Here is a 72,089-nt window from a genome sequence, read left to right on the forward strand (position 1 = left end):
TGTTACTTATGGTTTCCCGGACGTTCTTGATCAGATAGTGTAGGCCTACGTGTTGCACGTCAGTAGGCTCATATGGTCTGTTAGTTTTGATGTTGATATCTTCGGTAGATTGCCCGAAACGCGACAGCTGATATCGCTCTTATGCCGCTCTGAAGCGTACCGCTGTTTACCGGCTTTCGTTTCACACGCTTTCATCGGCGTTGCACTAGAGACAAAGGCCTCTGAGCTAACAGCGCGAATAGCGCGCCGCTGACGCACGAGGTGAAGTCAGGTGCGGTGGTTAGCGGCCGTGATGGCTCTGCACACACTACTCGAATATCTACAAGGGCCGTGAGCACCGAGTGGAAAGGTCCCACCGCAATGGCACAGCCCAGTTGAAGCTTATCATACGACATTGGGGGTGGTTGTAAAGAACACAGCAATTTAGGCAGCTTTCCCACAGCGTCTTCGCGATGAGCTCCGACTCACCTTCAAATGTCTCTAAGCACTATGGGACTTATCATCTGAGGTCATCAGTCCCCTAGAAGATGGAGAAGAAATAAAAACTTTGAGGTTCGCCGATGACATTGTAATTTTGTCAGAGACAGCAAAGGACTTGGAAGAGCAGTTGAACGGAATGGACAGTGTCTTGAAAGGAAGGTATAAGGTGAACATCAACAAAAGCAAAACGAGGATAATGGAATGCAGTCGAATTAAGTCGGATGATGCTGAGGGAATTAGATTAGGAAATGAGACACTTAAAGTAGTAAAGGAGTTTTGCTATTTGAGGAGCACAATAACTGATGATGGTCGAAGTAGAGAGGATATAAAATGTAGACTGGCACTGGCAAGGAAAGCGTTTCTGAAGAAGAAAAATTTGTTAACATCGAGTATAGATTTAAATGTCAGGAAGTCGTTTCTGAAAGTATTTTTATGAAGTGTAGCCATGTATGGAAGTGAAACGTGGACGATAAATAGTTTAGACAATAAGAGAATAGAAGCTTTCTAAATGTGGTGCTACAGAAGAATGTTGAAGATTAGATGGGTAGATCACATAACTAATGAGGAGGTATTGAACAGAATTGGGGAGAAGAGGAGCTTGTGGCACAACTTGACTAGAGGAAGGGATCGGTTGGTAGGACATGTTCTGAGACATCGAGGGATCACCAATTTAGTATTGGAGGGCAGCGTGGAGAGTAAAAATCGTAGATGGAGTCCAAGAGATGAACAGATTCAGAAGTATGTAGGCTGCAGTAGGTACTGGGAGATGAAGAAGCCTGCACAGGATAGAGTAGCATGGAGAGCTGCATCAAACCAGTGTCAGGACTGAAGACCACAACAACAACAACAACAACCTAAGGACATCACGCACATCCATGACCGAGCCTGGATTCGAACCTGTGACCGTAGCAGCAGCGCGGATCCGGACTGAAGCGCCTAGAACCGCTCGGCCACAGCAGCCGGTGACTCACCTTCCAAATATATGTTTCAAACATGGGGAAGGTATCCAATTTAAAAAAACATAACCTCAGACAAGCAAAGGGATTCAGAGATATACACCGCAACACACGATTACATCTGCACAACACTGGGAGCAGCTTGAGCTGGCCATTCTCAGGATTCACCTCGAGGTGATGTTATTTTCCCACTTCTTCACTGGAAGTGAAGCCGCTCCTCAACAGAGTACGTAGTATTGAGGTAGAATAAATCACGACAGTACTACTTCATGAAGATGTGAAACGACTCACGGTGTGTCAAAAGCGTTTCGAGTGGCAGTACGCTCTTCGATGAATCGGCTCAGCTAACTGAATGACACTGTGCACGCTCTTATCGACGAGATCAAGTGGACTATACTACACAGCATAGTGCTGGGCGGCTACGCATTATACGTGCTCAGGATCAGAATGTTTCTTGAAGCCGTTGTGCCTCCAGTAATGAAAAGATGAGCTGTTTGGTGCCATGTGGTGCAATACTACAAACCGAAAACTAAAATTTGCAAAATCTGGTTGCCTGAGGAAGCACTCACTTTTTTGTACAATTAGGCAGGCAAAGACCGACTCGAACTTTTCGACAATGAAGTGAGCCTTTTCGTACATCATAACGACTAAAAAGGTTGTATCTGAATAAGTTAAAAAATTGTTCTAACTTAATATGTACGCTACTGGCCATTGAAATTGCTACACCAAGAAGAAATGTAGATGATACATGGGTATTCATTGGACAAATATATTATACTAGAACTAACATATGATTACACTTTCACGCAGTTTGAGTGCATAGATCCTGAGAAATCAGTACCCAGAACAACCACCTCTGGCCGTAATAACGGCCTTGATACGCCTGGGCATTGAGTCAAACAGAGCTTGGATGGCGTGTACATGCGCAGCTGCATATGCAGCTTCAACACGATACCACAGTTCATTAAGAGTAGTGACTGGGGTATTGTGACGAGCTAGTTGCTCGGCCACCATTGACCAGACGTTTTCAATTGGTGAGAGTTCTGGAGAATGTGCTGGCCAGGGCAGCAGTCGAACATTTTCTGCATCCAGAAAGGACCTGCAACATGCGGTCGTGCATTATCCTGCTGAAATGTAGGGTTTCGCAGGGATCGAATGAAGGGCAGAACCACGGGTCGTAACACATCTGAAATGTAACGTCCACTGTTCAAAGTGCCGTCAAAGCGAACAAGAGGTTACCGAGACGTGTAACCAATGGCACCCCATACCATCACGCCAGGTGATACGCCAGTATGGCGATGACGAATACACGCGATGTCGCCAAACACGGATGCGACCATCATGATGCTGTAAACAGAACCAGGATTCATCCGAAAAAATGACGTTTTGCCATTCGTGCAGCCAGGTTCGTCGTTGAGTACACCATCGCAGGCGCTCCTGTCTGTGATGCAGCGACAAGGGTAACCGCAGCCATGGTCTCCAAGCTGATAGTCCATGCTGCTGGTTGTTGCATATGGTTGTTGTCTTGCAAACGTACCCATCTGTTGACTCAGGGATCGAGACGTGGCTACTTACGATCCGTTACAGCCATGCGGATAAGATGTCTGTCATCTCGACTGCTAGTGATACGAGGCCGTTCGGATCCAGCACGGCGTTCCGCATTACCCTCCCAAACCCACCGACTCTATCTTCTGCTAACAGTCATTGGATCTCGACCAACGCGAGCAGCAATGTCGCGATACGATAAACCGCATTCGCGATAGGCTACAATCCGACCTTTATCAATGTCGAAAACGTGGTGGTACGCATTTCTCCTCACACGAGACATCACAACAACGTTTCACCAGGCAACGCCGGTCAACTGCTGTTTGTGTATGAGAAATCGGTTGGAAACTTTTCTGATGTCAGCACGTTGTAGGTGTCGCCACCGGCGCCAGTCTTGTGTGAATGCTCCGAAAAGCTAATCATTTGCATATCACAGCATTTTCGTCCTGTCGGTTAAGTTTCGCGCCTGTAGCACGTCATCTTCGTGGTGTAGCCATTTTGATGGTAAGTAGTGTAATTTGCTAGTGATAGATGTAATGCACCACTAGAATAGCGAATTTTTCCAGACAGATTAAAATATGCAGCTGTTAAATCTTGTCATAAAAACATGACAAAGACAAGAATAATCGACGTTGATCTTTTTACTGATATCGTGTTTCAAAGTATTATAAAAACTAATGCACCCAACAACAGTCTCACATTTAAATAGAAACAGTTCATTTATTACATCATAGTTCGGATTCCAGAAAAGTTGCTCGACTGAGAATGAATGCTATTTGTGCAGTCACTCATCTCGTATTAAAAGTCTTAAATAATAAAATATTTCCATTTGGTTTTTTTGTAATCTCTTTCAGGGCGTTTGATTGTGTAGATTGTGTTTCACTCGTAGAAAAACTTACGTGTTATGGAATCGATGACTTCACACACAACTCGTTTGAATCATATCCAACAAACAGACTGCAAGAAGTTGTGCTGAGTCGTCCAAACAATGTTGGAAGGTAGAAAACTTCAGTGACTGCGGAGAAATGACAAAGTGAGTTCCAGAGCGTTTAACTTTGGTTCAGTCGTAATCCTTATATACGTGAATGACCGTCCAGACATTTAACCAGCACAATCGGCACTTTTTGCACACGATACTAGTGCTATAATAAATCCGACCGAGCGAGGTGGCGCAGTGGTTACCACACTGTACTCGCATTCAGGAGGTTAAAGCCCGCGTTCGACCATCCTGATTTAGGTTTTCCGTGATTGCCCTAAATCACTTCGGCAAATGCCGCAATGGTTCCTTTGAAAGGGCACGGTCGGTTTCCTTCTCCATCCCTTATCCGATGGGACCGATGGCGTCTCTGTTTGGTCCTCTACAAAGAAAAAAAAAAGAGTTTAGGTAGAAAACAACAGAAGAGACTGTTAATGACGTTTTTGAAATAATTATTAAGTTGTTCTCTGAAAAAGGCCCTTCTTAAATTTTGAGAATTCACACTATATTAAGCCGGCCAGTGTGGCCGAGTGGTTCTAGGCACTTCAGTCTGGAACCGCGCGACCGCTACGGTCGCAGGTTAGAATCCTGCCTCGAGCATGGATGTGTGTGATCTCCTTAGGTTAGTTGAGTTTGAGTATTTCTAAGTTCTAGGGGACTGATGACCTCAGATGTTAAGTCCCCTAGTGCTCAGAGGCATTTGAACCATTTGAACACATACAACATGCAGTGTCATACCAAAAATTGACGTAGCAGATATACAGGAATGAGTAAATGGCGTATAATGCTCCAGATTTCTGATTGTAAGTGTTGATGAAAACTTGAGCTCGAAGTAGCATATTGCTGAGCTTCTCAACAATTAAGTTCAGTTGCTTTTGCTCTTCATATAATTGCTGGTCTTGGAAACAAATGAATCAACCTCCTGTCATATTTTGCGTATTTCCACTCAGTTATGTCTTATGAAGTAATTTTCTGGGGTACCTCATCACTTGGAAAGTATTGTTTGCACGGTAGTGAGCAGTAAGAATTGTATGTGGTGATCACCCTCAGTCGTCATGTAGGTACCTCTTCAAGGAGTTACGCGTTTTAACTGCACCGTCACAATATATGTATCCGCTAATAAAATTCGTCATAAACAGTACAACATAATTTCAGAAGAACTGTGATGTCCATACCAACAATCTCAGAGGGCTTTTAGATGTCATTGGCTCAGGGAGGAGTTCAATATGCAGCAACAAAACTTTTGATCATTTGCCAAATAACATAAAATCTCTGACAGGTAGCAAAGCAAGTTTTTAACCTAACCTAAAACCATTTCTCCTGAACAACTCTTCCCATTCCATGGACGAATTTCTATTTAAAAACTGGAAGCCTGTAAAAAACCTTATTTTTAAGTATAGTTGCATAAGTTAGATTAAAAAATACTTTTGTTCATTAATTTTAACACTACTCACATATACATATCATGTAAACTGACAGTTTCTATAAAAGAATCGCTCAAACGACCTATGGAACATGTAACTAACTCACTAGAAACTAGTCAGCCTGAGAAAACGTTTCAGCCATGAAGTAAATATTGCGCTTCTATCTGGACTTTGTCCCCGTTGCTGTTCTCACAGAGGAATTAGCCAAACCATACGAATCTCTCAGCCATTCCCTTCCGTCTGAAGTATGAAATCACCGTCATGGATATGGAAAGTTGCAATATTGATGAAATGGAGTGTCATGTAGTAATTTGTTTTCTGCATTCAAAGGCGAACAATGTCGCAACAGTCCATGCTAAATTGGTAGAAGCTTATGGTAACGATGCATCACTGTATGACACGGCGGTTAAGTGGCGCAGATGTTTACAGTGTCGTTAAATAAGTCTAACGAAGTCGCAGACCACTTGTCTGTAAAAACCGAGGATTCACAAGAGAAGTACAGGCTTTAATGCTCAAAGACTGGTGTATCGCAATAAAGGCGATTGTGGAAAAAGTGAAAAATCAGTCACGCAATTCCAACATCGTGCACGAAGTTTCCAACAACAACAAAGAAAAAAATCCCCACCAGTTGGGTTCCACTACTCCTCACGCCCAACCCAGGCAGCAGCGGCTATGTTGTAGCTTCGTCAGGTTAACCAAAAGGGCTTACTTAGCCACCTAATCACCACGAACGAGTGTTGAGTGTATCACTACGACCCTGAGACAAAAGAGCAATGGTAGCAGCAGAAACACGTGGATTACCCGCCGAAAAAAGTGAAGAACCAACCATCATTGGGTAGTGTGATGCTGAATATTTTTGAACAGCCATATTCCAGTGCTAACAGATTAGGCTGGTATAGAGAACACTGTCATACGAACGTATCACTGAAGTCTCCTAACGAGGCTGTAGGAGACTGTCAAGACAGTGCATCTTCTGGGAATTCATCCAAGGGCTTTTGGCTTGACAACATCTTAGCTAACTTTATATCACCCTCTGTATTCTCACAACGTGATATCCAGTGACTTCTTTCTCTTTTCTCAAATTGTTTGTGGACAATGATGATGGTCAACGGTGAAAGATAGTCTCTGGTGCCGGCCGGATTGGCCGTGCGGTTCTAAGCGCTATAGTCTGTAGCCGAGAGACCGCTACGGTCGCAGGTTCGAATCCTGCCTCGGGCATGGATGTGTAGGATGTCCTTAGGTTAGCTAGGTTTAATTCTAAGTTCTAGGCGACTGATGACCTCAGAAGTTAAGTCGCATAGTGATCAGAGCCATTTGAGCCATAGTCTGTGGTGAATGATGGTCAAAGAATGTTTGCCAGGCTTATATAATATTTGTTCGCAACGCTCTCAAAGACGGCTGGCGTGGTTGAAGTTTACTCAGCACCCTTCTCCTGTATTTAAGACGCATGGTATTGGCTATATTGCCAGTTTTTGTTTGAATTTCATGGAGAAAGAATGCCTGAAGCCATATTACAGATTACAATTAAATGCCTTCTGCTAATATATAATTGATTACACAAAATCAACGCAAATTGTCCTTTGCATCACTGAGCACACAGCATCAAAACAATACTTACAATATTTCCACATCTGTCTCATCAACATGTCTGATTTGTACACCACAGTAAATTTTCTCTCTCTGTAATGCTTACTGTAATGAGACAACAAATTTACATTATATATCAGAAGGAATACAGTTTTCCACTGTGTAACAGCTGAAGAGGACAATATTTTGTACTGTATTAGTGCTAAGCATTGCGAACATACTGCTATGTTAAATGCATTCCAAGATGTATGGTGAGCTGCTTTTTGACATGTTGTCATTGTGTGTGAGGAACATTGAACTCACGGTTTTAGAGATGAGCTTCGGATGTGACAGTAACACTGGTAAGTCATGGTGCATTTTAAGCTGTAAGTTAACTCTGAAGTAGAGCTTGTTCATGTGATTTTGACTCTATTTTTTAAGAATTTAAATGAATTTAAATGTGGCATGAAGATCAAACTACACTCTTCTACTAATCTATAGTTCATCTGAGTAGCGCCAAAAGCGAGCTGATGTATAGTAATAAGCAATACAGAGAATTTAGATTCGTAAAATGTGGAAATATTTAATTTGTAAGTCCGTAGAGCTTGCAAAGTGTGTGAAATTTTTCGTATTTCGAGAAATAACGCACAGTATTATTTTGCTCGAATTTTTGTAGAGTTCTGTAATTATACTTGCATATTACGGTTACCATGCAAGTTTGTATATTAGGGTGGTTATAATTAAAGTTAAGCTTTTAAAACGCTGTAGAAATAACACCACTGGTCAGAATGATGTCAAATTGCAACGGAATATTATCGGAGTGGGGAAAAACGTATGGTAGAAGAAAAAAACAGTCGTTCCAACCTCTACTAGTATGATAATAAAGATACACCGTCACCTTTCATGCGATAAGCGTTAAGAGTTATTTACTAGGCGTACGTGACAATGTCAGTCTTCTTTATATATTCATATATACGATGTACAATCTATCACATATTACCTAATTGTGTTTGTACGTCACGGCAAAGTATGTGGATGGATGCTTGTAAGGTGCGAAACTATAGCCACCTTACAAAAGATGCGGTCATTTATGACAGATATTTTGATACATGTGGATTCTCTTATTCAAAACCTATAGGGTGCTTGCCATTGACATAGAATAATGAAATTTGGCAAGCAGCTGGCTTTCACAGTGAATCGCCAAAATCCGATAATCATTAATTTGTAATTTTATGACACGAAAAAATAATTTTTTGTCATTGTATATCTGTCTGTCCATCTGTTAAGACCCCTTTTTGTCAGGAATGGTAGACGTATTAAGTTGAAATTTATGTCACCTATTAAGGTCTATGGTCTCTTCGGCATGTATAAAATTGAGGCTTCTAAGTTAATGCAATCAAAAGATATGTTCATTTATGTCAGATATTTTGCACTCACTCATCAAAACCCATAAGGTACTTCCCGTTGGCCTAGAATAACGAAATTTGGCAAAAAGCAAGGTTCCACAGCAAATTTTAATGGAAAAAATCAGTACATTGTTAATTTGTTATTTTATCACACAAGGAGAATATTTATTTTGAAATTTTTATCCTTTATACTACTTCAAACTTAAAATTAAAACATTCTCGAGAGTCATGGAATTCCCAGGACCGATATTTTGCCAATTTCGAGATCAGGCAAAAATCGCCGAGATTCTCGATTCGTTGGATGGATGAACTGTCCGTATGCATAATCAAGCTTGTACAGAACCGTCCGAACACGAGTCTGCTCGCAAATACTTCCTGTGATTGGTTGGAGAGGGCAGTCAGGGAGGGGACAGGGGAGTGATTTTTTTATTTTTATTTTGTCTCGAGTACAGTTGGGTTTGTTCTACCATCTTGCCATCTTGGATTTTTTATTTTTTGTTTCATTTTATTACTACCCTACAGTTGGCTTGGTGGGGGGAGGGGAGAGGGGGAGGTGAGAGAGGAGGCGTGACTTGATAGGGTCATGTATTCAAGGTCATTGCTCTGCCGTTGCATGTAGGCAAACCGCACTAACACTTGCGCTTCCAAGGTCAAGTGGATGCAACCTTGGATTGTGACATTATGGGTATGGCATACTACAATACATTATTTAAGTGCAAATTGTACCAGGTACTAGGGAGCCATACCACTAGGAATCACTTCTTTGCAGACACTTCCACAGTGACGATGAGGTGTTTTTCATGGTGGACCATTTGCTGGAGAGCCAAAATGCACACTACAACAACCTAGGTCTCAACCAAGTTATCCATCATCGTGAAAAATGTATCGCATTGAAAGGTGAATGTGTACAGCAAGACTAACGCCATCACCAAGTTTCACTCGCACAGTCTCATTTTTTGAGAGATAATTAAAATATGATTACCCATCGTATTTATTTACAATCAGGATCGCTTCCATTTTTTTGCAATTACCGTTTCTTTTTCTTTTTTTAAATATATTTTGCAATCTTGTAAAAATGAAACAGAATTACAATATAAGTTGAAACTAACATACACAGACTCAAAGCATTACAAACATACGTACCTGATCATTCTGTGTGAAAAACTCATCCTAGCATTTGCACCAAGAAATTTAGGAAAACTCTGGAAAAGCTTAATCTATATGGGAGTTTCAACGCCTCCTCTTTGGAATGAAAGTCCGATTTGTAAACCATTGAGTCACCTCCCTTGGCCAACAGATCAGTGTCGTACATTCACCAAATATAATACACTCCTGAAAATTGAAATAAGAACACCGTGAATTCATTGTCCCAGGAAGGGGAAACTTTATTGACACATTCCTGGGGTCAGATACATCACATGATCACACTGACAGAACCACAGGCACATAGACACAGGCAACAGAGCATGCACAATGTCGGCACTAGTACAGTGTATATCCACCTTTCGCAGCAATGCAGGCTGCTATTCTCCCATGGAGACGATCGTAGAGATGCTGGATGTAGTCCTGTGGAACGGCTTGCCATGCCATTTCCACCTGGCGCCTCAGTTGGACCAGCGTTCGTGCTGGACGTGCAGACCGCGTGAGACGACGCTTCATCCAGTCGCAAACATGCTCAATGGGGGACAGATCCGGAGATCTTGCTGGCCAGGGTAGTTGACTTACACCTTCTAGAGCACGTTGGGTGGCACGGGATACATGCGGACGTGCATTGTCCTGTTGGAACAGCAAGTTCCCTTGCCGGTCTAGGAATGGTAGAACGATGGGTTCGATGACGGTTTGGATGTACCGTGCACTATTCAGTGTCCCCTCGACGATCACCAGTGGTGTACGGCCAGTGTAGGAGATCGCTCCCCAAACCATGATGCCGGGTGTTGGCCCTGTGTGCCTCGGTCGTATGCAGTCCTGATTGTGGCGCTCACCTTGCATGGGGGCTTAATTAATATTTAATGCAAATAATTTTAATTTTTTGCTTCAGTAGCTGTCTGTTCGGTTACGAAGTCTCGTAACGGTTGGCCCTGACTAGTATTATTACGCAATCTGACTGCATAGAACAACAAAAAAGAATGAAATGGAAATTTTCATTAACACAATTAATTAATTAAGTCCCCAGCAACTATAAAACCTACGAAACCAAAGCACAAGTGTAACTGTTCTGTGTGTGGAAGTATGACTCAACGTACGCATATGGCACGGTTCTTCTTCAACAACACAAGAAATTTTAAATATCATTTATACTGAATTAATTAAAGAAAATAGAAATACCATAATTACTCAAGAAAACCAGAATTACACTCTAATACAAGAACACAAGCCAGATGCTTTGTTGACTGAACCTGTAATGACGCATTATTCAGGACATTGAAATAATGAGAAAGAAAAGAAAAGTAGTTTGTTACCTTAATTTATATTGATGAAAAGCACTCTAGACATTACAATCTCTCCACACCGACTCGCTACTATCACATCTCAACAAGAACTTTTCAGTATCACATCTCAGCAAGCACTGCCTACTAGCTCATCTCAACAAACACTCCTCACTACGACATCTCAGCACTGACTACCACGAGTTCTCCCAAAGCACTACCCACCACGAGTTCTCAATAATCACTGCCAGTGGAGGCGGCGGAACAATACTCTCTAGCGCGATCTCTGGCGCTGTGGCTCAGGGTAGCCACCTTTCATATGCCCTTCCTCCACAGGCTAGAATTTGATGGTATTTTTGCCAGCATTGGTGGTGAAAATACCACCAAATTCGTCAAAAAAAAATACAGACAAAAATAAAAGATAATATTAATGCGTAAATATCATATAACTAGATAAAATTTTGGCTTTGCACTGACCTTTCAATAACCTAATATATAAAATACAGTAAGCAATACAAATTCCTTCATACATGTGACTTTACATAACAGTTTACACAAGTATTATGTGGTTAAACAGTTCAATCAATAGCGTCAGCAATGACGAATATGTGCAGGTATGAGTCTCATAACTTTTCACAAACAGTAATACACAAAAAAATCAGTTTATACAAATATTCACATAAACGCTTTCCATAGCTCAAGAATAAGCAGTTGACAGTTCCAGCAGTAGCACCCAGCAATGGTCAACAGGTGCAAAAACCAACAAGTCACATTTTTTCAGTAGAAACAGTCCATCAGTGGCACCCAGTAATGTTGAATAGGTGCAGACACCAACAAGTAACACCATTTCAGTATAAGCAGTTCCATTAGTTGCACCAGCAATGTTGAGCAGGTGCACACAGCAACAGGTGACATCTTTTCAGTAGAAGCAGTCCACCAGTGGCACCCAGCAATGTTGAGCAGGTGCAGACACCAACAGGTGACATCTTTTCAGTAGAAGCAGTACATCAGTGGCACCCAGCAATGTTGAGCAGGTGCAGACATCAACAGGTGACATCTTTTCAGTAGAAGCAGTCCATCAGTGGCACCCAGCAATGTTGAGCAGGTGCAGACATCAACAAGTAACACCATTTCAGTAGAAGCAGTCCATCAGTGGCACCCAGCAATGTTGAGCAGGTGCAGACACCAACAAGTGACTTCATTTCAGTAGAAGCAGTCCATCAGTGGCACCCAGCAATGTTGAGCAGGTGCAGACATCAACAAGTAACACCATTTCAGTATAAGCAGTTCCATTAGTGGCACCAGCAATGTTGAGCAGATGCAGACACCAACAAGTGACATCATTTCAGTAGAAGCAGTCCATCAGTGGCACCCAGCAATGTTGAGCAGGTGCAGACAGCAACAGATGACATCTTTTCAGTAGAAACAGTCCATCAGTGGCACCAAGCAATGTTGAACAGGTGCTGACCGCAGTCTATAATATTCACTTTCACTAATCACACTGTTCATCAGCAGAAATTAAACATGACTAAATGTCACACATCATGTTGAAAAGTGCAGCACCATCACTAATCAGACAGTTCAGGCATGAACAATAGTTTGAATACACATACAATGCTTTTACACTAAACATACAAATCATAACAAACACACAAATGATATCAGATAATTGTCCTATTAACTATTACAATACACAAATACCAGTAAACCTATAATATTTATGGGTGTCAGTGCAAGCCACAACAAACAAGTAAAATAATATTTAGGAGATAGGTTGGGATCACTTCTCTGGGATTATAAAAGGAAAACACACAAAACACACTCACTCATCTTTCATCCACATTAGTACTACTGTGTAATTGAATAGTGTTAACTGTGTAAATGCAATTCTGTCAAAATTTTATGTTCATCGTGTGTATCAAGTAGTAGTGGCAGCAATGTATAACAGTCAATAATAGTTAGTCAACGTCATAGTCATCATGTCAAGACCAATGTTTGCCAAGCCAGATCAAAATGTACGGTTGCTGAACAACTGTCAGTGAGCCAAGATATGCAATGCTTCGTCTCTCAAAAAAAGTATGTACTGCTTATTGATTTAACAAAGTGTGTGTAGACAATCTTCCTTCTACTTAAGTGTTCTAGCCTGCCATCTTCATCCTCCTTACTTTACCTCTTATCCACCAAACTCCAATAATCATCAGCATCGCATAATCTCAATACTATAATAATACCTCATACGTCGATACATATAAACCTTATCATCAATAATACCTCTTGTCCACGAAAACTCCAATAATCATCAACTTCACATAATCTCAATACCTCAATCATACCTCTTCAATACGTCGATATATATAAACCTCATTGCCAATATCATTTCACTTCCATAACAACTCTTTCCTCTAGTCAGTCTCCTCGAACAAGTGCAGACAAAATCCTAATGCAAACCTCAATTCATCATCTCATACAATCCGAAGACACAATGTCAACACACAACCTCTCGTGTAATCCATCTGATCCAAATCTGCTACTCATTATAAATTATAAGATACATTTTGTTTACCTTGTCCATCATTAAATAAAAGAAATGCGTACATGACCTCTAACAGACTTAGTTCGAATAACTCTCAGTAATTAAGTACGATTACGAAGTGTTAATGATCGTGATATTTCAGTGTGTACACCACTTCAAAAATTATGGCAAACAGAAGCAAACATGTGGAGTATTTCTTGTGTCAAGTGTCACTTCCTATTTCAATTGCTCACGAAGAATGCAGTGTAATAACTGTCAACGGTCTAACCTAGTGTTGGTATGTCATGTCGTTAGCTTCCTTCCTATTAGCATAAATTTATACAGCTTCCATAAAACCTCCAGCTCATGTGACTTCTATGAAGTTTCTCGTACTAATGTCGTTCGTCGAATTATAGCAGTTCATTTTCTTATCTTAAAAATATAAGGCACTGAGCGTAAGCAAAACATGCAATAGCGAGTAAATATACCAGTAGAGAACAGAATGTCAACAAGTGGATGCAGCACAATCCCTACAACGAGGCTCTGCCAAGCAAACAATCTATAATTAATACCACAGTGTAACCTAAACTCTATGTTCGTACACAGTATATCAGCATTTCTATATTCTAAATTAAAGAGTAGTTATGACAACAAAACAGAAGTGTGTAAATATGCAATCCATACGCACAGCAGCAAACATATATCTTATGTAATAAACAAGTCATTAGCATCATTCAGCATAAGCAAATAAATGTTCATATGTAATCTTAATAAGTAAACATGAAGGCGCAAGCAGATAAATCACAAAGTATAACTTACATACATAACCACAGTCAGCACAATTAATCAGTTGACAATTACAATTTAAATAAATAAGCACAGCAGGCACATAATAAAAAAATATGACATCAGTAACAAAGCAGTGCAGCCAAGCGATGCATAATATATACAAATAACAAGCCTGTTCATTAATCAATCATCGTCAAAATCAGTTAATGTGCGTAAGCACGTCGCTTCACAAGTAAATTCATAGAACATGAAATTTAGCACAAAGTATGAATCACGTAATCGCAAGCAGCAAATTACGTCTAAAGTACGTACCTAAGTGGAAATATGTTACCTGAAAAATAAACTCAATTAATCATTACCTTTTTAGTTTATTAGTTTCATCTTCGAAATTACATTCTTCCTGAAATTTTCTCGATAGTAAGTCCTCTTAACGTCGGACATGCACAGAATTTACCTGAAGGTCTTAAATATTTTACACAACCGTATCCTGAAAAATACTGAACGTTAATAACATAATTTATAAAGTCACCATAGCTTTATACAGAATTTAGTCGGAGAAATTAGACTGTGTATTTGTTTACGTCTGTCAGTGCATTCGCACTGAGCGCTCGATCAGCTGTAGGCGCGTGACGTAGAAAGTGATTGTTTGCGGTCAACGACTGCCTTGTGCGGCGCGCAGACTTCACTGTTGCTTTGAGTACGCGCCGCCGCCAGAACACGGCGCGGTATCCTTGTATTCTCTGCATGTTTACATGTAGCTGTTAGTTTCTCTAAAGTATGTCATTCCACAAAAATTTTTACGTTCGATATATGATGTATTCCCTTAGAGCGCCGAGATTTAAGAGTTTCTACTTCAACAGTATTATCATGTATAATTTTGCGAATCCTATATGGACCGTTATAAAGCAGAAAAAATTTGCGACATAAGCCTTTTCCTTTATGAGACAAACGATGAGACTTAATTAAGACCTTTTGGCCAACTGACAAAATTTTTTAACGACCAGGACGTTTAGCTGATTTCCCTCTTCTTGCAGCCGCAGACGCAATATTTCGTAGAGCCAGGTTCACAACTTCAGAATGCCGCAGTTTCCGTGAAGGCGGAAAAGGAACGATTTCAGAAATGCGATTTGTTGGTACTTTATTTTTTAATATCAATAGAGGCGGTAAAAAAGTTGAGTCATTAGGAAGTTCATTCAGAATGTTTTGAAAAATATGAAGATACTGATCCCAAGTTCTGTGATTCTGATGACAATAAAGACGGCACAATTTATTGATTTCCTTCATCCATCTCTCTGAAGCATTAGATTGAGGGTGAAAAAGTGAAATAAAAATTGGTTTAATCTTACGACGCCGTAGAGTACGAAGCCAAATTTTAGAGCGAAACTGTGATCCATTATCTGATATAACCTTATCAACATGACCAACTTCTTTAAGAAAATGTTTGATGAAAGCATTAGATACTGAACGAGCTGTTGCTTTGCGTAAAGGTGTAAAACACACATATTTTGATGTCTTCCACTGCTACGAAAATGTACGCAAAACCATTAGTAGAACGAACCACTGGACCGAACAAATCGACTGCAGCCATGTCCTTTAATTTCGCTGGAATGATAGGAAACAACGGTGCTCTGTGAGAAACAGTTGGCGGCTTAGCCTGTTGACATAATTTGCATTTGGCAAGAACAGAACGAATACGTTTTTCCATATTACTGAAGTAGCAATTTTCTCGTAATTTATGAAAGCATTTTGGGACCAAAGTGTGCATAACTGAAATGTGTAAACGAGGTGTGGCCAAATCATCCAATCTAACAAAGCGTCTAACAAAATTACAGACACCAAGGAAACTACGAACATCACGTTTTGTGGAAGGAACAGCATAATTACGAATAGCGTCTAGTTTCTCTGGATCAGGGAGAATAGCTTCTGTAGAAATAATGTGACCGAGAAATTTCACCTGAGAACGACCAAATTCAGATTTTTCCAAGTTCACTGTAATGCCAACTCTTGCAAAAATACGTAATAATGAATCCAAAATTTTGTTATGCTCACTCCAAGAACGTTTAGCAATAAGAATGTCGTCAACATATGAAGTAATATTGTCACGAAGATAAACAGGTAAAATTTCATTTAAACTACTAATGAATGCTGCAGAAGATATAGTAAGTCCAAACGGTAATTTCCGAAGTCACTTTTGGGTAAAACAGTCAAATCCGGTTAATCTTTACCTACTGTCTAGATAGATGGATAGTAGAAGAGTTGTTTTTATAGATGCAAAGAATAGTGAAAGAGTAGGCAGCGGTGCAGAAAACTAAAAGGGAAATAGCACCACTACAGCTCGGGGCCCTGTGAACGCTACGGCACATATTCACTTAGTATAGTGAATCCCCTGAGGACATTAATAGCTGCACATAAATTTCAGTTTGTGACTCAGTGGCAAATCTGGCGGAAGTGCGTACGTAAATTGATCTAACCATAAACATGGATGTATCTCATTCTTAGAATTACGAAAGATCTTAAATTTCCGAACAGTCAAAAAGTGTTTATAGTCAAAGTTTTCGCCTCGTGGCGACAAAGACCTACCGCGTCTGTCCCAGTCCCAATGTTGATTATTGTCAAGTTCGCGCGCCTGGCGCTCTCTTGTTGCATCACGTAAATGAAACAAATTATTTTCTTCAAACCCTTCTGCTAAACTAACACTTGTCAATTTATCTGAGATCTCCTCAACTCTTTCCGATGAGTCACTTAACTGTTCTTTCTGTTTATTTACGTCTTCTGTAAGTGTCGCGACTCGGATTTCGGTATTGTCACATTTAGTAGTTAACTGTTCATATTGTTGTGTTATGTCATTTAATCTGTCATTTGATACGGACTCCTCGATTATCTCAAGTATTTCTTCCTTATCGTGTGCACATTGTAAATTTAACTCTGAAAATTTCTGTACTATCACGCGATCTTTTTCTTCCTGTTCCCTACCCTGTTCCTCTTGTCTGATTTCTGTTGAAATTAAGCTATTATTGTGAGCCTTCAAAATCGGTTGTACTTCTTCTCTAATTTCTTTCTTTGATTCGTCTTTCATGTATTTGAAACATGTCCCTGTTCGTGAGCCTAACTGTGTTTCCATTGTTCCCATATCAGTTTCTAATTCAGATCGTAACTGTGATCCCACTGCTTTCATCTCGGTTTTAATTGTTCCTATTTCTGTTTTTAATTCAGATTGTAACAGTGATCCCAGTGAGTCTAACCGTGTTTCCATTGATTCCCTATATGTTTTTAATTCAGATCGGAACTGTGATCCCAAATTTAATATTGCACTCATCAACTGCTCCATTTCTTCTGTCGTAAATCTCGTATTCTGAAAATTTTTTGATTGTGAAAAATTTTGAAATGGTTCCGGACTACTTTCCCTGCTTATTAAATTGTTTTCAACTCCATTATTCATCACACTGTTCTCCTGTGTTGGCGAGTTCGCCATGTTAACAATTTCGTCATTCTCACTATCCATCATTTTTGCCTTCTTCATCGATCGCGTAATCATTTACAAAATATACAAAACTCGTCACTATATGAAAATTACACACAATGGCACTTTATCTCCAACAATACCATTCACACGAAATGTTTCCCTCAAACACGATTAATCGAACAATTGAAATAATTGCACTAATTGTCAAACCCGTAGACAAGACAACAGAAATGAAATTTTGCAAAAAAAAATACCATTAGAAGAATGACAATTACCAAATCTACACATGCAATATAGACTACAATTACTAAACTACAAATTACTACAACAATCCTACTGTCTACTATTTCTACAATCAGAAGAATTCCAAGGGACGATCCGAAGCAGCGGTCGCCACGTGCATGGTGGCTTAATTATTATGAAATGCAAATAATTTTAATTTTTTGCTTCAGTAGCTGTCTGTTCGGTTACGAAGTCTCGTAACGGTTGGCCCTGACTAGTATTATTACGCAATCTGACTGCATAGAACAACAACAAAGAATGAAATGGAAATTTTCATTAACACAATTAATTAATTAAGTCCCCAGCAACTATAAAACCTACGAAACCAAAGCACAAGTGTAACTGTTCTGTGTGTGGAAGTATGACTCAACGTACGCATATGGCACGGTTCTTCTTCAACAACACAAGAAATTTTAAATATCATTTATACTGAATTAATTAAAGAAAATAGAAATACCATAATTACTCAAGAAAACCAGAATTACACTCTAATACAAGAACACAAGCCAGATGCTTTGTTGACTGAACCTGTAATGACGCATTATTCAGGACATTGAAATAATGAGAAAGAAAAGTAGTTTGTTACCTTAATTTATATTGATGAAAAGCACTCTAGACATTACAATATCTCCACACCGACTCGCTACTATCACATCTCAACAAGAACTTTTCAGTATCACATCTCAGCAAGCACTGCCTACTAGCTCATCTCAACAAACACTCCTCACTACGACATCTCAGCACTGACTACCACGAGTTCTCCCAAAGCACTACCCACCACGAGTTCTCAATAATCACTGCCAGTGGAGGCGGCGGAACAATACTCTCTAGCGCGATCTCTGGCGCTGTGGCTCAGTGTAGCCACCTTTCAACCTGCACGGCGCCAAACACGCATACGACCATCATTGGCACCAAGGCAGAAGCGACTCTCATCGCTGAAGACGACACGTATCCATTCGTCCCTCCATTCACGCCTGTCGCGACACCACTGGAGGCGGGCTGCACGATGTTGGGGCGTGAGCGGAAGACGGCCTAACGGTGTGCGGGACCGTAGCCCAGCTTCATGGAGACGGTTGCGAATGGTCCTCGCCGATACCCCAGGAGCAACAGTGTCCCTAATTTGCTGGGAAGTGGCGGTGCGGTCCCCTACGGCACTGCGTAGGATCCTACGGTCTTGGCGTGCATCCGTGCGTCGCTGCGGTCCGGTCCCAGGTCGACGGGCACGTGCACCTTCCGCCGACCACTGGCGACAACATCGATGTACTGTGGAGACCTCACGCCCCACGTGTTGAGCAATTCGGCGGTACGTCCACCCGGCCTCCCGCATGCCCACTATACGCCCTCGCTCAAAGTCCGTCAACTGCACATACGGTTCACGTCCACGCTGTCGCGGCATGCTACCAGTGTTAAAGACTGCGATGGAGCTCCGTATGCCACGGCAAACTGGCTGACACTGACGGCGGCGGTGCACAAATGCTGCGCAGGTAGCGCCATTCGACGGCCAACACCGCGGGTCCTGGTGTGTCCGCTGTGCCGTGCGTGTGATCATTGCTTGTAGAGCCCTCTCGCAGTGTCCGGAGCAAGTATGGTGGGTCTGACACCCTGGTGTCAATGTGTTCTTTTTTCCATTTCCAGGAGTGTAGTAACAGTCTGACTGGGATACTGTAAAACCTTGTTGAGTACCTTGTAGATTAAAAGCATATGACGCTGTTGACAGAGAATAGTCTGAGGCAATTTAATTCGTGGGACCCGTTGCCAGTTTTCAACCACAAGTCAGTGTACAGTGTATGGTGGATTTCGTACCGTTTCTCACTCGTTTCCTCGTTGCATTCGCGAATGGGACGTGGAAAACATGACTGTCTGAATGTCCCTATAGGCGCACTATCCTTATCTTGTTCTTAAGGTCCTTCCGCGAGATCCAAAAAAAGGTACTCTAGAATATTTAACAGCCTGTTCTGAAAAGCACAGAAGATTAATTCTGCAAACATCCACAATAGCGCTTCGTGAGACCAACATTGTCTTCTCTAGGTTTTCTTGATTATGCTGGTGTTTGTGAGGGTCCACAGGTGAAGAATTCGTAAAACAATGAATAATCCTTCCACAGCCATTGTTCGGTCTTACTTATTTATCCACACTATTGGTTTCGAGATATACAACCTCATTGTGAAATACTGCCGGGATATTTACGTCGGATGGCGATAAATTAGAGAATATGATAACAGTGCCGCTAAAGTGCATTTTTGGTACAATTCGACCATCAACGGAACTTTATATATTGAACTAACTGCATTTATTCATGCATCATGCCTACAAAACTGCTGTCAGAACAAACAATGCATGTTCAGCAACACAATATCAGTTTTTGCTATCAGAAAAAATTATCCATGTTACATCTGATAACAAAATCGAATATCTGTAAACCGATCACGTGAATGAATAAAGAAACAAACTTTTTAAAAGTTCCTATGCAAGAATTATTTATAGCTCTATCATGAACATTGTTTTTCACGGAGTACTGCATAATAAGATCCCTGCTCATCTCCGAAATACACTCACACTGATTAAACCAGTCGGTAAGAATCTAGCAGTATTCTCCCAAACTCCTTCGATCCCCTTTAATCAGACATGACGAGAAACCCAAACATTCAAACAGTACTCGAATATTGCTTGTATAAATGTCTTTTACGAACAATACTTTGTATTTGAAGTATAACTACTAAATATTCTCCAAAATAAATTCATGTCGTCACTTTTACGTTCCCTCATGTTGATTTAGTGTGCTCGTTCCACCACTTTATACCACTCTGCAACCCTACGCCTAGATATGTAATATCAGTGCCCGATTACTAATGATGTACTCAGGAGTTACCGCATTAATCTCAGTTAGTGTGCTGAACGACAGTTCTCTTTAAACGAAGATAAGTAGATGATAAAGAACCTGGCACATCTGATTACAGTATTCTCCATTATCAGCTTCTGGAGCCTGTCACATCGTTTCAATCTCCATGGCTAATACTACGAAAAGTAAACCGCCACACCCGACGCACGCACGATTAGTTTTCCAGTATCGCTCAAGTGTTCGTGGTCTTCATAAAATAGTTGTAACAGCGGATACTGAGGCAATTTAAAGGCGCGCTCATAAGATCGGTATAGCCCCTGCGATCGCGTAGCAGAGATACCGGAGGAACTTGAATAGGAATCACTGGAATCAAAGTGACATTGTTCTGTGCGAAAGCCACAGGTGTAGTGTAGAGAACAGGTCTTCTATGTAGACAACTCTTACCTACTGTATGTATCTCACAGGGGGATCATCATGAGAATTAGAATTAGATAGAGATTTTGGCGCGTATGGAAACATACAGTATCCTTTCCACCTACAAAGCGCGAGAAATAAGACACGGTGGCTATTATTGGTATGCATAGATTGTACAGTATTTTGCGAACCATATATGTACATATAGAACAGCTATATCTACGACCCCTTCCCCCTCCTAACTTCTCTCCGTCTCCTCCCTCTACACAGTCTAGTGCCGCCGAAGAAAGAAATACGTTATGTTCATTCCAAACTCGACGCACTAACAACATCAAAATCGCCATATTGGATGCCTTTTTTACTGCGTAATAGTTTGTCATTCCTACAAAAGAGTTATATCACTGAAATTGTCACATACAGTTCGGTAATTCTGGCGGAAAACATATCATAGTCACGTGTAATAAAATTAGAGTGACTGTTATATATTCTGGAATATGCATTCATGTGATTTTTCGGTACTGTAAGTATAGGGTCGACTGAACAGTAATGCCTCCACCTTCGTAACTCTTCAACAGTTGGTAGCATTGGTATGCGGCAGGTACTGACTTGTTCCGTAGCCTATACTCTACAACTCCAGTTGGCGGGAAGCCTTATCATTGAACGGTTGTGTTGTTACAATGTAAAGTATGGATCCCTGCGCAGACGGTCGGTCAGTGCGATTTAAGCAACATGTAGTCATTGAATTCTTGGCAGCAAACGGTGTCACCCCAAAGGAGATTCATCAGAGACTGAAAGCAGTTTATGGTGATTGTGTTGATGTGAGTACTGTGCGTTGTTGGGCGAGTAAGTTTAAAGATGTTGAAGCGGGAACATCTGACGTGCGTGACAAAGAAAGAGTTGGACGTCCTATGACAGCAACCATCGAGTTTAACAAGTAAAATGTTGACAGATTTATTCAGGACGTTCGTCGTATCACTCTGAGAGAAACTGCAAGCACAATGAGCAATTTACGAGAACGTGTGGGTCACATTACTGCTTTGCTTGGCTATCTGAAGATCTGTGCACGATGGGTATCCCGGATGCTGACTCTTGAAATGAAAGCGCACAGACTTGAAATTTACCAAAAACTCCTCTCGACTTACGAAAATGAAGATGACGCCTTTCTCCATTCATCTGTGACAAGAGACGAAACGTGGGTACACCACTACGACGAAACGACAGTCTATGAAATATCGACACGAAGACTCGCCCCAGAAAAAGAAATTCAAGACGCAGCCCTCAGCTGGAAAAATCATGGCCTCAGTGTTCTGGGACGCAGGTGGTGGGGATTTCCTTGATTGTGGAACAGCAATAAATTCAGAGCGTTACATCACAACTCTGTGAACTCTGAAACGACGGCTAACAAGGGTCCGAAAGGGAAAGGGAAATGTTACCATGCAGCATGACAATGCCAAACCACATACTTCACGTGCCGCCACAGCGGTACTTCAGAGACTGAATGTCACCACCGTACGGCATCCTCAATACAGTCCCCTGACTTCCATCTGGTCCCGGTAGTGAAAGACGATCTGTTCAAAAATGGTTCAAATGGCACTATGGGACTTAACATCTGAGGTCATCAGTCCCCTAGAACTTAGAACTACTTAAACCTAACTAACCTAAGGACATCACACACATACATTCCCGAGGCAGGATTCGAACCTGCGACCGCAGCAGCCGCGTGGTTCCGGACTGAAGCGCCTAGAACCGCTCGGCCACAGCGGCCGGCCAAAGACAATCTGTGGGGACATCGTTATGCTTCTGGTGACGCTGAGATAACTGTGAGACTGTGGTTGCGGAAACAGTGTCGACTTCTTCCGTGACGGCTTCAGTAAACTTGTTCGTCGTTGGCGGAAATGTATCCAATTGGCTGGTGATTATGTGGAAAAGTGAATATTTGTAATTAAAGATCACATTCTATGGATTATTTACGCGTTTGATTTACTAAAATATTCCCATCCAAACCAAATTAACTAAGGTGGAGGCATTACTTTTCATTCAACCCTCGTAGTTAGGGCTTTTGGAAACGAACATCATTTGTCAGAATTAATTTGTCACATCAAAATTTAGACAGTTCTTGCAAATGACAGGGCTTCAGAGTTAGATGTGACACTCCATAACAGGAGTCGCAAACGAGCTATATGCGAGAAAATTCGACTGTGTTGTTAGAAGCCGCCAGTGTATTAAATATAAAATACTGTCCTAGTTAGTACGAATGTATTTGAAACATTAACCTTACGATAAAGCACCCGCCCGGCTAGCCGAGGATAATAAAGGGCCACTTCCTGGTCAGGGAGGTGTGCTCGCCCCGGATCGATCCACTCGGTGGATTAACAACGAGGGTCACTGTGCCGGTCAGCCTGGATTGGGTTTTTAGGTGGTTTCCCATATCCCAGCAGATGAATACCGGGCTGGCACAAAAGTCCTGTCTCAGGTACACAGAAAACTTTCGCTCATTTGAAATGAATAACACTGCATGCAGACAGTTGGAGTACACATACACCATGCCGGAGGGAGGGGGGGGGGGGGGGGTAACAGAGTGTCCATGGGAAGGGAAGGGCATCCTGCCACCCCACAACTAACCATGCCAAGTCTTATAATAACCATGAAGACCCTACGCTAATGAGCGACAAAGGCACTAGAAAAAGAAGAAGAATCTCGAGATAAAGCCTGCTGTTGCTAAGTACGTATATTTCTGGTTATACTTCAATGGGTAGAAAAAATACGGATTTTTATGTTAGTAGAGCGCTGTGTAAGAAAAGAGCTGAATTTTAGTGAAAGGTGCAGCAAATTTATTGCGGTCTGTATCAGGCTGTGCACGTTGAAGGCTGTGGTTTCGGAGCCCGGGCGGCCGCGGGCTAAAGGGAACACGGTCGACACCCGAGATGCCATTAGCATTCAAATACTGCTCGCAGCTGCAACGGCAGAAGAAGGCTCACCGTGTTCGTGGATCGCCGGGCACCGCTATGGCTAAGATGATAAACGGCTGACATTTGCGACGTTACCAGCTTTTCCGACGCTGTGCTATGTCTCGTTGATTGTCACAGGTAAGCGTCGCATTAATCCTCCGAAGACTGCTATCAAAGCCATGTTCGGTAATGGGTGTATCGATCTGAAATTCAATAGGAAATAATATCTGGCACATGTTTGTGTATGTGGCTATGTTCAGATTCATAGTTTTGGCCTAACTGTGTGAATTGTTCGGAAGACACAAGAACAATAAGTCCAACAATGCCATTGCCAACAAATAATTACAGTGTTCAGCCCCGCCTGCCTTCTCGAGGGTAACTGCTTGCTTTGCTTTTTACAAAATGTACACTCTAAGACAAAAAAAGAAAAACAGAAATGTCATGAAGGAATTATCCGTATGGAAGGGAAATCGATGGGCGTGATGTACATGTGTCGACAAAAAAATGAGTACAGTTTCAGAAATATCTGAAAATTTATTCAGGAGACCGAGCTTCACAAGTTGAGCAAGTCAGTGGCACGTTGATCCACGTCTGGCTCTTATGCAAGCAATTATTTGCCTTTACACTGATTAATAGAGTTGTTGGATTCCTCCTGGGGGATATCGGGCTAAATTCTGTCCAATAGACGCTTTAGATCGCCAAAATCCCAGACTGGTTGAAAACTTCTGCCAATAATGCTCCAAAGTTCTCAAATTGGGGACAGATCTGAAGACCTTGCCGGGCATCGCGGCCCAGTTTGAAGCGGAACTAATCACTGAAGAAAAATCTACTCCAGGCAATGAGATTCCAGGCCGAAGACGTGTGTCTGAAGACATACCGAGCAGCGGTGGGGTACCAACCTGACCGTCGCCCGCCATGCAGCACGACAACCAGGAGTGAATGTCCAGGCTGTCACTTCTTTTCATAGCAGGACCCCTTTGACTGTCATCCGCAGCACCGTTAAAGCACAGCGGTAAGACGTCGACATTCTACGACCCGTTTTGTTCGTAATGGAGAGCCATCCTGGGCTTAAATTTCAGCAAGATATTGTTTAATGTGACCACTGCTGTCTAACTTCCTTCCAGACAACTTTTCGGCTTCTCACTCTCGCAAGGAAAATATCGTAGCTCGAAAGGACAAAACCAAACAGAAATTATTTTAAAATACGGAGCTGTGTCTGTTCTACTGCACACCGAGATCATGTATCTGTGAATTCTTTATTGATTTACAATCTACGTTTGTAAGTTAGTTGCTGTAGAGATTGCAGAAGAAACAAAACTGTCTAACTGCTACAACCGGGACATTCACAGGAGTCGTAATAAGGTTTTACTTGCAAAAAACTAAACGTTTTCTTATTAAGATACATATTAACATGTGTGATGCTTTCCTAAAACAGAAGTTACTCTGTTGTAGGTTCTTCCCTTTATTCATCGTCGTAGCTCAAATGTGAAGTTTCAGTGAAGGGACTGAAACATGACGGTACGTAACAGTATTCACACATGACAAGGGCAACATCATTTTCAGTGTGTCCGCGTTGCTGTAGGCAAATGACAAAAAGCCACTGTGACCACGTTATCCAGATCTTTAACCGCGAACTTTTCCATTCAGTTTTAACTGCTTCCACTTTAACCGCTTCATTAAGCTCCAAATCTGCACTTCGATAATGAATTCGGGGATAGCGTTCGACAACACAGTAACTTCTGTATTGGGTAAAACGACTGTTTAGCTTTTAGCCAAATACTACCTCAATTATGACTCCTGTGAATCTGCTGGTAATTACTGTCTATTACGGGGCACACGGTATCGTTGCTGCAATGGCGCGGGCTTTAATCTTTCGATTCGTTAACATCCAATCTTCGATTATATACAACTGCAGAGTTTTACAAAGAAGTGACATTGGTGTATTGTGGAACAGATACACATCCTTATCTTGAAATAATGTTTGTTCTGTTTTATCTCTTTGAGCCTAAGTATTTCCCTCGTCAGTGAAAGTTCGCCCTACAAGGACACAGAGTCATCCACAGGGCGCGGTAGGTGAGTTGTAGGACTGTACAGATGCGCACAGTCTCCTCTGGTAGAATATGATGCGAAGTCGCGTAAACAGACATTAGCCTTTCGGGATGACAGTCTGCATGATCTTTCTGCCAAGCCTTACTAAGAGACTCCCGATTCTGCTGATTCTGCCAATTCTGCCAACAGAAGGCATACCCATTCCTACACAATTGGGGGAAAAACACTCGTATTAAATTGCAAATTAAATGGCATGTTTTTAATTTTGCCTTATTTGCTTATTTAATCAACACCAATGTTTTTCCCTTCCTCCAGGCGGCATGCCAACCACCGTTAAAAAAGACTCTCGACTAGAATGTTTTCTGAATTTTGTACGTTGACGTAAAGTAGTGGCTGAGCCTGGGATATGTTTCGCCTATTTCAGTCAAAATAAGCGATGTGAGGCGTATACTTTTTATTTTCCTGCTGACTTGTACACGGTGGTAATTATTTGTAGTTATGTAATTTAGCAAGCTACCCATCTGGAACGGCAATAATTTGGTGCAGCGCAGTGCAGACTCTTCAACAGACAGAGAGGGACGCTCTGTATGCCGCAATGACGCGGCACAGTTCGCTCCGCAACATTACCCGATGTAATTGGTTCCCTGACACAGTTGCGGGGACTACAACCGTCACATTACTAACAGGCGTTCAAGGCCTTTTCTCTAGGTTCACTCACACTTGCAAAACTTTGTTTACTTTCTTTATTCCGTATATATTTATACATATTAATTTAGAAGCTACTTCGTGTCTGTGCAGGAAGCACTTGAAGTTTCAGCTGAAAATTTCGTGTCACGCACAAATTGTAAGCATGTTGGCAGGAAATGGCAATCGAAACTGTAAATTCGTTTCGGGTGATGCTTCCAGCAAAACTTGTTTTGTTTATCTTCTCAAACGAAACGCAGACTGCAGTACTTACAAGAACTTCTGATAGCGATATGTTTCGGCTAAATCGGGGAAAAACGGTTTACGAATTTGTTCTGGCTGCTTGTATTTTAAACGTTGCCCAGAGGCACGACTAAAATTGGAAATCTCTAGATAGTCAAAATTAAATTTAATCCATTATGTATTATGTTAGAGATGTTAATTATCGGAATATAAGTATTTTTGCTATGCAAATACCTTTTGGCCCTGTAGGAACTAATGGTTATCGCAAACAAGGCACCACGTTATCGAACGTAACTAAAATGGATATTTAGAAAAGTGGCAGTAATTCTACTTATTTTGCAAGAGACTAATTTCTAGCCTATAGTATGTATAATAGAGAATGGCATTTCTCTGTGACAAGTAATAAACAGTATTCAATGTACGCGGCAGAAGCAGTTCACCGTAGTAACTAACATGTTAACCATAGCTCCTTATCGTTGAGTGTTCATTCTATTTAACACGTATGTGAATGAGTAAAATGTGTTAATGAACGAGGCGAGCACAAATCGTTATAAATGATTTAGCGCTTAGTTGAGTCACGAAAGGTGACGTAGCGAACACCAGATCGAGTGTCTAATGTATGGCAGACGAATACATGAAACGCTCCACAACTGAATAGAGGGACGACTGTGAACCAAGAAGGCATTCCGCGGTGTGCAGGACAGCTCTCAAAGGCTTATTGGGGGTCAGATGGCGCAGGCACAGGTTTGATCGCTGTAATTTTTGGCATAAGAAGTCATCAGTTCACTAGATTCGTCATCTGTTCAAAAATGGCTCTGAGCACTATGGGACTTAACATCTGAGGTCATTAGTCCCCTAGAACTTAGAACTACTTAAACCTAACTAACCTAAGGACATGACGCACATCCATACCCGAGGCAGGATTCGAACCTGTGACCGTAGCAGCAGCGCTGTTCCAGACGGAAACGCCTAGAACCGCTTGGCCACTCCGGCCGGCTCGTCAGCAGTAATGAAAAGTACTCTCAGAAAGGAAAAAAAGAGCCACCCAGCACAAAGGAATTACCCGAATGTAACGGAAATCGGTAGATATAATGTAAATGTACAGACAAGTAAATGATTACGATTTCAGAAAACTTGGATGATTAATTCGAGAGAAAGATCTTCACAAACTGAGCAAGTCAATAACGCCATGGTCCAGCTATGGCCCTTATGCAAGCTGTTATTCGGCTTGGCATTGATTAACAGAGAGTTGTTCGATGTCCTCCAGAGGAATACCGTGCCAAATTCTGTTTAGCTGGTGCGTTAGGTCATAAAAATCCCGAAACAGTTGAGATTCCTACCCATAGTGCTCCAAACGTTCTCCAGTGGGGAGACATCCGGCGACCTCACTGACCAAGGTAGGATTTGGCAAGGACGAAGAAAGCATTAAATACGCTCGCCTGGTTCGGGTGGGCATTACCTTGCTGAAATCTAAGCCCAGGATGGCTTTGCCATGAACAACAAAACGGGACGTAGAATATCGTAGACGTACAGCTGTGCTGTAAAGGTGAAGCGGATGACGACCAAAGGGGTCGTGCTATGAAAAGAAGCGGCACCCCAGACCAATATCCCAGGTTATGAGGTGGTATGGCAGGTGACGGTCAGGCTGATATCCCACCGCTGTCACAGGCCTCTCGAGACACACCTCCACTGATAAATAGGAGCTCAGTCCGAAGAGGGCTCATCACTGAAGACAATTGTACTCCAGTGAGATTGCAGGCCGACGACGTTTGCGATAAATTAAAGATAATCCCTGGTGTGAGTAATCATTTCTCCAGTAGACTCTTTCTTCCTTGAGTACTACGTAGTCCAGCAACTTATGTAAGAGATCTACCCAAGCGCCCGAAAATTAAGAAATGGGTTCTGGTTCATTGAATTTGTGGTATGAGGCGTGCCTAGATAGCTGACCATTGCCTGAGAAAGGAATGGTCGGTGTTCGAGACCCGTTCCATCATTGTTTTAATACCGGGATGCTTCCTTTGGAAAGGACACGGCCGATTTCCTTCTCCAACCTTGAAACATTGCGAGCTTGCGCGCTATCTCTAAAACCTCGATGTTGACGAGACGTTTAACTCTATCTCTTTTCCTTCGTTCGTTCGTTCCTTTATAGATCGCTACGAGCTAATGGTGAGGACACTCTTCTGAACAGGAGAGCGTCGTATTACTTGCGCTCTGTCTCCGTGATTCCATCACCAGCGCAATGTCACTGATTGCGCGGTCCCTCCCGCCGGGCTTTCGAGTCCTCCCTCGGGCATGGGTGTGTGTGTTGTTCTTAGCATAAGTTAGTTTAAGTAGAGTGTAAGTCTAGGGACCGATGACCTCAGCAGTTTGGTCCCTTAGGAATTCACACACATTGTAACATTTTTCCATCGCCAGCATAACGTTAGATTATAGTAATGTGTGAAAAGACTCACTTCACAGCTGTATTTGGCGTTACTTAGCTGTGATGGTTTGTAAAATTTATCGTAGGTTACCGATACTGCCGCAGCCGGCGCCTCAATGAAACTCCTCCAGGCCGCCGACCAACGGAGATCGCGAGGACGGTGTTAGAAGCGGTCGGTACCCAGGCAACTTCTAGTTCGAGATGAGTTTCGTATCGCTAGTTGGTGCCGAACGTTACACCAAGCAGTTGATGACTAGCTCTGCGGGTAAACATTCAGTATACATGGATGCACGCCCGTGTCGGGTCGCTGCTTATAACTAGCCACGGCTGCCGCAAGTTGTCAACAGTGTCGCAGTTCTTCAGTAATAAGCTGAGTAAAATATATTTATTTGAAGTGCGCTTGTGTCAATTAATCTTTTGCTTGTCTGTCTGGAATCCTAAGGCGACAGATCCCTTTGGCCACGGTCCACTCATTTATCATTAGCAACGACGACGTAACATTTTGCTCCTCGGAACATAATGGTTGCCCACTAGAAACATAAGAGAGACCGCTATCACTTTCATTTTTTTTCTTTTTTTTTTATGCTTCAGTGATTTTACTTCTGCAACATCTTTGGAGGTTTGACCTCATCGTTAGGCAAATTGGCACTACAAAACATTTCACAAAAACGCACGTAGGTGGTACAGCAGTATTTTTTACTATTAGTGTTGTGGCTTGCTCCATTGATCAGAATTAGGCGCCGTCTTGTGGCTTTCGCCCCTTCCCTGATCACTGTGACACTCTGGATTGTGGTGTCGCCTGCCTGTGCTCTCGTGGAGAGCACTACTCAATTGGAAGCCATCACGGGGAAGAAGAAAAATGGGAACCAGCAGTACAGTAAGCTACGAACAGTAGCCCGTTATTAGACGGCTGTGCGCATGTCATTGGGGACCTTGAGTGCGGGAAGAAGAAAATTGCACAAATAACCTCCCCACACACTAGAAAGAGACAATGGTGTGAAAAGCTTTAGTTACATTATAAGAAACCTATTACGAAACCAGTCCCACGTTTTCCGACAGTAGGTATATTGCTGACCTCCGTTATGGCAATCTAGTCTTGTTACTCTGATATATTTTTTAGCGGGTTAGGGTGTCGTTGCGGCTGTATCTGTTTACGATTTAACGAGTAGGCTATATATGTTGTCTTGGAATACTTTCGTTTAACATTCTCCTGTTTCATCAGAGGAGAAAACAATGAAGTTAATTAGATACCGAGAGCGGAAACGACAACAATTTAGAATACTCGAAAGAAGATTAGCATCTAACGACCTATCGGCGACGGCTGATTGCAGAAAGAATAAAAACTCGGTTTTGGGAACGATCGGAAGGAAAATGAGCCATGTTCAAGTAATCACCACTACATTTGCCCTAAGCGACGGCGGGAACCATGGAAAACCTAAATGCGGATGACCGGACAGGGATTTGATCCGTTGCCCTCCCGAGCGCGAGTCAGCGTCCTTACGTAGTGTGTCACGTCGGTGCGTTTGTTTTCAAAGAAACCATTCCGGCACTTGGCTTAAGCGATTTAGGGAGTCCACGAAAAATCTGACTCTAGATAGTAGGGCGGTTACGTGAACTTCTATGTCCCAGAGTGCAAGTTGAATGTCTTAACCACTGCACCCATTTGGTGCTCAGAAATACGAGTAACAAACGTCTTGTGGCTGTGCGACAGACGTCTGCTAACGCAGTCATTCGACTGTAACATCCGATGTGTTCCGCTAAGTCAGTTTATTGACGATAATGGAAAATCGCAGCAATGTCACTGGTGAAGTGGAAAGTAAACATCAAACGAAAAAATCAGTGACTTGGCTTAGCTTCTTTAATATTTTTGTAACAAGCAAAAGTAGCTAACGTACCTATTAATTACAGAGATTCAGTGTGGCGCGTGGCAGATGTGGCAGCAACGAAAATTCGTGCAGTCATAAAGCAGATTAATGTACTCTGAGGCGATAAAAGTCATGGGTTCAAATGGTTCAAATGGCTCTGAGCACTATGGGACTCAACTGCTGTGGTCATCAGTCCCCTAGAACTTAGAACTACTTAAACCTAACTAACCTAAGGACATCACACACATCCATGCCCGAGGCAGGATTCGAACCTGCGACCGTAGCAGTCGCACGGTTCCGGACTGCGCGCCTAGAACCGCGAGACCACCGCGGCCGGCAAAAGTCATGGGATAGCGATATGCTCATATATACAGATGGCGGTAATATCGCGTACACAAGGTGTAAAAGGGTAGTGCATTGGTGGAGCTGTCACTTGCACTCGGGTAATTCATGCGAAAGGCTTTCCGGCGTGATTATGGCCGCTCGACGGGAATTGGCAGACTCTGAACGTAGAATGTCACTTAGAGCTAGACATGTTGGACATCTCATTTTGGAAATCCTTAGGGAATTGATTATTCCAAGATCCACAATGTCAAGAGTGTGTCGAGTCTATCAAATTTCAGGCATTACCTCTCGTCACGGACAACACAGTGGCAGACCGCTTTCAATTAACGACCATGGGCAACACCGTTTACGTTGAGTGGTAGGTGCTAACAGACGAGCAAATAATCGCAGAGAACAGTGTATGACGTACGACGGACGTATCCGTTAGGACAGTACTGCGAAATTTAGCGTTAATGGGCAATGCCAGAAGATGAGCGACTTGAGTGCCTTTGCTAACATCACGACCTCGCCTGCAACGGCTCTCCTGGGATCGTGACCGTATCGGTTGGACCCCAGAGACTGGAAAACCGTGGCGTGGTCAGATGAATCCCGAATTCAGTTGATAAGAGCTGACGGTAGGGTTCGAGTGTAGCATAGACCCCACGAAGCAATGGACCCAAGTTGTAAGCAAGGCACTGTGCAAGCTGGTGGTGGCTCCATAATTGTGTGGGCTGTGTTTCCATGGTATGGACGGGGTCTTCTGGTCCACCTGAACCGATTATTGACTCTAAAACTACAAATGCTATATACACACGTTTGCCTTTCCGCAATTTAACTTCTAAGATAAGTCGCAGGGTCAGTTGTTTTTTTATCTTATGGGACTTAACTGCTAAGGTCATCAGTCCCTAAACATACACACTACTTAACCTAAATTATCGGAAGGACAAACACACACACGCCCATGCCCGAGGGAGGACTCGAACCTCCGCCGGTACCAGCAGAGTCAGTACTATTTTTCGTATTCCTAGATTTTTCCCGAACCCAAACTGATTTTCCCGCAGGTCGGCTTCTACCAGTTTTCCTATTCTCCTGTACATAAGTCGTGTCAATATTTACACGTAATAAATTGTAATGATACACCTTTATGCTGTGAAACAACATCTGTTGTGAAATGTTATGTTTCACAATTAATCACAACAATTCATATGTCAGCGTTTATGCAGTACACACATTCTTTGGAGGCGATATGTATTGCTAATCTCTTTGGAAGACATATAAAAGCAGCAACGCAATCCGCTCTCTAAATCTCGTCTGGGTTAGTGCAGTGTGAGCTGCTTCACGCTGCAAAGCAACGTGTCTCTTTCGCAAGTAGTCGTGAGGCGGACACCAAGGTTAGCGGCTGTAACTCACCAGCAGAGCTGTGTCACTTGCCACTTGCTGCGTCGAGCTGTTCGCTGCTAATAGGATTCCTTGTCAAGATTTAAGTACGGGAGCAGCTTGCGCCGTGCAGTGCGTCTGCACAGTTCTACACCCGGTGGAGCATTCTAGCGAATGCCCAGCGACATCGTATTGTCGGCCTTAAATACATTGAGACTGACCATCGTAGAACGTTTAGCTAGTGAAAGGCATATACGGTGATTTAATTGCTAAGCATCTGACATAATAAGTAGCGCTATGTATTTCTGCCCATATAGAGCCTACTGTCCTCGCTATGAATTGGTACCCTCCTTCCCTCGACGACGATCCCAAATACATTTCCTAAACAAATGTCGAGGATCATTAATTACTGACTACACTAACGTTTGATTAATAATCCAAAGATAAATAATTATTCATGTCGAGAAGAAAGTTTTCAATAACACTTGTATCAGATTTATGACATTATATTCACAACATATGCATATCAAAAATTGCTTCTCAAAAGTAAAAGCAACTAATCTAATCGAAACTACTATTTCAGGCCGGCCGATGTGGCCGAGCGGTTCTTGGCGCTTCAGTCTGGAACCGCGCGACTGCTGCGGTCGCAGGTTCGAATCCTGTCTCGGACATGGATGTGTGTGATGTCTTTAGGTTAGTTCGGTTTAAGTAGTTCTAACTTCTAGTGGACTGGTGACCTCACATGTTAAGTTCGATAGTGCTCAGATCCATTTGAACCATTTTATTATTTAAGATCATACAGTAATAAATTATAATAAAATCTGTGAAAATTGGCATTGTATAAAATCAGTTTCTAAATACGTCTGGTCGAAATTAACACCCTATCTCTTTAGTGGTAATTTGGAAATTTGTTGTAAGGACTTTGGGACCAAACTGCTGAGGTCATCGGTCCCTATGCTTACACACTAATTAATCTAACTTAACCTAACTTACGCTGAGGACAACACACACACACACACATGCCCGAGGGAGGACTCGAACCTCTGACGGAGGCAGCCGGGCGGTTCGTGACAAGACGCTTGAGATCGCGCGGCTACCCGGCGCGGCTCTCTGTAGTGAATCGGTGATTACGTAGTTAAGTGTCAGACAATGGTTCCAAAGGAGTTCCATCCCTGGTCAGTCCTAGTGTTTCTACCTCCATTTATCACTTTTTTTAACCTCTGCCAATGTGCTATGTGAAAATGACAAGTTGTATCGTTATTCGTAGTCAACGTTAAACTGTAGGTCCCCCAGTAACCGGATAGGTAAATCAGTCCAAAGTGCGGGCCAAGGCAGTGACACATGCTTTTAGCAGGAGCGTGAATAGTAAAGCACTGTGGTGTTCAAAGCAACATTGTTTGGTGACAGCTCTACCTTTTTTACTTATCGGTATTACCTTTCGCTATTTCGCTAAGGAAATCTATAATGTAATAGCAAGGCCTCCTATTCAGAGATCCCTTTGCTAATGATAAAATACTCTGTTCAACGTTAATAGTGTACCTGAACTATTTGTAAGGAAACACTGATTAATCAGTACATTACTTTCATGTACTTACCAGGTTGGTCTAGAATTTAATGTCACCTCAGTCACTCAAATTTCCAGGGCTTATACTCTTCATAACAGTAAGATCGTGAAATTTTTAGAAATAATGTTTTGTATGTGATACACTGTAGCATACTAATATCGGAATGACTGCCCACCATTTGGTAAGTACATTCAGAAATTTCGTCCCCCTGTGGTTCCGGGGGTTAGAAAAGGCCAGAGGTATTCCTGCCTGTCGTAAGAGGCGACTAAAAGGAGTCTCCCACTTCTCAGCCCACTGGTCCTCTTTTAGGGTTTGACCTCCACATCTTCCAAAATTTTCCGAAGTGCGGTCCATTTGAGGAAGGACACCTTACCTGGTGCACCATATATCTAGTGTGCTATTAGACCTTCTGCACTTCTTATTGGCATGGCTCTGCAACTCCACGTGCAATCTAGCTATTTGGGCGAGGATACCTTAGAGGGTACATCATCTACTACTATAGTCCGCTGCCCTCTTTCACCCCCATGACAATACTGGATTTCTCCGCATCCAATATCTAGCATGGCAGCCAGTCTGTCGTGAAGGGGTCGTCATGTACCATCTTCGTCATAGCCCCCTGACTACACAGGGTTCGCACTGCTGATGCCTGAGCTGCAACCTCCCCACGTTTGCCAAGGAGTAGGTGCCCGTCTTCTTGGGGCATCAGGACTCCCAGCAACGGCAATCACGCCAAGTGACCTTTGCTGTGGCTGGGTGGCGCCCGTGGGGAGAGCCCGTGATCGGAGTGGGTGGCATCAGAGTGGATGACCCGCAACGAAGAGGATGAAGTTATCTCATGCTAGTGGTCGACCGGCCTCGGCAGTCTCTAAGCGTGGTAAGGAGCACAGTAATGCTGAGAGATACGGCTCCAAGTCGTTCTCTTCCCTGGTTGCACCACGGAAGAACGTAGGGCTCAGGATCATGGACAGACGTATTCTCCCCAATACTTAGTTTTCGCCAGGTCTGATGGGGAATCCTTTGTAACAACGAAACCACTGTTTTTCGTTGATTACTTGGAAGACGAGTTCGGGTAAGTGGCTGGAATATCGAAAATAAAGAATGAGTCAGTCTTGATACAAACGGCTTCCCTGCCCGGTCACATGCATTTCTCGCCTGCGGAAATCTGGCTGATTTACCGGTCTCCATCACTCCCCATAAGGGCTCAAAAATAGTCCAGGGTACTATATTCCACAGCTAACTCATCCTTCAGTCCTATGAAGAACTGTGCACCAATTTACAGCAATGAGCTGTCCAATTTTCCGGCATGTGTACAGTGGGCCTAAAGACAACAGGGTGGCTACTGGTGCCTTCATCTTGGCCTTTTAAGGTGATTCGCTGCCTGAAAAGGTGAAGGTGTTGATATGCCGGTGTGATATTAAACCCTATTTTCCTCCCCCTATGCAGTGTTTCAAGTGTTGGAAATTTGGGCACATGTTCTCTTGTTGTAATGCCAGCTCCACATGTCAGGATTGCAGACGTCAGTCACACACGAACTTTCATTGTGCACGTCCTCCCGTTTGTGACAGCTGCAGAGATCAACATTCCCCCTGTTCTCCAGACTATGCAGTTTTTCAGAAAGAGCGGAAAATAATTGAGTATAAGACTTTCGACAGGCTGACCTACAAAGCGGCAAAAAAGAAATACGACCACCTAAACCTTGTGTGCAAGATCTCCTATGCAGTAATTACGAAGATGTCGCCCTCTCTGGCGATGGTGACCCTGACAGCTGTACCTCCAACAGTGGGCCCTCAGGGCTATGCCTGCTCCCTTGTTGGTTGGGGCATTCCTCCTCCTGTTTCTCCCCTAACATCTACTTCAGTGGCAACGCCTCCCCCAGCCGTCAGGGACATCAGTTCCCACCCCTCACCCCTCGGCTGGAGAAGGGAGAGGCAACAGCCTCGTCTGGTTCCTCTTGCAAGGAAGGGTCTGTTGAGACTTTGCCTTCCAAGGCTTCTGCCAGTGGCTGAAGGAGTGGCACACTGCTGGTCGTAGGGTTCCTGATCATCAGTTCCTGAGACAAACTCAGAGAAGCCATCCCAGCTATAGAAACCGAAAAACAAGTGGGAGCACTGAACGAAGAAGCCTAACAAGAAGAAAGAGATACTGGCGGCTCCCATGCCATTGCTTCTGCCAGGCTCTAATTCAGAGGATGAGGTGGAGATCCTAGTGTCCCCTGAAGATCTTGATCCGTGGAACCTCAGAACCAGGTAGTAGAAGATGCCCCTGAGTCGTAAACTATCTCCTTGTTGACTTCACACCTTCCCAGACCACAGAAAGTGTCATCCTCCAGTGGAATTGTGGTGGTTTTTTCCCCCGCCTGGATGAGTTATGACAACTCTTAAGCAATACACCTGCTTTATGCGTTGCCCTTCAGGAAACTTGGTTTCCAGCAATGCAAACCCGCACCCTTGGTGGCTATCAGGGGTTTTACAAAAATCTTACTCTCCATAATGGGATGTCAGGTGGCATTTGTATTGATGTCCCAACCTCTGTATATAGCGCATCTGTGCCCCTTCAAACTTCTTTAGAGGCTGTGGCTGTCAGTGTGAGGACAACACAGGAAATTGCTATCTGCATCATTTACCTTCCTCCAGATGGTGAAGTACCACAACATGTACTGGTTGCACTAATTTACCAACTTGTCCCACCTTTTCTACCTCTGGACGACTTCAGTGCCCATAACACTTTGTGGGGTCGAACTGAGATGAATGGCTGTGGAAAAGATGTCAAGCATCTACTAACTCAACTCGGCCTTTGCCTCTTAAATACTGATGCCCTCACTCATTTCAGTGTGGCATGTGACACGTACTTGGCCATTGATTTCTCTCCATTTGCAGTCCTGGACTTCTACCGTCTATCCACTGAAGAGCCCACGACGACTTGTGTGTGGTAGTGACCAGTTTCTGCTCTTCTTGTCCCTTCCCCAGCGTCACTCACCTGGACTGTTCCCCTGATGGGCTCTTGGCAAGGCTGTCTGGGATACATTCACCTCTGCCACCACCACTGGATCTCTGTTGCATGGCAATATGGATGCAATGATCCAAAACATTACTACTACCATTGTTGCTGCAGATGAGTCAGCAGTCCCTCTTTTGTCAGGATGCCTGTGGCAGAAGACTGTGCTTTGGTGGTCACCAGAAATTGCGGATGCCATTAGAAATCGTAGATGGGCCCTCCAATGTCGTAAGTGGCACCCATCCCTGGAATACCTCATGGCCTCCCAATGGTTCAGTGCTTGGGTCTCTCAACTCATCATTGATGGAAGTAGGAGTGTTGGGAATGATATGTCAACACCACTAGAAAAGTAACCTCACCTTTCCAGGTTTGGACTAAGCTCAGACACCTTTACAAATATTGGATATCTGCAGGTACACCAGGACTTCCACACATGGAGCTGTATAGACCAACGCAGACGAAATTACAGAACATCTTGCCGAGAATTATGCTCTCACCTACATATCTGAACATTACTGCGCTGCCTTTCATCTCCTAAAACAGTGATGGAACGACAACACCTACCGTTTGCCGCACGCCACCCTGAGCCATACAATGCTCCCTTCAGTAAATGGGAATTTCTCAGTTCACTTGCCAATTGTCCTGCCATATACCATGGACCAGACCGCATCCATCCCCAAATGATTAAACATCTGTCAGTGGATTACCAGCGCCACCTCCTTGCCATATTCAATCACATCTGGAGTGATGACGAATTCTCGTCGCAATAGTGAGAAAGTATCGTCGTTCCAATGCTAAAACCTGGTTGGGACCCCCTCTATTTGGCTAGCTATCATCCTGTCATGCGATGGGAGCTTTCTGAATGAGCCCACTGACCAGCCTCGCCCTGTACACTGGGGTTCCTCCATTGTGGATCAGGCGACACCAACTACTTGTGCATTATACCGCCCACATTTTCAGTTCACCTCAAGATCCAAATTACCATCTCCTTTTCCCTAACAAGGCGACCCATCCCCCTCAAAAGAGGCCCAGATCAGGTATTCCAATTGCAGTCTGGTTCCTTCTCACTGAAGTTGAGACCTTCCCTCTACAACCTTTACTGCAGGTCCACTCACATGCAGAAGGCCCAAAGGGCTCAGATCCACCTGAGGCCCTCCACTCGCAATTTTTCTCTATTCTCGCCGAGTTTCAGGGCTCAGAAAAGGTTCGATGGTCAATGGTCATGTTGGCTTGACTTACGCTCACGCTGGACATACTGAACAGCGCTCTTTGCCAGATGGCTGCAATGTTTTCACTACAGAGTTGGTAGTCATCCCTCACACTCTTGAGAATATCCACTCCTGCGCAGGGGAGTCCTTCATCACCTTTGGTGTCTCCTTAAGCAGCCTACATGCTCTCTACCAGTGCTTCCCTCATCATCCTTTGGCAATGACTATCGATGAGTCTCTTTATGCCCTCGAAAACAGTGGACGTTCAGTGTTCTTCATTTGGACCCCAGGATACGTCGGGATCATGGGCAATGAACTCGCTGACAGGCTAGTCGAACAGGCTACCATAAACCGACGCTGGAGATCGGCACAGCGGAGACTGATCTCCAATTGGTCTTACACCAAATAAATTACATGTTATCAAGTAGACAACGTCGCTGTGGTTCCCACTTGACTGTGGTCCACATATTGTTGGGCTGGTTTTAATCTTCCTGCACACTGCCTGTTGTGCTGGGAGACAATGCCTCAGTGACTGATCTAGTTTACTTTTCCTTCGAGGGGGAGGGTTTTATCACTCGATCTAAGGGTGGACGTCTGGCCATCTCTCTCAGGCCTTCACACTCCCTCTTTTTTTACTCCTCCTCGCTCTTTCTTTGCTGTTTGTTCGCCTTGATGTTCGTCTTTTCCTTTCTTGTGTTTCTCCAGCCTTGTGTTTTTCGGCTGGAGATTTTAGTGTGTTGCAGAGTGGCTGGCTAAGCCCTTTTTATTCTTTTGGTCAACCAGTCCAGACCACCTGGTATATTATTTTAATATCTTCCACAGATTTTTTTTTCTTTTAGTGCACGTTTTCTCCTTTTCGTCTGCTTCTTTCGTTTCGTCTTTCATTATGTTCCCAGTTAGTTTTACACGTTTTTACTTTCCTCGCCCCCTTTTGGGATTGGTTAGCATGAGGAAAAAGGGACTGATGAATCTGTAGTTTGGCCCCTTTACGCTCCCAACGAACCAACCAACCAAAAATTTCGCCTAATAGGAAAAGTCATCACCAAATGGCTATCCTCACGGAAGTTAATCTAGATAGAACTCTAGCTATTGGAAGAATTTGATCGTTGAAATGCGACCGGCATCTTAATTTATTTGACAGTAGTCTCTGACCCCAAATATCGTTCTAGTAATGTGGCTTCAGTTTCGAATTCCCTTTAGTGAGCTATGCCGTAGGTGTGTGATACATAGCTGTTCGTTTGCTTTCGACTGGGTTTCAGCATGGTGCCTGTCCTAATGATTTTCGGGCAGGAGGTACGTGTCTGATGCCAGTGTATTTCATCTCCTCCTTCCTTTTCATTTCACTTTATTGTCTCTGCTAGTACAAACATTTGAAACTCATTGTGCTAGGCAACAAGTTCCTGCAAACACTAAATGTGTGAGAACTTCTTCGGAGTCTTCCTTTGCGGTGTCACTGCGACGTCGAACAATAGTCTCAATGGCATGTTGTAAATTCTTATGAGATATCAGACGAGTGCAGAATCTCGGGAAACCGTAACATTAAGCAGTGCTTCAACATTATGAATGTGCGTGTTACTGGCAGCCAGACTTTCGTCAGTTCTGCAGAAGAGAGCTTTCGAGCTGTTGCAAACTCAGCACCCTTTCAAATCACACCAAGTCAGTAATTAGTGTGCAGTACAGAGTCTTCTCGTCTGACCATTCTTCATTATTTTAGCAGACTGATTTGTTATCAGTGAAAATGTCCGTGAACTTCCCCCAGGTGTATACGACCTCGTTGCTACCACTCTGTGCGAAATCTGCTCTGCTCCTGCTACAGTATTACTGATAGGAGGTTTCTTCACCTGATAAGAATGTTAAAAGACCACGGACAAACGACTAAGTAGCCTCTTCAGATGCCACAACGAACTTTAATAGTCTGTTATGTCCTCCTAGGACTAATTGTCAGCCACATGGCATTAGCTCGAGTTGCCAAAGCCTATGCCCAAAGCCTATGCTGTCAGTAGAACAGGCTGACAAACGTCTCAGTATCGGTGGCTGCCTTTTCTTTCCTATTACCAAAAGACACTTTCTACTTTGAGCACTGTGTACACTAACAAGCTAAAAGATTATGGCCACCTACATAAAGTGTTGGTACACCTTCGGAATGTAGTACAGCAGTGATTTTGTTTCTTCTGGTTCGACAATTCTTTAGCACGAGATCTAAACGCGAAGTCTACGCAGTTCTAGTAAATTAAGGACCGGTGGCATGTGGGCGTGGAGCTGGCGTCCGAAAGCATCCACCAGGTAGAGGTCAGGCAAATTTGGTGGGTAAGACATCTACGTGAGTTCATTACAATTTTCGTCAAGCTACTGTAAGCGCTATTCTGCCCTTGTGACACGGACAGTTATACAGCTGGAAGGTATCGCCGTCGGGGAAAACATCAGACTTGAAGGGATGCAGGTGGTCGTGGTGTCTTCCATTACTGCCGCATGTCCCGTGGAAGCCTAGATGAGTATCCACCAAAGCAAAATACTGTTCTCCCTAGCCTGCGTCCGTGATGCGTTGCACGTTTCGAACAACAGTTTCCCTGGATGACGGTGTATCCGGACTCGAAAATCGGCCTGCTGTTATAAGAAATGTTGTTTATCCGAACTGGTGACACATTTTCATTGGTCCAGGGTCCAGTCCGGTGATCCCCGGCCCACTGAAACTGTAACTGATGATGTTGATGCGTCAGCATGGGAAGTCGTGGCGGTCATCTGTTGCGAAGCCTCGTGAACAACAATGTGACCTGAACAGTGTGCTCCAAAACTTGTGTTCCTGCACTAGTATTGCACTCTGTCGTGGCCCATACTACTGTACAGTAAGGGAAAGCCTCCAGCCTCCATGTTCTGTGATAAGGCGTTGGTTGACCTTCAGTTGCGTTCCACATATGATCACGACAGTAGTAGGTGAACAGTGCACCAGCTCCGCCGTTTCCGAGATGCCCGTTTTTGGACACCTGGCCATAATCTCCTCTTGTCTTAAATCCTGAGACTGGTTTGATGCAGCTCTCCATGCTACTCTATCCTGTACAAGCTGTTTCATCTCCCAGTACCTACTGCAACCTACATCCTTCTGAATGTGCTTAGTGTATTCATCTCTTGGTCTCCCTCTACCATTTTTACTCTCCACGCTGCCCCCCAATGCTAAATTTGTGATCCCTTGATGCCTCAGAATATGTCCTACCAACCGGCCCCTTCTTCTTGTCAAGTTGTGCCACAAACTCCTCTTCTCCCCAGTTCTATTCAATACCTCCTCATTAGTTATGTGATCTACCCTTCTAATCTTCAGCATTCTTCTGTAGCTCCACATTTCGAAAGCTTCTATTCTCTTCTTGTCGCCGGCCGCGGTGGTCTAGCGGTTCTAGGCGCTCAGTCCGGAACTGCGCGACTACTACGGTCGCAGGTTCGAATCCTGCCTCGGGCATGGGTGTGTGTGATGCCCTTAGGTTAGTTAGGTTTAAGTAGTTCTAAGTTCTAGGGGACTGATGATCACAGATGTTAAGTCCCATAGTGCTCAGAGCCATTTGAACCATTCTCTTCTTGTCTAAACTATTTATCGTCCACGTTTCACTTCCATACATGGCTACACTCCATTCAAATACTTTCAGAAACGACTTCCTGACACTTCAATCTATACTCGATGTTAACAAATTTCTCTTCTTCAGAAACGATTTCCTTGCCGTTGCCATTTTATATCCTCTCTACTTCGACCATCATCAGTTATTTTGCTCCCCAAGTAGCAAAACTCATTTACTACTTTAAGTGTCTCATTTCCTAATCTAATTCCCTCAGCATCACCTGACTTAATTCGACTACATTCCATTATCCTCGTTTTTCTTTTGTTGATGTTCATCTTATATCCTCCTTTTAAGACACTGTCCATTCCGTTCAACCGCTCTTCCAAGTCCTTTGCTGTCTCTGACAAAATAACAATGTCATCGGCGAACCCAAAGTTTTTATTTCTTCTCCATCGATTTTAATACCTACTCCGAATTTTTCTTTTATTTCCTTTACTGCTTGCTCAATATACAGATTGAATAACATCGGGGAGAGGCTACAACCCTGTCTCACTCCCTTCGCAACCACTGCTTCTCTTTCATATCCCTCGACTCTTATAACTACCATCTGGTTTCTGTACAAATTGTATATAGCCTTTCGCTCCCTGTATTTTACCCCTGCCACCTTTAGAATTTGAAAGAGAGTATTCCAGTCAACATTGTCAAAAGCTTTCTCTAAGTCTACAAATGCTAGAAACGTATGTTTGCCTTTCCTTAATCTTTCTTCTAAGGTAAGTCGTAAGGTCAGCATTGCTTCACGTGTTCCAACATTTCTACGAAATCCAAACTGATCTTCCCCGAGGTCGGCTTCTACCAGTTTTTCCATTCGTCTGTAAAGAATTCACGTTAGTATTTTGCAGCTGTGACTTATTAAACTGATAGTTCGGTAATTTCTTTGGGATTGGAATTATTATATTCTTCTTGAAGTCTGAGGGTATTTCGCCTGTCTCATCATCTTGCTCACCACAGTTTTACTAACCACTTACGAAATAAGTAAAACAATAAACTGGTAGCCAAGATCGCAGGAATTCTTTTTATTCCATGATTAGCGGTTTCGGCGAATACAAAGTCGCCATTATCGGATCTAGGTAGGACAGAAAACACTATGAAAGTGGGCTTGGATTCCACTTATATAACATGTATACATATAAATTTAGTTACACACCTTAGGACACATACAGGTTACAACATCAAGGCAAACAATGGTGATATTAATAGTTGCCTGTAACACGCAGGCCTTACAAAATTGTCGTAAGTAGCACATAGGCGTCCAAGAGAGATGACATTATAAATGTTAAGTGTCTCCATCACATACAAGCGCAAGCTAGGTTCTGCCGCAACTCCGGCTCTGTTCTTACACTGCAGGCCGCGTCGCGAGATGGCGCTAGCAGAAGAGGCGCCAATGAATGTCACAGCTCGCGTCATAACAGGCTCTGCGTGTGTGGTAACACTACGTCATTACGGCTTGTACATAATTCTAGAGATTACTGTATCACGTAAACATATACAAAACTTATGAAAACTGCAGACCTACACAAATGCATATCTGATTGGTCTCATATAAGACGTATCGGAAAGCAAATGCAAATTTTATGAGAACTGTAGAATTACAAAAATGTACATCTGTCTGGTCCTATATGTAATAAGATACGGTCATACATAGATGTTTTATGGGTTCTGCAGGGTTATACACAACGCATCAGTCTGGTGATATGAAAATCTACGGAGAGTATATACAAATTTTAAGAACATTACATGGTTACACAGTGCATACCCGTCTGGTGATATATAAAAATACCAATAAAACACACCTTGCGTATGAGCGCAGATTTTTCCGGTCATATCAAATGCATCAACAAAAGCAAAACGAGGATAATGAAATGTAGTCGAATTAAGTCGGGTGATGCTGAGGGAATTAGATTAGGAAATGAGACGCTTAAGGTAGTAAAGGAGCTTTGCTATTTGGGGAGCAAAATAACTGATGATGGTCGAAGTAGAGAGGATATAAAATGTAGACTAGCAATGTCAAGGAAAGCGTTTCTGAAGAAGAAAAATTTGTTAACATTGAGTATAGATTTAAATGCCAGGAAGTCGTTTCTGAAAGTATTTTTATGGAGTGTAGCCATGTATGGAAGTGAAACGTGGACGATAAATAGTTTAGACAAGAAGAGAATAGAAGCTTTCGAAAAATGGTGCTACAGAAGAATGCTGAAGATTAGATGGGTAGATCACATAACTAACGTGGAGGTATTGAATAGAACTGGGGAGAAGAGGAGCTTGTGGCACAACTTGACTAGAAGAAGGGATCGGTTGGTAGGACATGTTCTGAGACATCGAGGGATCACCAATTTAGTATTGGAGGACAGCACAGAGGGTAAAAATCGAAGAGGGAGACCAAGAGATAAATACACTAAGCAGATTCAGAAGGATGTAGGCTGCAGTTGGTACTGGGAGATGAAGAAGCTTGCACAGGATAGAGTAGCATGGAGAGCTGCATCAAACCAGTCTCAGGACTGAAGACCACAACAACAACACATCAAATGCATATCTGCCTGGTTACATATAAAACATACCAAAAAGAATATCACCATTGTTTGCCTTGATGTTGTAACCTGTATGTGTCCTAAGGTATAGAACTAAATTTATGCGTACACATTTTATATAAGTGGAATCCAAGCCCACTTTTATAGTGTTTTCTGTCCTTCCTAGATCCAATGTCGGCTACTTTAGTTTCGCCGAAAACGGTAATCATGGAATAAAAAGAATTCCTGCGATCTTGGCAACCAGTTTATTATTTTATACGCATCTATATCGCTCCCACATGAGCACAATGCGCTCCTTACAAAATACGAAATAACTTTTGTATAATTTCCAAAAACAATTAGACGAAACGAAAATGGATAAATGCTTGTAGACGTGCAGATTCGTTTTCGGTTGAAAATGCTCGTGTCTGCTCAACACATTTTGCTGATTCGGATTATGAAACGGGTTTGAAAAGTGAACTACGAATATTCCTTCCAAATGCAAGCTGAAGACTGCTGTTCCATCTCTAAATCTAACAACCTACATTGCTGATTTAGGGCATAGTAATAAGCCTAATAAATACGAAAATATTTGCGCACAGAAACGAAGCTACTGTAAAGAAGCAGAAGATATTTTACATGTAAATATGTTACCAAATAATGAAGAAATTAGTACTAGACATAACTTTAAGTGTGAAACCAAACACTGCGACAATGCATGAATATTCCAGCAATAAGAAATAAAAGACCTCAATAAAGGAATGCGGATTTACAGGAGCGTCTCTCTCGATATAGTGCTTTGTCACTGAAACTAATACATGTTCAAAATGTGATTCAGGGCTTTTTTTTAGGACGGTGTACTAACTGGTCACCTGAAGATATTGAAAAGGCTGTGATTTTACGTTGCCTATCTCATAAAGCGTTATCTTTGGTCAGGAACATATTGAAACATCTTCCTTCTAGTGAGGGCACTATTAAAAGAACTCACACAGTCTAGCGTTCCGCCAGGTTTTATTGAGTTAAGGGGCTCCGGAAAGGCTCAAAATCTTGAAAAGTTCAATTTTTACTTTTTTGCGTTTTCTGAATCTGCAGATATATAATTTATTCAATTCCGAAGACTACAACTATTTTTAAATTTTTTTTGAAGTGTGTTCTACATGGACGTGACCCACTGTGGCGCTGTTAAACTGCTGTCAAATGGTGTTATTATTAACGTCCGTGTTCATCAGGTACATTTTAGTGATGTGAGATAAAGTATGTGTTGTGGCTAACCTGTGATGGTTCAATGTATATCGCTGGTGTGATTGTCGATTGTTTCATGTTTATTTACTCTGTCGTTATCTCGAAAATATTCGTAATTAACTCTGTTTCTTGAGTCTCTGTTTTGTTGAAGTATAATAATGAGTAAAAGTAAAGTTATTAGAAATCCTCTGAAGGCTTTTAAGAAAAGGAGAAATGTTGGAAAGCCAAAGGTATTTAGAAATATGGGAATGAAGATAGGTTCTAACATGGTACGAGCGATGCTTGCTTTAGACAAGGAACGCCTTCGGGCTGCAGACAGGGCTGTAAAGAATCTAGAAATACAAGCAAGAGTAAACAGGAGGAGGAACAAGAGGAAGCTGGAGGAGGAGTTTGCAGAGGATGAAGATAATCCATCCTATGGACCTGGAATGCACTAAAAAGATAATCCAATCTTTGTCGCTCGATTCCCAAAACTTTTATTTTCTCATACTAATTACATGTTTTCTAAGGATCTTCCAAACATATTTGTTTCAAACTTTCAGTAAATGTTACACAGTACCTTCTGCATAATTTAACACAGCCTTTTTCCAAAAAACTGTATATTTTTGAATATATAAATAAAAAATTGCAAAAAAATGTTGTGAATTTTCATCACAAATGAAAAAAAATCATCTTTAATAACTGAACTAAAATTTTGTAAAATCCCTGTGTTAAGTTGTAGCCCATATTCCAATAAATAATCTGTAAAAAGTTCAACTTCCTACCTCAAATACTTTGTGAGGAAATATGTAATTTATAAGCGTTATTTTAACATTGCAAGTATAGGGCGTTCCGGAGCCCCTTAAGCCTTAGTGTTTTGAAAACTAAAATTTATTAACGAAGTTTGAAAATGACGTAGCTTGAAAATGACGTAGTTCTTAATTTTGATGAAATGAAAGTAAATAATGATTTATATTTTGAACAGGTAGAGAGAAAAAGGAACAAATAAAATTTACAAGCGAATTTGTTTTATACTAAAAGGAAATGAGAAACAAGGAGTAAACTGAAAAAAATAAAAGAAACCTCCCAATGTATGGGTCAATAACAATAACAATAATAATACTACACTAAAACATAGAAAATGTTGATCATATTCATACCTGCGTATGAATTAAGTGTGCGCTGTGTTCATACAAGCTTCAAGGCAGTGTGGCGAGGCGAGGAGGTTCACAGTGACGTCGCAGCTCACAGCCTGCCTGCGCGTGAATCCCAACGTGTATTCTAGTATCCGCGAGGAAATCCCACCTCTTCTCCTTATACCGGTGACTTAATGAAGCGACTGCCACCAGAAAATTAAATAATAACACAATAGCTGAAAACAAGTTTGGAGATATACTTTTATCATGTAGCTCAAGCACTAGTACTTGCAACATGCTTTAATCGAAAATGTACTTGATGACAATCTTAACTCATTAGTCTTTGGCACACAATATCAAGATAGTGATAAATTCTGTGCGTCAAATGCTGACAGTGGGAAATCTACCGCTTGCGCCCACTTCAAAATACAGACCGTTTCTTTTGCGGTCAAAGAAAAACTGCGAGATACAGTTTCCACATATTTTGTGATCGCTGCAGTCACAATGGAAACAAAGGAGACGTTAACTGCGACTGGAGCACTGCTCGCTTATTATGGTATGCATTTATTATGCTGCTCAAAAATGCAGCTAAAGACAGCGACATCCGAGGGTCTCAACAGCACATACTCTGTAGTAACAGCCTCGCATAGCAGAAAGATGAAGATGTCGGAATTAGTTGGAATAAGCGCAACATATGCTTCAACTGATTTATCTTGCTGTGACACCTGAGCGGGCTGTTAGTCTTAAACATGGTGTAGGTTCGGTCAAAACCGCTGCGCGGAAACGGACTATCTGAATGTATCATTCAGCTAGTTTTCCATATACAATTCCGTGGTAGTTTATTCGTGTTCATGTCGAAATCATACCACGATTGGGCTTTCAGCAGAGTGCATTAAAACAAGTTATGTAACACATCTCACATTCAAGTGATCTTCCTGGCTTCCTGGCAACCGGAAAGCAGTCTGTCGGCATATTCTCGGTGGCTCATGGAGGCTTGAACTACAAAAGGCCAGACAGAACTTTAGTAAAGAGGGAAAGAGGTACGAGTTTAAGAACAAATGGCAGCTTAGGGTGCGGAAATTATAAGAAATCCGAAAACTTATGGATACGCGTCCTCCCAGAAGCGCTCTACGAAGATGAGACAACATCGTCAACCACCAAAGTAAGTGAGAAAATGGAACGACACATACTGCAAGATCCGAGACGGATTTTGAATGCGCAACAGCTCAGCAAAACTGTAAGCCCTTGCGGTACAATTTAGATCCATTCCACCGAAACGATGGCTAAAATTATACGGATATACAACACGAAAGGAAGACTCGTGTTTAATCTAGAAAAATCTGCCACAACATAAATGGGACACGAAAAACAGAAATACGACGGCTAATCAACACCTGAAAGGATCTCATGGATGAAACTAAGTGGACTACATACAGTCAGAAGATAGACATCAGTTCACGGCCAAACAACGAACAGAAGGGAGTCAGAGTCGAAAACACATGAACATTGAAGAGCTAAGAGGATGAAGTTGGAGATAATATGAACAAGAACAAGCTAACTAATGGTTTTACGCGCTGTTTAAAGAGGCAAACAAAATAATAATATGTAGGAACGTGAAGAGAAGTAAATACTTTTGGTATATTAAGGAAATCGAACGTAAGCAGACGATTAGCTGTTAGTTTAGCATAGGGAAAGGCGCTAGAGAGGCACTTGTGATTGTGCACTTGGTAATGGGGACAAGGCTTACGAACAATCAAGACACGTTTATACGATCTGGCGAGCTAGAAAAAACGCTCGACATTATAAAATGGTGCAAGATGTTAGAAATTCTGAGGAAAATAAGTGTAAGTAGACGAATAGAGTCTACCAATTGAAATCGAGACTCATCTGACCAGGCCACAGTTTTCCAGTCGTCTATCGATATGATCACGAAACCATGAGAGGCGCTGCAGATGATGTCGCGCTGTTGGCAAAGGCATTCGCGTCGATCGTTTGTTGCCATAGCCCATTAACCTCGAATTTTGCCACATTGTCCTAACAGATAGGATCGTCGTACGTCACACATTGATATCTGCCGTTATGCTGATCTGTTGTTAGCTCGGATCTCTACGCAAACGCCGCTGCTCTCGTTCGTTAGCTGAAGGTCGTCGGCCAATGCGTTGTCCATGTTGTGAGGTAATACCTGGAATGTAGTAATCTCAGCACACTCTTGACACTGTGTATCTCGAAATACTGAATTCCGTAACTGTTTTCGAAATGAAATGTCCCGTGCGTCTAGCTCCAACTACCATTCCGCGTTAAAGTCTGTTAATTCCCGTTATCCGGACATTATCACGTTGGAAACTTTTCCACATCTCTCACCTAAGTAAAAATGACAGCGCTGCCAATGAACTGCCGTGTCATACTTTCGGTACGCGATATTATCGCCATCTGTGTATGTGCATACAGCTACCCCATAACTTTTGTCATCTAAGTGTAATAAACACACTATGGACTGGGCGTAAACGAAAGAAGGACGTATTGAAGAGTATCAAAAGTGAGATTAGCGACACTTTAAGATAAATGTTGGAGACGATATACTAGATGAAGAAAAGGAATTCTGAAACCTTGAAAGCAAAATAACACCTGATCGACGAAGTGAGATGATATAAGCAACAGAGTATCACACACGCGAAAGGACATTCCTGGGCTAAACAGGTCTACTATTATAAAACAAAGGCCTTAATTTGAAAATGAAATTACTAAGAATAGACGTCGAAGTGAATAATTGATTATGACAAACTGGAAAAGAAGCGAATCGAAGAGTCGGAAATGTATTACAGAAGAACGCTGAAAATTAAGTAGACTGATAAGAAGTGAAGGGGTCCTTCCACAGAATCGGCAAAGAAAAGAAATAAGGAAGACCTGACTAAAAGAAGGGAAGGATGTTAAGACATCAGAATATAACTTTTACGGCATTAAAAGAGTCATAGTGGACAAAAATTATAGTGGGAGACAGAGATGAATTTTTTTTTGAGGCAACAGTCTTCGGACTGGTTTGCGTGGCCCATCACGAATTCCCCGCCAGTGCCAACCTCTTCATCTCAGAGCAGCACTTGCAACCTATGTCCTCAATTATTTGCTGGGTGTATTCCCACTTCTGTCTTTCTCTACAGTTTTTACCCTCTACAGCTCCCTCTAGTACCATGGAAGTTATTCCTTGATGTCTTAACAGACGTCCTACCATCCTGTACCTTGTTCTTGTCAGTGTTTCTCAATATATTCCTTTAGTCGCCGATTCTGCGGAGAACCTCCTCATTCTTTACCTTATCGGTCCATCTAATTTTGAACATTTGTCCGTAGTACCACATCTCAGATGCTTCAATTGTCTTCTGTCCCGGTTTTTCCACAGTCCATATTTTACTAGCAATAAATGCTGTGCTCCATACGTACGTTCCCAGAAATTTATTCCTCAAATTAAGGCCCATAGTAGACTCCTCTTGGCCAGGAATGTTCTATTTTGTTTGTCAGTGCTAGTCTGCTTTTTATGTCCTCCTTGTTCCGTCCGTCGTGGGTTCTTTTGCTCCCTAGGTAGCAGAACTCCTTAACTTCGCCTACTTTGTTCTAAAATGGTTCAAATGGCTCTAAGCACTAGCGGACTTAACATGTGAGATCATCAGTCCCATAGACTTAGAACTACTTAAACCTGAGGACATCACACACATCCATGCCCGAGGTAGGATTCGAACCTGCGACCGTAGCAGGCGCGCGGCTCCAGACTGAAGCGCCTAGAATCGCTCGACCACAGCGACCGGCCGCCTACTTCGTGAGCATCCATTCTGATGTTATGTTTCTTGCTGTTCTCATTTCTGCTACTTCTCATTACTGTCATCTTTCTTCGATTTACTCACAGTCCATATTCTGTGCTCATCAGACTTCATTCCACTCAGAAGATTCTATTTCACTTTCACTGAGGATAGCAATGTCATCAGTGAATCTTATCATTGATACATTTCACCATTAATTTTAATTCCACTCTTGAACTCTTCTTTTATTTCCGTCATTGCTTCTTCGATGTATAGATTGAACAGTAGGGGGGGGGGGGGGGGGGGGATATATGCGACTAATAATCAAGGATGTTTGATATAAGTGCTGCTGTTTGATGAAGAGGTTGGTACAGCAGAGGAAGTTGTGGTGAGCCACATCAGTCAGAAGACTGACTGGAAAAAAATAAATGTTGGCGTATTGGACAGGAAAGGAGTGGGGATACAGCGAAACGTTGGCCGTTTGGGTGACGTTGCACGGCCTTCGTAGCAGCTCGTGGCGTGTGGAATGTTTTGGGCACCCACTGCGGCTGCGTAGCGGATCATGAGTAAGTAGGTGTGGGAGGAGGAGAGGGAGGGCTAGAGGTCGGGAGGGGAAGAGGGGAGAGAGAGTGGTCCGTTCTGGCCCGCGATCCGCCACAAAGAGGGGCTCGTGTTCGCGGCCCTGCCTGCTCCCCCAGCCGTGATACGCCTGCAAGCGGGCCCCTGTGTTCCGACCCGGACCAACACAGCTGCTGACGTCTCTTATTTGGATCGCAGCAGGACTTGGTACTTGATGACAATTCAAATAAAAATATCCATTCTCTAGTTTTTATTTCCCGCCCCTTGGTTTCAGAGCGACGTCCAACAACTAATTTTTTTCGCTGTCGTGTATTCTCTCGATTTACCTATGAAGAGTACTCACGCCATCTTTCCATCTCCAGTTAGTTACATGCTCCTTGGATCATTTGAAAGAGTCTTTTACCGAAATAATTTGAACGAATCAGTCCACACAATATGTGTATATGATTAGTATTGACATTAATGAACACATTATCAATTTATTCCTAGTCATGCAACTATACTTAAAAACATGCTGGTTTTTCTTTACTAGGTACCAATTTTTAAGTAGAAATCCTTCAGTAGAATACGAGTCGTCCAGGGGAAATGATTTTATATTAGATTTAAAGCCTACTTTGCTACCTGTCAGACATTTTATGTTATTGGACAAATTACCAAAAATGTTTATTGTTGCATACTGAATACCTCCTTGAGTCACTGATTTTTCCCTGTAGTATTCTAGGTTTGGACATCACTGTTCTTTTCAAATTGTAATGCATTGTTTATGACGAATTTCACTAGCGCAAATATGTATTGTGACAGCGCAGATAAAATGCCTAGGTCCTAGAAGAGCATTCAATACTTTCTTTCGAAGTGATGAGTTATCCCAGAAAAATATCCCGTACAACATTACTGAGTGGAAATAAACAGAACAAGTCAGTAGATCGATAGGTTTGTTTCCAAGATTAGCAATTATGCGAAGAGCAAACGTAGCTAAACTTAAACTGTTTGAGAAGCCCAGTAATTTGCTTCTTGCAGTTAAAGCTTTCATCAATATGTACACCCAAAGATCTAGAGCATTCTACCCTACTAACTGACTCCTGCTTATGTGCTACATCAATTGAAGGGCTTATTTGAATACTGGTACAAGTCCATTTTTGTTCATTCTGAGATACAGAGTCCCAAAGACTAATGAGCGCTGAAAAAACTGCAGTTGAGATACCAGAAATATTCAAGCATATGGCTTCTTGCTAGGGATGAACCTTTCTTTCTGTTTGTTTCGACCAATAATTTCAGAAGCATTATGGACAGGAAAGTGGAGGTAATGGACTTGTACAACTATTGAAATAAGCCCTTCAATTGTCGATATGACAATTCGTTGCACAGAAAACTACTCACATCGAACTCTAACGCAGGGCGACGGATCAGGGGGTGAGGTACATTTCGCACCATACGTAACTTTTCCTCCCCCCATGAACCATGGACCTTGCCGTTGGTGGGGAGGCTTGCGTGCCTCAGCGATACAGATAGCCGTACCGTAGGTACAACCACAACGGAGGGGTATCTGTTGAGAGGCCAGACAAACGTGTGGTTCCTGAAGAGGGGCAGCAGCCTTTTCAGTAGTTGCAAGGGCAACAGTTTGGATGATTGACTGATCTGGCCTTGTAATAATAACCAAAACGGCCTTGCTGTGCTGGTACTGCGAACGGCTGAAAGCAAGGGGAAACTACGGCCGTAATTTTTCCCGAGGGCATGCAGCTTTACTGTATGATTAAATGATGATGGCGTCCTCTTGGGTAAAATATTCCGGAGGTAAAATAGTCCCCCATTCGGATCTCCGGGCGGGGACTACTCAAGAGGATGTCGTTATCAGGAGAAAGAAAACTGGCGTTCTACGGATCGGAGCGTGGAATGTCAGGTCCCTTAATCGGGCAGGTAGGTTAGAAAATTTGAAAAGGGAAATGGATAGGTTAAAGTTAGATATAGCGGGAATTAGTGAAGTTCGGTGGCAGGAGGAAAAAGACTTCTGGTCAGGTGACTACAGGGTTATAAACACAAAGTCAAATAGGGGTAATGCAGGAGTAGGTTTAATAATGAATAGGAAAATAGGAACGCGGGTAAGCTACTACAAACAGCTTAGTGAACGCATTATTGTGGCCAAGATAGATACGAAGCCCACACCTACTACAGTAGTACAAGTTTATATGCCAACTAGCTCTGCAGATGACGAAGAAATTGAAGAAATGTATGATGAAATAAAAGAAATTATTCAGATTGTGAAGGGAGACGAAAATTTAATAGCTATGGGTGACTGGAATTCGAGTGTAGGAAAAGGGAGAGAAGGAAACGTAGTAGGTGAATATGGATTGGGGCTAAGAAATGAAAGAGGAAGCCGCCTTGTAGAATTTTGCACAGAGCACAATTTAATCATAGCTAACACTTGGTTTAAGAATCATGATAGAAGGTTGTATACATGGAAGAACCCTGGAGATACTAAAAGGTATCAGATTGATTATATAATGGTAAGACAGAGATTTAGGAACCAGGTTTTAAATTGTAAGACATTTCCAGGGGCAGATGTGGACTCTGACCACAATCTACTGGTTATGACCTGTAGATTAAAACTGAAGAAACTGCAAAAAGATGGGAATTTAAGGAGATGGGACCTGGATAAACTGAAAGAACCAGAGGTTGTAGAGAGTTTCAGGGAGAGCATAAGGGAACAATTGACAGGAATGGGGGAAAGAAATACAGTAGAAGAAGAATGGGTAGCTTTGAGGGATGAAGTAGTGAAGGCAGCAGAGGATCAAGTAGGTAAAAAGACGAGGGCTAGTAGAAATCCTTGGGTAACAGAAGAAATATTGAATTTAATTGATGAAAGGAGAAAATATAAAAATGCAGTAAATGAAGCAGGCAAAAAGGAATACAAACGTCTCAAAAATGAGATCGACAGGAAGTGCAAAATGGCTAAGCAGGGATGGCTAGAGGACAAATGTAAGGATGTAGAGGCTTATCTTACTAGGGGTAAGATAGATACTGCCTACAGGAAAATTAAAGAGACCTTTGGAGATAAGAGAACCACTTGTATGAACATCAAGAGCTCAGATGGAAACCCAGTTCTAAGCAAAGAAGGGAAGGCAGAAAGGTGGAAGGAGTATATAGAGGGTTTATACAAGGGCGAAGTACTTGAGGCCAATATTATGGAAATGGAAGAGGATGTAGATGAAGACGAAATGGGAGATAAGATACTGCACGAAGAGTTTGACAGAGCACTGAAAGACCTGAGTCGAAACAAGGCCCCCAGAGTAGACAACATTCCATTGGAACTACTGACGGCCTTGGAAGAGCCAGCCCTGACAAAACTCTACCATCTGGTGAACAAGATGTATGAGACAGGCGAAATACCCTCAGACTTCAAGAAGAATATAATAATTCCAATCCCAAAGAAAGCAGGTGTTGACAGATGTGAAAATTACCGAACTATCAGTTTAATAAGCCACAGCTGCAAAATACTAACACGAATTCTTTACAGACGAATGGAAAAACTAGTAGAAGCCGACCTCGGGGAAGATCAGTTTGGATTCCGTAGAAATACTGGGACACGTGAGGCAATACTGACCTTACGACTTATCTTAGAAGAAAGATTAAGGAAAGGCAAACCTACGTTTCTAGCATTTGTAGACTTAGAGAAAGCTTTTGACAATGTTGACTGGAATACTCTCTTTCAAACTCTAAAGGTGGCAGGGGTAAAATACAGGGAGCGAAAGGCTATTTACAATTTGTACAGAAACCAGATGGCAGTTATAAGAGTTGAGGGACATGAAAGGGAAGCAGTGGTTGGGAAGGGAGTAAGACAGGGTTGTAGCCTCTCCCCGATGTTATTCAATCTGTATATTGAGCAGGCAGTAAAGGAAACAAAAGAAAAATTCGGAGTAGGTATAAAAATCCATGGAGAAGAAATAAAAACTTTGAGGTTCGCCGATGACTTTGTAATTCTGTCAGAGACAGCAATGGACTTGGAAGAGCAGTTGAATGGAATGGATGGTGTCTTGAAGGGAGGATATAAGATGAACATCAACAAAAGCAAAACGAGGATAATGGAATGTAGTCGAATTAAGTCGGGTGATGCTGAGGGTATTAGATTAGGAAATGAGACACTTAAAGTAGTAAAGGAGTTTTGCTATTTGGGGAGCAAAATAACTGATGATGGTCGAAGTAGAGAGGATATAAAATGTAGACTGGCAATAGCAAGGAAAGCGTTTCTGAAGAAGAGAAATTTGTTAACATCGAGTATAAATTTAAGTGTCAGGAAGTCTTTTCTGAAAGTATTTGTATGGAGTGTAGCCATGTATGGAAGTGAAACATGGACGATAAATAGTTTGGACAAGAAGAGAATAGAAGCTTTCGAAATGTGGTGCTACAGAAGAATGCTGAAGATTAGATGGGTAGATCACATAACTAATGAGGAGGTACTGAACAGGATTGGGGAGAAGAGGAGTTTGTGGCACAACTTGACCAGAAGAAGGGATCGGTTGGTAGGACATGTTCTGAGGCATCAAGGGATCACCAATTTAGTATTGGAGGGCAGCGTGGAGGGTAAAAATCGTAGGGGGAGACCAAGAGATGCATACACTAAGCAGATTCAGAAGGATGTAGGTTGCAGTAGGTACTGGGAGATGAAGAAGCTTGCACAGGATAGAGTAGCATGGAGAGCTGCATCAAACCAGTCTCAGGACTGAAGACCACAACAACAACAACACGTAACTTCTGTCAACTGCAACTAATATTAAGTGCAGGTAATATTTTAATTTGAACCAGGATGTATTTATGAGGTCACACGTGCTCTACAGTCACCACTGAATAATGTAGATTGCTTATTATTTACATCACTAAAACAGCTCAAGATCATGCAACGATGAAAACGTGTAGCAGATAAAGAATACTGTTTTGTTAAGGCTTTCGTGGCCACTTGTTGACAAACTGCCTATTGGCTTCTGTCTCGGGTTCTTCGGCCGACGTTCATCTAATGATTTTTCTGACGTTTCGCCAGCACGAGTGGCTGGCATTGTCAAAGCTTCACCCTCCATTGCCGGTGGTGAACTGGAGGCGAGCTCGCGGCCGCAGACTATATGTACCTGGCGCGCCAACGTCCGAGGGCTTCTCCGCGGTCATTTCCGGTGCGGTTCTCCTCTTGCTACCTGCGACGGTCGTTTGCTGCAGTACGGGAAGCCAGGATCCGTTTACCTTAAGGCTTTCCTCTTTCTTGTTCAAACTGTTCGCGTGTTTTTGTATTTCTACAGCTTCTCTGAACAAGCGCGTGTGATAATGCTTCTCTACAGCCAGAACTTCCGTGTCGGCGAATTTTATTACGTGGTCGGTCTCATTCAGTGCGTGCTCTGCCACGGCCGATTTCCCCACCTGCCCCAACCTGCAATGTCGCTTATGCTCTTTGATCCTGGTGTTGATGGATCGTCCAGTCATTCCGACATAAACTTTTCCGCATGTGCATCGTATACGGTATATTCCCGCCATTGCAAGTGGGTCTCTTTTCTCCTTCGCCGATCTACGACACTCTTTGATCCTTCCTTGTCGGTCTGAAAATCGTCTTTACGCCATGTTTGCGCAATATACGGCCGATTCTGTCCGTCACTCTGGGAATGTATGGCAGAAAGGCCGTACCCGACATTTCTTTTTCTGGTTCCTTACTTCGCCGAGTGTTTGGCTCTGTTACTCTTCTAATATAATTTGTGGAGTACCCATTGCTCCTCAGGACAGTTTCCAGGTGTTGCATTTCTCGTTTGAGGTGTTGCGGCTCACATATTCGTCCTGCTCTCGTTACGAGCGTACTAATCATGCCTCTTTTTTGGCTCGGGTGGTGGTTTGACAGTTTGTGCAGGTATCGGTCCGTTTGTGTCGGTTTTCGATACACGCTGTGTCCCAGGGTTTCGCCGTCCCTTGTGACCAGCACATCTAGAAATGGCAGTTTCTTGTCCTTTTCTACTTCCATGGTAAATGTTATGTTGGCATGGAGGCTGTTCAAGTGTCTTAGGAAGTCACCGAGCTGTTCTTCACCATGGCTCCACACCACGAAAGTATCATCGACGTACCTGTACCACACCTTAGGTTTGCAAGTCGCCGAGTCCAGTGCGTGTGCTTCGAATTGTTCCATGAAGAAGTTGGCCACCACTGGACTGAGAGGACTACCCATGGCGACGCCTTCCAGCTGTTCGTAGAAATCGCCATTCCACGTGAAATAGCTCGTGGTGAGACATGCATGGAAGAGCTTTCTGATGTCCTGCGGGAAAATGGAACCGATGTGCTCCAGAGCGTCACTGAGTGGCACTTTTGTAAATAACGAAACAACATCAAAGCTGACCAAGATGTCGTTTGGTGCAGGTTTCAGTTTCTTCAGCTTCTCAATGAAATGTCCCGAGTCCTTAATGTATGTGTCGATCTTCCCCACGTGTGGCAGGAGCAGAGAGGCCAAGTATTTTGCCAGTTTACATGTCGGTGATCCAGGAGCGCTACATGGCGTAAAGACGATTTTCAAACCGACAAGGAAGATCAAAGAGTGTCTTAGATCGGCGAAGGAGAAAAGAGACCCACTTGCAATGGCAGGAATATACCGTATACGATGCACATGCGGAAAAGTTTATGTCGGAATGACTGGACGATCCATCAACACCAGGATCAAAGAGCATAAGCGACATTGCAGGTTGGGGCAGGTGGGGAAATCGGCCGTGGCAGAGCACGCACTGAATGAGACCGACCACGTAATAAAATTCGACGACACGGAAGTTCTGGCTGTAGAGAAGCATTGTCACACGCGCTTGTTCAGAGAAGCTGTAGAAATACAAAAACACGCGAACAGTTTGAACAAGAAAGAGGAAAGCCTTAAGGTAAACGGATCCTGGCTTCCCGTACTGCAGCAAACGACCGTCGCAGGTAGCAAGAGGAGAACCGCACCGGAAATGACCGCGGAGAAGCCCTCGGACGTTGGCGCGCCAGGTACATGTAGTCTGCGCCCGCGAGCTCGGGATAAAGCAACTGAGTACCTAACACACATAACGAATGCCATACTAAAACACCAACACTTCCCCGCCTTTTGGAAGACGGCCAAGGTCCTGATGTTCAGGAAGCCGGGGAAAGACCACAGCCTCCCACAAAATTACCGACCCATCAGCCTTCTGAGCTCGCTCAGTAAGATTGTTGAGAAGGTGATTCTCAAACGCATCACTAGGCACTGCATAACAAATGACATCCTGAGACCGGAGCAATTCGGCTTCAGGAATCACCACTCCACAACACAACAACTCCTACGGGTCGTTGAACATATAACACATGGCTTCAACATAAACAAAGCTACAGGGGCAGTGTTCCTGGACATCGAAAAGGCTTTCGACCGTCTATGGCACAACGGCCTCATCCGCAAACTCAGCGACGCGGGATTCCCCGACGGGCTGCTGCGTCTAATACACTCATACCTCACAGACAGGAGTTTCAACACTGACGTGCAGGGAAAACAATCAACACGACACGGTATACACGCGGGAGTACCCCAGGGAAGCATCCTAGGGCCCCTACTGTTTAACCTCTACATAAACGATCTCCCAACCACACACAACACAATGATGGCAATCTACGCGGATGACACAGCCATCCTTGCGCAAGATTGGAAACCATCAAACATTGCGTCACGCCTACAGACTGCACTCAGAGTGGCCGAGCCTTGGTTGGAGAAATGGCGTGTTAGAGTAAACGTCGACAAGTGCGAAGCCGTTCTGTTCACTAGAAGACCGAAGCAACTGCGCAAACACCGCTACTGCAGACCAATAACCCTACATGCACGTCCAATACGTTTCCGCGAGAAAGTCAAATACCTCGGTGTCTGGCTGGACCGGAAATTACTCTGGGGGGACCACATACAACACATGACCAACCGAGCTAGCGCGAGGCTCAAACAGCTCTATCCTATGCTCAACAGGCGTAGCACACTGAACAGAAGGGTGTCGAGGTCCATGTACATGACACTTATCCGACCCCTGATGACGTACGCAGCTCCTGTCTGGGGATACGCTGCGCCTACACGCCTGCGCCGTCTGCAGCTCATACAAAACAAAGTACTCAAAATCATAAGCAATGCTCCACGATACACGCGCATCGCGGACCTTCACCGGGAATACCGACTTGAGACTCTCACGGAGGTAATCCACAAACTCACCACAAGACTATACAGAAACTCCAGACATTCGCAGAACCCGTTTATTCTGAATCTGGGGAACTACGACCACAACCATAGATGGAAACATAAAAGACCAAAAGACATACTTGTAAGGGCATAACATCTATGGCCAAGCATACGCAAACATAACGGCACAGGCGAGCCCCTGTTAATCAGACGCCATTACTGGATATCCAGCTGAAATATACTGCCGAATAACTGGCACCACACAGGGAAGCCGTACCGTACACTGCATGCTAACAAGCTCCACACATCCTCCACACAGTGAGACGATCTGTGGCCGATCTCCCACTACTGTATAACGATCTTGATTGTTCCAGGAATGCAGCAGCTGCAGCCACTGGGACACATCGCCATCGCTTGTCACGGTAATGATGCATGATACCCATACTAACAAATCCAACCTTGCATGAGCTATCGCAGCTAGTAAGCCACTACTGCTCTTACTACCCATCCCACTGTCGCAGAGGTTTTTTTCCCACGGCACGAGCCATGGCACTTTTTTCCCTCTGCTCTTCAAATCGCTACCCTCACTCGCGTTTCGTCCACTATCTATCACCTGATGGACCGTGTTAATGCGTAGTCTTACCCAGACGCACGGACAACATCACAGCCCAGATCCTGTGATCCACTTACTAGATAACTAACATGTTTACGGAGGTGACAGTAGAACTTTTGGTTTGGTCACCACGTTGGTGCGGGCGTGGAGCGGCCCCATCTTCTATTTAAAAAAAAAAAAAAAAAAAAGCTCGGCTCCAGTTCACCACCGGCAATGGAGGATGAAGCTTTGACAATGCCAGCCACTCGTGCTGGCGAAACGTCAGAAAAATCATTAGATGAACGTCGGCCGAAGAACCCGAGACACAAGCCAATAGGCAGTTTGTCAATACTGTTTTATTTGTGCACTATTAATTATTAATTGGCGATTAACAGCACTCAGTTGGAGGCGTAAAAAATGCTTCCTAGCATTACTGATTTTCGCCATTTTCATTCTAAGTTTCAGAACATCTCTGTTTCAAATTCCACACGACATCGGGTATCCACGCAGAAGGCAAGGTCGGTGTCTCAGTCGTTTGAGGACCTGGACTACTTACTATCACACATGCTTCGTATTTCGCTAAGTGAAACTGAGGTAAGTGATAGCAGACAAGGCAATGGACTCGAGAAAGCAGCGTTCATATCCCCGACCAGCCATCACATTATGTACAGCTTCCATAAATCCATAGATTATAGGCAGATGGCAGGACGGTTTCTCAGCAGTCTCTTGAACGACTCCATCCACGATCATCGTCTGTTTGAACTGAAATTGTGCCCCCAAATGACCATAACTCTGACACAACGTAACTTGGTTCGTCCTCCTAATGCTACTTTCCACTTATCCACAAGTTGCTGTACTAAGTTCCCAACGTGTTCTTAAAAAAATTGTTACCTCTCCCCTCGATATGAATTATGTTAAATTTGCGCCCTTGTTCGATATAGTTTTCCCCCTTAACAATGGAAATTAATCATATGCATCTAAGTACGTAGGTTGGGTAACAACTTTGTGCCTAGCCAAAGACGTCCTGCACAGTGCGTCGAATCTGGAGATATGGTTGCCCGTGTGCCTCTTCTCTCGATGTCGTCTGCGCAACTGTGCCTCAAGCACAATCAACATATTTTTTAATAACAGTTCTACCAGAAAAGACGAATCACGTAAAAGAAGCCAATGACATGGACTCAGTGGTGAGTATGATATCTTTAGCTTTTTTATGTAATATCAAGACAGCGCTCCTCCATTTCGACGAGCAAAGCTTATTTTCTTCCCCAGTGAGTCTTCTAAAGATATTTTGTGCTTTCTTGATACTACTGTTGGCGTTACGTTCAGAACTTATACCAAATTGTTTCTGTTCAACCCACCATCAGCTGGGCTACAAACGTCGCTTCCAACCGTCTTCCTGCTCGTCTGACGTAGTTCGCTGGCTAGTAACGTAAGTTAGTCTAATGGAGTCAAAGTAGTATTTACTAACTCCAAGAATAGCAGTGCTTTACATGCGCAACATTTTCTGTTTTGGGATTAATTAACTTCGAACGATCATACTTACTTGAGATTAGATCAGGTTTCCTAATGCCTGTACCAACTGGAAGTTCGTATTTGTCCTAGAGACATGCTGCCAAATGTTATTTTACTGTGTCTACTTTTAATTTTTTTAATGGTCACCGAGTACCATCCAGTTGGCTGGAGGCTGAAAATCATGGAGGCATGCAACAAAGATCAATTTCTAATGAAGATAAACTACATACTTTCATATGCAGATGATTAACATTCCAGTGTAACCATACGAAGTATGTAGGTGAAACGCCATCTACATTGTACGAATGAAGATTACACAGCCAGTTTCTCATTCAGAAAAAGCATTAGAATCAGAAATAGCATTTGAATGTTGGTTGGATAGAAGAAGATTGTATTATGCTTCGTGTAAGAAGGAATAACGGTATACCAGCACGTGTCGTAATTCAACAGCGCAAGATCGTTGTCCCTCAAGATTAAAGTGTATGACTCCTTGCTGGTCAAAATATCACGACTGCCATGGGCATATGTAATCGGCAAGTTTAGGAAGGCCATACTCAGTGCCACGCAGGATCTCAACGGCCCCACGTGACTAGAGCACGAGAGGACAGACATATTATTCTCCTGGCCGTGCAGGCACGTCACGTTCCTAAAGTGGGGAAATGGGCTTATTTACAACAGTACCAGTAACCTCAGGGACAGTAGGACGACGTCTCTAGCACCGGGGAGTATCTTCTCGGCCATTTTGCGGCTTCTGTTGACGCGCCAGCAGAGAGTGATGCCCCGACATAGTGGTGCGACCAGCGACCCACATAGTGGCGCCACGTCGTCTTTCCAGAGGGAGTCCCCCTTCTGAGTACAGCATTACGATGGACGTATCAGTGTTTGTAGACTCTGAGGAAAATGAGCGCTGCCAGACTGAATCCTCATCACCATACGAGCCCTGCAGGAGCCGTTGGGTACGAACACGTTCTCCTTTATTTCGATTTCCTGCTAATTTGAACAACAACCGTTACATTTCCGATGTGTGAAGGCTGGAGACTACGTTTTATCTTCAAGGTCTCCATAACGTTACCTTCAACCTCGACGTCGAGGGTGTTCGGCAGTTTCCCTGACCAGATCTCTCACCCACTGAAAACTTCTGGCCATGGCTTGACGATAGGCTGGCCCGTCACACTCGTCAGTCACTATGAATGATGAACTCTGGTAATGAGATGAAGCAGTACGAAATGCATCTGTGTATTGCCAGATGTTGCAACTCTGACTCTGAATTTAGCACCATCTATATCCCCAAACCGCATAAAAGTTTAATCACGCAACTTTCTTGTTGAGTTGGTGGTCTTCAGTTTTTTGTGATGTAGCGATTACGAGAAACCTGGTGGAGACGCTCTGCATGATTTAGTTCGTTTGCTGCACCTCGCTAGGGGCACGTACATCGTGGGCACACGCATACCTAAGGCTTCGTGCGACTTTAAGTGATCAAAATAGAAGATGAAAGGAGCTTTGCAAAGTAAAATGAGTCACTCACTGTGGCTCGACTGTCTGCAATTAAATCTGAACCGGCAGCTTACAACTAGCACTAAGGTAAACTTGTGTCTCGATACGCGAGTTAAAATTCACGCAGAGTTTCTATGTTTATTCATACAGAATATAAAATTCGTGAAATAGCACGAATCTCTTTGAAACACCTTCAACTGACAGTTTCAAGAACTCTATGAGAGCGTCTCGTACTGTATGCACGGTTATGTAAGAGATTGTTTATAGTCTTCGTTGGTGACCCGTAACTGTGATGCGCTTCCTTTCAATGTGAAGGTGAACGAGACTCACAGAACGGGCGCGCACGCACGCTCTGGACTGTCAAACAACATTCAGGCTTTCTGGAATGTTCTTCACAAGCGTACTGGATGTACTCCATCTGTGCTTCTCGGATACACGATATGCAAACAGCTAAAGGCGCTCAAGACGCAACAGCCTTATCGGCATACTAAAAACGCAAAGAGCAAAAAACTCTTAACAGGAGAACAAAAGGCTGAATATCTACATCTATATTCCGTAAGCCACGTTGCGGAGTGCGGAGGAGAGTACTTCGTGTAAGACTGCCACTTCCTCGTTTTCCTTTTGCAATCGCGAGTAGTGCGTAGGAAGAAAGATTGCCGGTAAGCCTCGGTGTGGGCTCGAATCTCTCTAACTTTATCTTCATGGTCTTTTCGCAAGATAAATGTGGGAGCAAGCAATAAGTTGACTGACTCTTCTAGGAATGTACGCTCTCAGAACTTTAAAAATAAACCACACCCTGATGAAGAACGGCTCTCTTCCAGCGTCTGCCACTGGAGTCACTGTGAAACGTCCCCTTTTTTTGAACAATTATACAGGACTGTGCTTAACCTGACACACAATATTTTTTAGCGCAACGCAATCTGACTTTCAGAAATCCCTACAAAAGAATGGCCCTGACTGACATTAACCTATGCATTTCACAAATCGCTTACCTCACAAAAATCTTGGTTACTCGAACTACTGCAATACAGCGAGCGCCACTACTGCCAGCTAAATAAAAGATTCAAACTATGGAAGGCACTAACTACTGATAGGGATAGTTAGCAAATGAAAGATTTTAATAGAGAACAAACAATGTATTTACCTTAATAGTCATAATATATATAGCAGTTCATGACAAATTACAAAACTCCGCCATCTCTCTCCCCACATCCACCACTGCTGGCGGCTCACCTCCAACTGCGCAACGCTACACGCTGTTAACATCCAGCTGCCGCTGCCCAACACTACAATGGCAGACAACAATGCAAACTAGCCACAGACTGCACACAGCACAGCCAGTGATTTTCACACAGAGCGCTACGTGGCGTTACCAATAAGAAAACCTAAACAGCCTACTTACAACTGGATCATCTGTGTGATGCTTTCCTGCCTACTAAAGGAGTTCAATAAGAAAAAAAAAAAAAAAAAAAACGGTCCCTCCAGTCGTTATTGTCAGTAGATAAATCCTAATGTGGTCGCTTCTTCTTTATTCAAGCAGCTCCTCATCTCCTCACAGGACCTCTCGAGGCTTAGTGGACCCCCTTCCTTACCTCCATACAGCAGAAGAACCCGAGCAGGCACCGGAAATCGTACCTCGGTCCTTCCACACCGAAAGCGATCACCATTCGGCTACAATACATATTATATTACTTCGGACGACGAATTTATTTTACACGTAGAGCTGTTCTAGAGTCAATTACATCGTAGGTAAGCACTGGTGTGGCTTACAATCTAGAAAAAGGCAGAAATAAGCACCCTGAGATGATTTATTGCTCACAGGCCGACATTCCTCAGCTTTCTACGTCTATCTCTACGACTACTTGAATACTCCGCAAGTCCTTGGACGTCAGCAAATGCCGGAACTGGAAATCTCCTTCAACACATTCGCAATTGGGATTCCCTCTGCCTAACTACCAGCATGATGGGATATTTGCCTGGAAAGAATGAAGATCTACGACAGCCCGCCCTGCTCTTACGAGTTGCGAGTGAAAGGAATGAAAGATGAGAGATCCAATGTACAGTGCATGTGAGAGGGTACGTTGTACCAGTTAATCGATTTTTTCCCAGTTCGTATCGCGTATGGAGCGATGGAAAAGTGAGTCTCTAAATGCATCTGTAAACGCCCTAATCTCTGTTATCTTTTTCTCGTGATACATTGGTGACTGAAAAGCGGTCACACAGTCATCTTCGAATATAGGTTTTTTAAATTTACCCAACAGGGTTTTCCGAGAACTACATCGTCTTTCTTCCAAAGATTTAGTTTTAAGTTTCCCGAGAATTTCTGTTCGTATGGGCTACACCAACCTGTTACCATCCTAGCAGCGCATCTCGTTCGATGTCCGTTGGCCAGTTTGTTGAGGAATACAAGCACTGTGAAGGACGTCTGTCTCAGCCACCTCTCATGAAAGTATTACGAGGGGAAGTCAAAAAGTAAAGGGACTATTGAGAAAAGGAATATTTATTCTATTGACAGAAAACTGAAACATACATTATTTTTCTACATAACCTCCCTGCACTTCAACGCATTGTGTCCAACGTTTCCCAAGTTTTTTGATTCTGTCGGAAAAAAGTTGTTTGGTTGCACCTGGAAACAATTTTGCACCGCGTTAATGACTTCTACGTCGGTTGCAAATCATCTTCCCCTGAGAGCTTCCTTTAATTGCCCAAACATATGGAAATCGCTTCTAGCCAGCTCTGGACTGTATGGCGGGTGGTCCAGAAATTCGAATCCGAACTCCTTTACTGTTTCGGCCATCTGTTTAGCAGAATGTGGCTGAGCGTTATCTTGCTGCAATGACACCTTTTCGCAGTTTTCCGCTACGTTTGCATCTGATTGATTAGTTCGTAACACATCACAATAGTTCTCAGTGTTGACAGTTTCGCCTCTTAGGGTGAAACGAACGGCTACCCCACCGTCCATGTCCCAGAAGAGTATTAGAGTAATCTTAACTGCTGATGGTTGACGTTTCTTAATTTCTGATGATGATGGGCGTTTCCAAACCATCCTCGCAGCCTTACTTTCCGGTTCGTGATGATGCACCCATGTTTTGTGCACAGTGACGTCTTGCTATAAAAGGCCACATCCCTCGCGATGATAAGGGGCCAAATGCTTACGAGAGATGTCCATCCTTTGCGCCTTATGCTGCACGTACAGTTCTTTCGGTTCCCGCCTTGCACACACTTTCCGAAAATTAAGCCTGTCGTGTAAGATGGAATACGCTGAACCACGTCTGATATGAAAAGTATTGACGATTTCGTCCACTGTGATTCATCTTTTATGCTTCACCATACCCTCAACGACTTCGGAATTCTCCTCAGTTGTTGACGTCGATGGCCTGCCCGATCTTTCTTCGTCACATAGAGAAGTTCTCTCCCGCTAAGGTCGCAGGTTCGAAGCCTGCCTCGGGCATGGATGTGTGTGATGTCCTTAGGTTAGTTAGGTTTAAGTAGTTCTAAGTTCTAGGGGACTGATGACCTCAGATGTTAAGTCCCATAGTCCTCAGAGCCATTTTTCTTGCATTCACGAATAATTTGCGCAGGTTTAATACCTTTCGCAAACAAAAAGCGAATCACTGCCCTCATTTCCTCCTTGGTGCAGAATCACAATGGAGCTGCCATGTTCAGCCCTGGATTTTGGCAGTGTTACCAAGCCCTGCGGAAGTCCTTTAATTTTTCACTTCCCCTCGTATTTGTAACGATTAACTTTTCCTCTCCTAGTTCAGCAGATTTATTTTCTATTATTTGATTATCATATGGACACACCTGGCATAAGGTTTGCGCAGGAAACCAACTTCATTGATTTTATTTCCCCCTTCTACTTCATAACAGTATCTACGTTACCCACTATCCATGACCTAATCAGGGTTAGCCCTGTGATGCATGTATGTATCATTAATTGGGAGTGAATGTGCAATCACTGATTCAGTATATCTTTCTTGATTGTAATTGTGGAAGTGTGAGGTCTGTCGAATATTTAGCTTTCAAAATTGTCTTGTGGCGTGACTGGGCCAGAAGACACCAGTTTGTCCCGTTCTTTTAAAAATTTCGTCTTGTTGTTGATCAACCAGACCAGTGGGCGAACTGTGGAATTTTCCTCCAAACTCTTGTTCGAGTTTTGTTTGGTAAACTGGCGGGAGGCTTGAGTGACGGGCGCTGTCATTTTCAGCACCCACCCGATTTGCCGAAGTGTTTGGCGGCCCGAGGTCGTTTTTCGTAACGACTGGTCGCCCGCCACACCCACTAAGGGATGTTGCACCAGATCACAGCGTCTGCAAAGGTTTAGAAAGTTTCGTCATCTCTCAGTCGTGGTCTGGCAGTGTCATGAGGAACACGTGCTGCTTCCGAACGGACGTAGGATAAAACAGTTTGGTTGCGGTTGTGGTTCCTGTTAGACCTTTCGTTTTATTATGTAGGTAGACCATGCAGTAATTAAATTCAATTATCAAGGGAATTATGTGGCTACATTTCGCGAATGTAAATTTCATTGTCTTTCGACTTAGTTTTTAGAAGGGCGACTTGTTTTCACTATTCACCAAAATTATGATTTTCATTATGGCCTACAGATTTTGTTGAGTAGAATGAACAATCGCAAGCCAGGACTGACGGAAACTGTTTGCAGTTCGTAGGAATTATCAGGATGTTCTTTGATCTTTAAACTTATCTTCCAGTAACTTCTTTTCCCAGTTGTACAGAGTGTGGGAATTTTAATACAACTGTGTCCTAACCATCCGATAAGAAGATCCTTTTCTGACGGAATAATATCTAGGGAGTTTGATAAGAAATCAACCCTCGTAAGGAACTGTAATATTAAAATCATTTACTCTATGTTAAATTATTGCTAAACTTCTAGGAAAGAATAACTCGTCTTAATAAATGTTCTTTTCCATGAAATACGGTTCAGTGGTCGCCTACGTGCATTCCAGCACTCCTTTCCAGCTCCCGTAATTCGTGAGAATAGCTGCCAAGATTAAGAACTGTCCTTTTAAATTGTTAATGAAATTCATTCGCTCATCAATCGTGCTAAAGTCGTTTAGACGGATTCCGTTGTTCGTTGCAGAGAAATCATTGGGCCAAATCTCTTTACGTTCTCTTACCCAGTTCATACGACATTTTACACAGTGGAATATACCAACAGCCTGATCTTCATAAGAAGCACAGTACCTTCATAAAATCCATTAGGTACGGCAACAGATTAATCCCATATTTTCAATAGTGCTGAAGTTCCAAATTAAATTGAATCAGATGACCGGTAGCATCAATGCGTAAATTTAAATCGAATTAAAAGAACAATGGGAATCTTTTATCTGAAACAATATTCTAGAACTGATAGTACTACCATTTTGTATGAGATTTTCTTTGTCGATGCACTGTGCTTTCCCAGAACCCTTCCAGAAAATCCAAGTTTTCCATTCGCCTCCGCTAGTACTAATTTTGCATAGTCATTCCAGAGTTTATCGAGGACACTGAATGAATTAGGGCGCTGCCAGATGCGGGTGGGCGTGGTTCCTGCGTTCAGTCGCTACGCACAGCTGGAATTAAAAATGTCATAACGATGTTTCGGGTATGAGAAACGGTACATCTAATCAACGATATGTGACATACATATAGATACTCAGTAGACAAATGAGTTCCGAGAAAGTTGTTCTATTCTGTTAGGAGTGAGGCGTCGGTTGTTGAGCTTGGGGCCAACACCAGCATGCAGTAGCAGGCCCTCCCCAGTAAACTATCGCAAGGTGATGCCGATCTCGAGGATTTACATTGCAATAACGCAATGGCTTAACCATTCTTAGAAAGTTAAAAGCATCTTGTGTCAGACAAAACGTGAGACGTATCAGCAGCGGTACCCTCTAAAAATCCACGGTTCCACTGCCAGGGCCTTGACATGATAGGCTTTCAGAATGCGTTCCACCAATGGATTACTATATTACTTCCGACAACTAGCAGTAAATAACGTGCTAACGCACTTGTTTATACGGCATACGAAATATAGTAATCTGTATCAGTACAAGACACTGCTCTCAGTAGGTTGCTTCCTCTTATTGTTACGCATATGTTGTTATGCATATAGCTAAAGGACAAATTAAACGGTGCCCTCTTGTGTTATGCGGGCAGGCGAGCACTTCGTCTGGTTCCAACGCTTTAGAATCGGTTATAGCCATGTATAAGCTATTCCCAAGAAGACGGCACGAGATGGTGGCCAAGTATGGGCTAAGTGACGCCTCAGTGAGGTGACGCACCAGATGCGTGACATTTCAGGCGCAGCTGCGTGCTGCTCATGCGTTCGCCCTGCCGAGCGGCGTATATGTATATACGGCCCTTGCATACCGCAGAGCACTCGTCCTTAGTCACTTTTGCGGTCTGCTCTGGTTGCGTCACACCAAGAGCTAAAGTGTGCTGCAGCGGTGAGGCCCAGCAATGGCAGCTCGTGCGTTTGGTCAGCGTATTAATTAGGAAGTGTGGGGAAAGACTTACAGCAACATCCGCTGCGATTGGACGCTAAACACCCACATCCCGTCACCAGCGCAACAAGCTGTCAGTCAGTCAGTCTCTCTCTCTCTCTCTCTCTCTCTCTCTCTCTCTCTCACACACACACACACACAAAATGTGTGGCCGAACACGAGCAAGGTCGAGCAGAGAATGTCACAGGTCATGGAATCGATTTTTCTTTATTTACTGTTTTACGCGTAATTGCACACTTTTGTGTGTGTGTGTGTGTGTGTGTGTGTGTGTGTGTGTGTGTGTATGTGTGTGTGTGTGTGTAAGGGTGGAGCAAGGGGGGGGGGGGGGAGGGGCGGCTCTGTGTCAGAGAGAGAAGGAGGCGATTCATTGATATTAATCTTCGTGCATCCATATTTAAGGTGGATGATCATGGGAAACAGCTGGTATAATTTTTATTAAAAATGAAACTCCTCCAGCTGTATCTAAGATATATTTATTTGGTTACTAGTTGGACTTACTCCGGACTACTAGTACTCAGCCACACACAATTGATTTCGTCGAAGTATAAGGGCCTGAAGATGGCGTTGACGCAACGTCGAAACTAGTTGCCAAATAAATATAAAATCTTAAATACAGCTGGAGGAGTTTCATCTTTAATAAAAATCATTGCTATTAGGTTGGTAGGCCGCAGCTCGTGGTCGTGCGGTAGCGTTCTCGCTTCCCGCGCCCGGGTTCCCGGGTTCGATTCCCGGCGGGGTCAGGGATTTTCTCTGCCTCGTGATGACTGGGTGTCGTGTGCTGTCCTTAGGTTAGTTAGGTTTAAGTAGTTCTAAGTTCTAGGGGACTGATGACCATAGATGTTAAGTCCCATAGTGCTCAGAGCCATTTGAACCATTAGGTTGGTGCATAACTTCGCCCCGTTTTTCCGTAAGCTTAATTAACGCAGCAGATACACATATCAGAGACTTTAGTCATCAACAATATATTCTCCCTCATTGTTTACAATAGTCATTGAACGCTGGGCTAATTTTTCGATTCCGCGGTTGCAAAAATCACGTGGTTCTGAAATGAAGAAATCTCGAACCTTGTTCGCAGCGAGTGTTCATCCGGAAAGAAATTTCCTTGCAGGTTGTTGGATAGAGAGCGGAAACGTGCAAATCTCATGGTGCAATATTATGTGAATAAAGTGGCTGCGGACTGAGTTTCTGATCCAGCTTCGGTACAGTGTTTTTTTTTTTTTGTCAGTTTATTAGAATGCATGCAGGCGTCATCGTGGACTAGCATCACTTCACGCAGTCTTCTTGGTCGTTGTTCTTGGGCTGCGTCTGTAAGACGTCGCAGTTGCTTACAATAAATGTCAGCAGTGATGGTTACAGCTTGTGGAAGCAATTCATAGTAGACCATACAGTAGCGGTTCCATGAGATGCATAACATTGCCTTTCGTCGATGCATCCAGGTCTTTGTACGGGGAGTCGCTGCTTTGCTTGGCCTCAACCTTTCCTTTATTTTCCTTGCGTTAACATAAAGACACCTTGTCTTGTCACCGGTAACATTATAGGATAGGTATGGTCCGTATTGCTCTCGAACGAAATGACGACGAGCAAGCACAGATGCTCATATGGCTGACCGCTGATTTTTGTGATTATGGTTTAGAGCAGGGCTTAACAACTGGCCGATTTTGAGCGCGAGTACTCGCGTCTGCTCAGGCACGCGCTCGCGAGCAGGTGCAAGGTCACGGAGTAGGGAGGGAGGGGAGGGAGGGGAAATGCGCGCGCAGGTTTGAATGTGATCTCGCGTTCTTAGCAGATTTAACTAGCCATCTGAATGCTTTGAACATTTTACTACAAGGTAAAAATCTGCTAATTACTCATTTCATAGATCGAATACGAGCTTTTAAAATGAAATTGACACTTTGGGTGAGTCAGCTGGAAACAGGAAACCTAGCTCATTTTCCTAAATTATCATCCATGCAAGATGTTCACAAAGACTGTGAACGTTATTCACATAGTTTAGTTGATCAGCGCTTTCGAGATTTGACAACACTAGACAGTGATTTTGATCTGTTCTCTCCATATTCAGCGAATATTTAAAAGATTCGTCCTGAGATGCAGCAAGAAATTATTGACCTGCAGTGTGACAGAGAATACAGAGACAACTTTCAGCCCGCATCTCGTGGTCGTGCGGTAGCATTCTCGCTTCCCACGCCCGGGTTCCCGGGTTCGATTCCCGGCGGGGTCAGGGATTTTCTCTGCCTCGTGATGGC

Source organism: Schistocerca nitens, chromosome 1 (genome assembly GCF_023898315.1).
Source record: "Schistocerca nitens isolate TAMUIC-IGC-003100 chromosome 1, iqSchNite1.1, whole genome shotgun sequence".
Lineage (NCBI taxonomy): Eukaryota > Metazoa > Arthropoda > Insecta > Orthoptera > Acrididae > Schistocerca > Schistocerca nitens.